Below are 68,880 nucleotides of genomic sequence, written 5' to 3' on the forward strand. Positions count from 1 at the left end.
AGGACTGATAAATAATAGTATGTATAGTATGGTTTTACATATATGTATACATGTATGTATATGTGTATATATATGTATATATACATATGTGTTTAATTGTAGCCTTCTCTAGGATGGGGTGAAGAAGGAAGGAGAAAAAATTTAAAAAGCACAGCAGAGAACAAAAGAAAACTTAGAAGGAAGCCCAGAAAAAGCAAGGTAGCTTTGAAAATAATGTGGAGTATTTACTACATAGTTTTAAAAAAAAGTGAGCAATCTGAAATGGAAATTCATGATTATATATTGAATACTCTCTTTATGTTGTGCTGTGTACATGGAAATGTTGGGTTTTTTTGGCTTTTTGTATTTAAGTTCAAAATAAATTAAAAAAAGAAAAGAAAATGTGTCAGTGCACGGAGTACATTGGGCCTAAAAGACGGATAGGAAAACTGATTTGGATCATCCCTGTCTCCTCAGAGGTCACTCAAGGCTGAAACCCAGGCTAGTGGCTCCCATATCCACCAGAAGAGGAAGTAGATGCAGTTTGTAGCCTAATTTTGGGGAACTGAGCTTTAGTAAAGGAGGAGGGGTCAGAAAGTAACAGGGAATACATAAAAAAAAAAGGTGGAAACTCAGATCTGGTTTAATAAAAGCTCATTACCACAGATAGACTTACAGAAAGGATGCTAAAAAGGAAAAGGAAAAAGAAAGGTAAAAGTAAATTATGCTTCACAAATAATATATGAAAGAAAATGTTTCAAAGGTACTGGATGGAAGACAGAATCCTTATGACTCCCAAGATATCATGGAACAACAAAGAAAGTACAGAATGGTTTGGAAAAAAAAGAAATACAATACATAGGAGAAGAAATAAGGAATGAATTTAGATCAAAAGTTTTATCTTTCACCCTTCAATTCAATGCAGAATTTAAAATAAAAATTAGGTTTAGAAAAATATCCAGAATGGAGAATCTCTAAAGATGAAAAAGCTGTGAAGACATTAACAGATTTGGAACTCAAAAAATGGCAGAAGAAAAGCAACAGACAACAAGACAATTAAAATGTAAATTCTTCCAGGGCAAAAAATAAAAATAAATGAAAAGAGGTGCTTAGACAACGATCTAGTCACTACCTGATCTCTAAAGTACCTTGCAACTCAGAATTCTAAGAAATATGATCCAGGCACTTTTGCACTAGTCTTTGGTGCTAAAAGTTGATGGACCTGTATGTTCATTCATTCATTCAACAAATATTTATTGAAGACCTAGGTGGCACAGAGGATAGAGCACTGACTTGAGTCAGGAAAACCTGAGTTCAAATCTGGCCTCAGATACTCATTAGCTGTGTGACCCTGGGCAAGTCACTCAACCCTGTTTGCCTCAGTTTTCTCTTCTGTAAAATGAGCTGGAGAAGGAAATGGCAAACCACTCCAGTATCTTTGCCAAGAAAACCCCAGATGGAGTTTTGAAGAGTTGGACATGAGTGAACAACAACATTTTGTTCTTAGTACCAGAAAAGGCTGCTAAGAGAGACCAAGGTAGTATTGTAACCAAGTTAGGCTGTCTTTTCTCCTATTCCCATAATGCCCAGTAGACTATAACCTGCTTGAGGGCAGAGACTGTTTTTTTTTCCTCTTATCTTTATATGATTAGTTTTCTTAATAAGTGCTTACTATGTATGAGCAAAGTGCTGGTTTGGTGATACTAAGACAAATGGAAAATGAAAAACTGCCCTCAGGATGCTTATATTTGACTGGAAATTAAAGGAATGAAGCTAAAGAGATTCTTGAACTATGGTGTGGCTTTGTAGTTAGAGCCAGCCTTGGAATCAGAAGACCTGGTCTTAAGTCACGCCTCTGACACTTATTGAATGTCACTCTGGGCAGATCATGTAAGCCCTTTGTGGGTCCAAGCAGCTCTCTGAGACTCTAAGTCCTAGAACAGATGCCAATCTGCACTGTACAGGAGTTTTCTCACTGTACTTCCCTTTCCCAATTAATTAGGGCAGCCAGATGGCATAGTGGTTAAGAACTGGACCTAAAGTCAGGAAGACCTGAGTTCAAATCCAGCCTCAGACACTTACTTACAAGCAATGTGACCCTGGGCAGGTCACTTAACTTCTGTTTGCCTCATGTCCTCATATGCAAAATGGGGATAACAATAACGTCTACCTCCCATGATTGTTGTAAGGATCAAATGAGATAATGTTTGTAAAGTGCTTGGCATAGTGCCCAGCATGTATTAAGCACTATACAAATGTTAAAAAAAAAATAACTGACATGTCTGGTCCCCCAATGCTTTCTGGATTGGGTTGGTTTCCCCAGGATCTCCCACTATGGTACACCACTCAAGACCACCCTTCTAAACACTGTGCCACTCCTCACCACAGTGATAACCAGAGACTTCCCTCCAGGGCCATAGGGCTCTCTCCCTGGTTACTTAGGCCTAAATACTATTCCTCCCTTGGGGGTGGAGAGGGGAGAGATTCTGAATTTTCAAAAAGGAATGTGTCAGTTCAAGGAAAGGAATTTCTAATCACAGAATCATAGATTCTTGGATTTGGAAAGGACCTTGGGCAACAGGTGATCCAACCGTCTAAAATTCCCAACAAACAGTTTTCCAGTTTCTGCCTAAAGACCTCAAAGGAGGATCCTACCATCTCTTGGGGCGGCTTGTTTCACTTTGGTATGACTCTAATGTCTAGGAAGTTTTCCCTGAGGCCTCTCCAACCTTTGGGTGTCTATACGTGTCTAGAATATATTCCTTCCATGTCTCTACTTATTCAAACTTTTCTTTGCCTTTAAGTCCCAGCTCAGGTTCCACTAGAATGCTGGACCTAGACTCAAGAAGACTTACCTTCCCGAGTTCAAATCCAGCCTCAGGTACATACTAGCTGTGTGACCCTGGTCAAGTCACTTAACCCTGTTTGCCTCAGTTTCTTCATCTGTAAAATGAACTGGAGAAGGAAATGGTAAACCACTCCAGTGTCTTTGTCAAGAAGACCCCAAATGAGGTCACAAAGACTCAGACAAGACTAAAATGACTGGACAACAACAACACTTCCTCCATTGGGTCCTTCCTGATTCTCTTTCCTCCTCCTCTACACCCCCACATTGTTAATATCCTCTCCCTCCCCAAGTTTGCCTTGTATTTCAGTAGCTAAGTGGTCCAGGTGACAGAGACAAGAAGACTTGAGTCTGAACCCTGCCTCAGACACTTGCTAACTGTGTGACTCTGACTAAATCATATGAACTTTCTGTACCTCGGTTTCCTCATCTGTAATATGGGGATGATAATAACACCTACCCTACTGGTCCTATTATCCCCACTGGCTGGTTGTAAGGATCCAAAAGGATCACATACGTAAAACTCTTTGTAAACATCAAAGCATCGTGGATAGAGCACCGGCCGTGGATTCAGGAGGACCTGAGTTCAAATCCGGCCTCAGACACATAACACTTACTAGCTGTGTGACCCTGGGCAAGTCACTTAACCCCTATTGCCCAACCAAAAAAAAAAGGCAAAACAAAAAAACCAAAGCAAACATCAAAGCATCATATATATAGGCTAGCTATTGTTATAATTTGTATTTTGTTATGGTCCCTCCAACCTTTAAAATGCAAGCTCCCTGAAAGACAGACACTACTATGCTTTTCTCTTTGCACTGAGTTCAGTGTCTGGAAATATAGCAGACAACAAAGGTATTTGTTGAATTGAAATAATGCATAGCTCAGATCTGGAAGCAGTTCTCTCTGGATTTCTCATTGGTTGTAAATAACTCCTCCTAGCTTTGTGTCCAGGGTTATCTGGGGCTGTTTATGCACAGTAACTGGGGAAAGCCCTGGCTTTGAGACCAAAGAATCTGGTTCTGTCACTACCAATGAGACCTTGGGTCAGACCCTTCACCTCGGGGTAGAGGTGGGAGGTGGGAGTGGGTCTCACTTCTCTGCTTTGAAAAAATGAGAAAGACGGTCTTGATCATTGCCAAGCTCCTTTTTGGCTCTAAATCTATGATTCTCTGAATTTACACCTTCACATCAGCATGAAATCTATTTTCTTCTTAGCCCAAATATTCTTAATTAAACTGTTTTTTTCCTTAATTTTTTTTTTTGTTTCTCTCTTCTTGACCCCTTCCCTTTTTTTTCCTCCAACTCTGTATATCTGAGATTGCTTGTTCTCAGTCCTGAGTTGGTTCTCACAAACTTTTAAACCTGGAGAGCCACTTAATCGTCAGAGGAGGAGGAGAAGAATCTCATAATGACTCATATCTCATAGTCAAGAATCTCAAAATCAAGTAGAGTTCATTCATAAATTGAGAGAGGTGTTTGGTTCTCAGGGAAAGACTGCTCATCACAGGACCCAAACTAACATCTCTTGCAATAAACCAAGAAACATAAAATACATTTGAGTCATGGATATGGTGGGAGTAGAGCAAGGACTTCAGGACACAAGGCTTTGTGGCAGACAGAGGAAGAGACCTGGGCCCCTGGGCTCCTGGAGAGATTACCTAGAAATTGCTACTGGGTACCTAGTACTAACTACCTAGAAACTGCTACTAGGGAAAAGAGGAGGAATGAGATAGATCCAGAGACTGTGGCTTCAGTGGGTGGAACAGAGGAAGGGAAGTGGCAACAGCTGGATTTCTATTTTACGGATGGGGTGTTCAGGGAGGACTAGCACCTCTAGTGTGAGAGCTTGCTGAGCCCTTTTCAGGGCTGCTTAGCCAGTTCTGGTGTCCACCTGCCACCAACTCTCCCCTGTGGCTCCAAGAAGCTGTGGCATGCACAGTGGTCACACCCCAATAAAACTGCCTTGGCAGACGGGCTAAACCAGGTTGAGGGTAACCAACAGTGAGTTAGGGGGATGTCTGCCCCAAGCATGTGAAGACTTCCTCGGGCAGATGAGGACAATTTGTACCACCAGCCATGAAGACAGCTGAAGCAGGTGCTGTGGAGCTTGGTCAGACATTGAAGACACTAAGGTCGTCCGCTGCATCCTAGGCCATTTTGACTTTTGTCCTGCTGCTGGACTTTGATGACTGGAAGAGACAGTAAGGCAGAGGACTTTGTGCTGCTCTACCTCACACCCAACTCACCCACTTGAAATGCCTTTGGACAAACAACAACAATTGAAATCAATTGTCTGTGCTTCCTAGGTACCAAACTCAGTGGCTTTTCCCTACCGAAGGTGTAAAAGTTCTGTCAGTTGCCTCTAAATGTTGGTGTCCCAAGGCAAAGCTTTGGAGCTCTCACCATGGTTACATTTTGGATGTGAAGACCTAGGTTTCATCATCATCATCATCATCATCACTACCACCACCACAACAACCCAGAGCCATTAGCTGTATGACCATGGGCAAGTCACTTAATCTCCTTCAGCCTCAATTTCTTCATCTGTAAAAATGAAGGTAATAATAATTGCACTAAGCTGCAGCATGGTATAGTAGATGAAGACTGCTAGCCTCAGAGTCAAGAAAAACTCATGAATCTGACACCCACTGATTGGGTAACCCTACCTCTTAGCGCCCCAGGAAATCCCTGGAGATTAAATTAAAGAGTAGTTGACATTATACTTCCCTGGAGGGAGTTTCCACACTGTGAGTTCTTTGAGCCATTGAAATCACAACTCTAGACTCACCAAGTTCCTAAAAAAAAAAAAAAAAGATAAGGGGCCAGGAGAATGGTTTGAGATCCTCAAGATCAGCCACTGGGGAGATTCAAAGCCTTGGTTCCTTTAATTAGTATAACTTCTAAGTACAGGGGAGTAGCTTTGTTGGCATTCATCACCAAAGGAAGAACAACATGTACAAAAAGAAAAAAAAACATGTGGTGAGAATAATAAGCCAGGGATGAAAAGTATGGGTCAGCAGGAGAAGCAATGGACCCAAACCTCTGAGGCTGGCAGGGTTGACATCTGTCCCTCAGTGGCTGGGTTTTTGCAGTCTGAAGTCTGCAGTTGGCCTTCCAGAGCCTCAGTTTCCTTGACTGAGGGTAAGCTGCTGAGCTAATGGGGCTTGAAGATTACTTAGAGAGAATATTGTACTTTCAAAAAGCCAGGGATACTCATAAAACACCCAAAAGGAACTCATTCATTCTGCCAGATGTTCTGTGCAAACTGAGTTCTCCCCTAAATTCATGACCCCCTTTGGGGTTTTCTTGGCAGAGATACTAAAATGGTTTGCCATTTCTTTTTCCAGCTTATTTTACAGATGAGGAAACTGAGGCAAACAGGGTGAAGTGACTTACCCAGGATCACACAGCTAGTAAGTTCCTGAGGCCAGATTGGAACTCAGGTCTTCCTGACTCCAGGCCCCACGCTCTATCCATTGTACCATCTAGCTTCTCTCCCCCTACATTAACTCCCCTTTAACAGAGGTTCCTATTCACTCTTTTTCACAACTTTTCGAGGGATGAAAGCATTGTAACATGGAATGAGCTCTGGATTTGGCCCAGGCTTGCTCTGCCATTTACCACCTGTGTTATACAGTCCAATCCAACCTACTCATTTTGTAGATAAGGTAATTGCACTATTCCTGAAGCATAAGCCCTCACCACCACATTCCCTAACACAATGGAAAGAGCACTGGCTCCACTGTGTGAGGCCCTGGGCTCAAACCCCACCTCTGATGATAACACCTGTGTGACCTTGCTCAAGTCACTAACCTCTCTGGGCCTCAGTTTCCCCATCTGTAAAATGAGGGAGTTAGAGCAGATAAATACTGAGGTCCCTTCCATCTCCAACTCTATCAGCCTCTGACCTTGTTTGGGACAAAAAAATTTCCCTGGGCCCAATTTATCTTATCAGTAAAGTCAGGATTTTAGAGCAATGAGTTGTAAGGTAGTACATCTGAAATTGAGAATATCTAGGTTCCAATGTAGCCTTTGACACCAATTGTGTGATCCCTGATAAGGTTCTTCATCTCCCTGATTCTCAGTTTCCCTGTTGATAAAATGGGGATGGTACTGTCTACTTATACACAGCGGTTGTTGTGAGCCGTAACTGGGATGGAGTTTGCAAAGTGAGAGATCGTTGGGACAGTCTGGCTCAGGCAACCCGGTTTCGAATTCTGTCTCTGTTGTTTACTATTTGTGGCACCTTGGGTGAGGCATTTAATTCTCTAGGCAGCAGTTTCTTCGTTTTTACAATGAAGGCTTGGAGTAGAGGATCTCCTTTCCAGTTAGAAATCTGTGTTCCTAAATGCTTTGCAGATTTTAAGATGCTGATGAATTTCTGCCATTATTATGACCTGGGGTGGGTCCCTTAATTTGTCTGAGACTCAATTTCTTCATATGTAGGATGAGAAGGTTGGAGGAGATGATCCCTAACATCCTTTGGTGAAGTGGTCCCCACCATGCTGGAGTTTGTTTATAATAATATATAATGTTAAAATATAATATGTATATAAGAGACAGAAAGATAATAGATAATAATTTACATATACACAGTCCATCTGAAAGTTTGTAAACCCATACGTGATCTCACTTGCCCCGTGAGGTGGGTACTATTGGTATAAATCCCCCTATTCTACAGATGAGAAGCCTGAGGCACAGAAAGGATAAGAAGCTTAGAAGATTAGGATTGGAATGAGAGAGTCTGGGTTTGACCTCAGGCTCTAGGAGTATGTTGGAGCCAGCTCGGACCTGTTCCTGAGAACCAATTGCTAAACTTTCAGTGTGAACAACTATACCTCAGAAATCCACACATGCTACAAATAACAATCTGATTTATTATTTTTTGATTGTCTAGACTTGAGAACAGGAAGGAGAAAATGTTCATAATGCAGTTTAAACTTTCAGGGTCCTGAGCTGTTGCTGTTCTTGTTATTTTAGATCTGGTAGTTAAGCATTTACCAGCACCCTCTGCCTGGCTCTGTTATCTGCTGGATGTGAGTTTGGTCAAACACTTACCTGTTTGGGACTCAGTTTTCTCACCTGCCAAATGAGAGGGATGGGTTAGATAAGCCTTGCAGGAATTTATGGATTCACAGAAGCGACAGTGAGAAGGGAGGGGGCTTGGGGACAGACTGCAAAGGTAAGGCTGGAGATGCAGCGTACAAGGATGGATTCAGTCAGTAAATCACAAAACCTAGTGTCATGAGGGATTTTAGAGCTGATCTGGTTCAATTGCCTTATTTTACAGATGAAGCAATCGAGGTTTGGAGAGGTCTAGTTTCTTGTCCTGATGCACATCAGTAGCAGTAGCTAACACCTCCAGAACTGGAATTCCTAGGACTGTGAGCCGCTCTTGAAAATCAGCTTCTCAGCAGGGGATTTCAGCAGGTGTTCATCCAAGCAATAAACTTTCTCTTGATAATCATGGATGATCTCTGAGCCACTGAATTAAGTACCAAGGGAACTGTAGAGGCTGAGGCTGGTCAGTTCATGGGGTGTTTCTTAACATGGAATCATGAACACCTGGTGCGCAGAAAGGCACCTGGACAGAAAGTACAAAGGGGTGAATCTAAGGAGTGACTTTATTGTTGCCACAGGCAACATTGCTCAAAAATCTTTCTTCCCAACATCATAATGCTATTTGTTTCCCAGTAATCAGTCCTATCCTTCACATTTCATTCATTCCTTCGTTCATTCACAGAGTATTTACTATGTTTCTACTGCATGTAGAGCACTGTGCTGTAAGCTGGGAAAAATGCAAAGGTCAGTTAAAACAGAGTCCCTGCCATCCTAGAGTTTACAGTCTAGTGCAGAGATAATAGTAATTCACATATGTGCAACCCATCTGAAAGTTTGCAAAGTGCTTTCCATAGATGATCTCATTGGACCTTGTGAGGTGGGTACTATTGGTGTAAACCTCCCTATTATACAGATGAGAAGCCTGAGGCACAGAGAGGATAAGAGCCTTGCCCAGAGTCTTATATAAGTAGAAAGCCGAAGAGCCAGGATTTAAACCCAGGTCTCCCAGACTCCAGGGAACCACTAAAACAGTTGTTGATAAAATACAAAAATAAATGATGAGTGAATCAGTGAAAGGCAATGTAGGTCAGAGATAGAGAATAGAAAAACTAGGGGAGGCTTCTTGGAACAGATAGCCTTTGAATTAGATTTTAAAGTCTAGGTACTAATTCAATCAATGTAGAGGGAGAGAAAAGACCTTCTAGTTATACGGACTAGTACGAGCAAAGACCCATAGGTAGCACAGCACAGCATTTTTGGGGACAGAGAAAAAGACTGTGATTTTCTGTGAATACCATACCATGCACAGAGAGGAGCAATATGAAAGAAGCCTGGAAAAGTGGGTTAAGCCAGATTGTGAAAAACCTGGAATGCCGGACAAAGAAGGTTGAAATTCATTTGGGAGGCAATAGAGAGGCACTGAAGATTTGTGAGCAGGGGGGTAACAGGACCAGATCTTAATGAAAGAAAATTGTTCTGGCAGTTGGATGAGGGTGCAAATGACAGAACAAAACAAAACAAACAAACAAACAAAAAGACCCAAGAACACAAACACAGAGTTGAAAGATTTGCATAGCACTTTCCTATATTATCTCATTTGGTTCTTATAATAATCCTGTGAGCTAGATGCTATGATGATCTCTATTTTACAATTGAGGAAACTGAGGCTGATAAAGGTTAATGATTTGCCCAGGGTGATACAACTAATAGGGATTTGAAGTAGAATTTGAATTCAGTTCTTTCTGACTTCTAGTCCTGGACTTTATCCACAGCACCATCTAGCTCCTCAGAGAGGTCAGGAAAGATAAGAAGCTGTTGGAATAAGCTTGGTTGGGTGACACTGAGGGTCTCACTAAGGTGGTGGCAGTGAGGCAGAGAGGACAGGTGCCAAAGATATCACAGAGGTGGAACTGACAAAACTTGGTAGTTGTTTGGACATGTTGGGCAAGGGCAAGGGAAGTGAAAAATAAACCCAAAGCTTCAAATGTGGGAGACCGGGGGAAAGACAGGACCACCGATAGATTGAAGTAAGTGAGGACATCACTGGTCCACTTTTTTCAGTTACCTTTCCTCTCTTGAATCTTGGGACTTTCCTCTTTTCTAGGAGGGGATGGAAATCAAACCGTACTCTACCAAAACAAAAGCATTGGGAAGGAGTGGAAGAAAGAAAAGTGATGTGGGATGAAGGAGGAAGAAATGACTTAAACACGAGGGGTGATGCTTACCTTCATAATCTGTAACATAACAAAGACATATTCAGATAGAATTTTGCAATTTTAAAAGCCCTTTCACATGTTATTATTTCTTTTGATCATCACAACCACCATTTGAGGTGGCAAGGGAAAGTACATTCCTCCTCCTAACCATTAGTTAGTTATTACAAAAGCATCATGGACTCTCCCTCGCTAGGATCTTTGGTCCGTCTCACTTGTTGGGTCCATTGTAAGGGGGGTTCCTGCTCAGGTATGAACCCAATGGTCTCCCTTTTAAGATCCTCTGATTGATTGTATTCAAATACAAATTTGATTATTTGATTAAGCTCAGTTTTGTTTAAACTGTTATTCTCTTCCCTCCTCCCCTGTCCCCACCACTTTATAGGTCATAAAATTTAGAGCTAGAAGCAACCAGAGATGTCTATTCGAATCTCCTTCTAGAGATGGGAAAACTGAGTCCTAGAGTGGGGAAGAGGAGGAGCCAGCACAGCACAGCTTAGTGGAAAACCAGGGCATAGAGGGCTGAAAGAGAAGTCGAACAGGTTGGAGCAAAAAACTAGGAGCTCCCTTGGCTGAATTTGTTGTAAAGGGGATTCTTGAGTGAGGTGTGTGCTAAACTAGGCTGCTTCTAAAATCGATTCTGGGATTCTGGGATTCCTACTCATCCATTAAAGGTGAACCAAAGTGCCATCTCTGGGAAGCCTTCTATGATTCCCCTGCCTCCACTCATCCCCCTCCAGCTATCCCCCTCACTCCTCAACCAACCAACATAGAGGCAGAAGAGTCCTCAGAGGCCTTCAGGTCTTACTCCCTCATTTTACAGATAAGGAAACTGAGGCCCAAGGAGTCAAGGGACTTGCTCAGGGTCACACAAGTTGTAAGTATCAGGGACAGGTATTGAACCTAAAACCTCTTCCATATAGAGCCAGTGCTCTTTCCACTGTACCTCAGTACTTAGCTTTGTATCTCTAATGCACTAATATATAATGTATGTCATAGCTGGGGTGGTGTTTAATTTCCCCGTTAAATGATTTCTAAAATCCCTCCACCTTTAACTATCAGCCTATTATCGTTCTAGATTGTAAACTCCTTGAAGGCAGGACCTGATCTCATCTAGACTTTGTATCTCACCCAGGGGCTTGTCCTTTTCCATTACCCAATTGGCAATGATATTTCGGTCCCCTAAGTACAGCCTTCTTCTCTCCCCTCTAAATGTACTTCTCACGAAATATTGTGTCACACAGGGTTAGACTCTGAGTTCTGTGGGCAAGAGGCATCTTCAAGATCTTGCCTTATCTAAACTTTGTATCTCTTTCAGCCACCAGCATGCTTGGTAGGTACTAGGTGCTCAAGAAATAGTTACTGTAACTTGATGTTATTGTATCTTCTGTGTATAAATTTGGCCTCCCATTTAAAAGAAACTTTCTAGCAGGATAGCTCTAGAAGTGAACAAGAGTCAGAGGCCACTCAAGCCTCTGATTTCAGAGACTCGTCTGTGTTTGCATTGGTAGATTGTGGCAGATTGAGATTTGAGCCCAGGTCTTCCTCTGTCTAAACCCAACCTATCCACTAAGCAGTTTTGCTAGGTAGTAGTCAAAAGCTCCCCTCGAGTCACTGACATTACCAACTGCTCAGACTTAACAGTTTTTGCCCCTTCTCCTTGAGGTCCCTGCCAGCCTTGAATCTATGAATAAATAAGCATTCTTCTGCAGTCACTCTCACTTCCCGCTGAGTAAGCCTCTCCCCTCCTCCTGGGTCCTGATGCTTTCAACTTTTACAACCTTCAGAGCTGTCCTGCTCTGAAGACAGAAATGAGACAGAAAACCCACTTCTTCCCCTCCTTCTGTGCCTTACTGAAGCACTGACTTCCATTTGACCATAGACTCTTTGTCCTTCATTCCCTGGGGATTCTTAACAGGCTTCCTTAAACTAGTTTCACTCTGGGTTTCAACACTTCTCTTCTCTGGACCTCAGTTTCCCAACCTGTAAAATAAGTGTGTTGAGCCAGATAAGGCCCTTTCCAGGGCTAGTTTCCTAGGACTTGGGGATGGGGCAGGCCATGCAAAGACATCTCTCTGGCTTGTGGTTTTTTGTCGGGGGACTGGACAAACAGGGAGAGTCAGGACAATAGGGAGGACACTTGTGAACAGGAGGGACATAAAGTGAGCTTGGCTTTCTCTTCTGCAATCCCACTATCCCTTGGGGTCCCACTTTGGCTCCTTAACTTTTTTCTATTCTAACCCAAACATCCTCCCCTTCACCCTAAGATCTGTGAGTCAAACATACCACCTAAGCATTTAGTCAACCCCCCTGGAGTGATCTGTGGGCCATTCCTGGAGTCAAAGTCTGTGACTCTAACAAGTTCCAAACCATCTCCCTCGCTTTTGCTCCCCCAGTTTCCTCCTTGGTAAAATGAACACACTATTTTTTTTTATCTTCCACTTCTCTATACGGTTTACAGAGAAGCACTTTGGGATCATACAGTTTTGATCTGGAAAGGATCATGGAGCTGACTTTGGATCCCTTAATTTTACAGAAAGGGAAACTGTGGCCCTGGCAGGGGAGCAACTTTCTCAAATTCCAGTACGTCACCCCAAAGCCAATGCTTTTTCCACTGCACCCAAATGTGAGACCCTGGGGCTTTGATTCCCAGTTTGTGGACTTGTAGGCTGTGTGGTTTAGGTCCTTTTATAGGCCTTAACTTTCCAGTCTGTAAAATGAGAGGATTGGACCCCGATAATGGTTCTCAAAACTCAGACCTCAAGGCACTTTGTAGACGGGAGCTATTCTTGTTAAGGATAATGAGCTGATAAAGTTGGGTTGTTTCCTAATGGCTAACATTAACATCTGCTTGGGGGCGGGGGTAGACTTGTGATTTCTTTGGAACAGGGAACTTGCGATCCCCATTAGACCCGGAGCTTCCTAAGAGCAAGGAATGTATTTGCCTTGGTGCATAGCGTGTGCCTGGCAACTAGTAGGTATTTAACACATTACTTGTGGACTTGATTTGTAGAAAGGAAACTGTCCACTCAAAGGTATTGTGTCTGGGCACAGAGAAGTTGTGATTTCCCCAGGGTCACACAGTGTGTGTTCAGAAACACGCCTTCCAGGATCGAAGACTGGCTCTCCTCTCACCCCTCCTCTCCTGGCATTTATAGATCACTTTTTTCCCCCTTTAAATAAAATCAAGTTAAAATGTGCACCATCTTGTTCCATCCATAAACTCATTTCCCCCTTAGCACGGCCCTCGGAGGTAGCTACTACGATCGTAATTTCTCCCACTTTATAGACGGGGAAACAGAGGCTCACGAAGGTTAAGGAGATTGGTCCAGAGTCACACAGCTAGTGAGTGTCAGCGGTGGCATTTGAACCCAACTTCCTAAGCGCTCAGCTCCACTCGCAAGCAGCGGGGTTGCCCGGGAGAGCTGGCTCCCTCCGCGGCCGTGCCCGCAGCCCCGACGACTCTTCGGCCAGCCTCCCTCCGTCTGTCCCCGACCCCAGGCGCCCGGCAGGGAGACAAGCGAGCGGAGCCAGCGAGCTAGCAAACGAGCGAGCGCCCCCACCACCAGCCTCGCCGCCTCCCTCTCCTCCTCCTCCTCCTCCTCCTCCTCCTCCTCCTCCTCCTCCTTCCCCCGCCGCCGCTCGCTCAGCCACAACCGGTTCAGACTGGCCTCGGTGCCCCGCACAGGAGGGAGAAGGAGAGCAGGGGGAGAGAACTTGGCCGGGAGGAGTGGCGGCGTCCCCGGCGGCAGGAGGGGGAGGGGGAGGGGGGCTGGGGAGGAGGAGGAGGAGGAGGAGGAAGACAGGGAGGAGGAGGGAGGAGAAGGAGGAGGAAGACAGGGAGGAGGAGGAAGAGAGGGAGGAGGAGGTGGTGGCCCTGGGGCGACAGGGAGGAGGGGGCGGGCCAGCTGCTCCATGTGGCCGCCACCACGGGCTACGCGCTCGGCCTGGCCGGAGGGCGGCGGCTCCCCTGCGGGGCCGGGGCTGCGCGGCTCGAGCCGGGTCATTGCCCAATCGCCCTGCGGCGGCTGCGGCTGCGGCGGCGGCGGCGGGGATAAATAGCAGCGCCCTGGGCCGCGGGGCCACCAGTGGGAGAGCCAGCGAGCCGCCGCCGGCGGGCGGACAGGACGCCCCCCCGGGCTAGCTGCGCCCCCCGCTCCCGGAGCAGGATCCCTAGCCCCGGAGCGCCGCCAGGTAAAGGGGTGAGAGTGGGAGAGCGGCGGGGGCGGGGGGCAGGGTTTGCGCGCCCGCGGCCACGGCCACGGCCACGGCCACTCTCCGGCCGTGCTTCCTGCCCGCTCTGGCTCCCGTGCGCTAGGGTTCCGAGCAGGAGCGGGGGGCGGTTCAAGGCTGTCACCGGCCGCCGAACAGCTGCTTGGAACCGCTTCCTAGCTCGCTCGCTGGGGATGTGTGTGCCTCTGTGTGTGTGGGGGGGGGGTGCGCGTGAGTGAGTGTGTCTATGCGTGTTTCTGTGTATGCGTGCGCGCGCGATTAGTTCCTTGGGGCTCTCTTTTCAACCCTTGCCAGAAGTAAGGGAGAGCTGTAACTCCGGGGCTCCGCGGGTAGCTTCAGTGTAAACGGAAAGTATATCAGAGAGTTTGGACGTCCTCCTTGGGACCCTGAGAAGCCGGGCGGTTTCAGGTTGTGTTGTTTCTAAGGTTGTGTCCTACCCAGAAGCGTGGAGGCCTCCCTTCGCGTGGCAGTAACACCGAGCCCCCTGGGCTGCGGGGAAGGGAAGGAGGTGCTGCCGGACTAGAGCACTCGCGGAGTGCAGCGGGGTCCCGGACAGCAGCTCCCCGCTTGCTTGGAGGCTGTGCAGAATGGGAACGAGGAGGAAGCCGAGGCGCTCTGCTGGGAGCGGGGCTGCACACCGGCCCCAGGACCGGGGTGCAAGGGGAAGCCTGGCGGCTGTTCAGCATCACTGAGCCAGGTTCAGCACCACCTGGTCCAACCTAGGCTCTCGCCTGAGAGGCAGCTTGCGGGAGAGTTTGGGTTTCGCTGTGGAAACTCAAGCAACCGGCAGGCGAGATCTACCAACTCCGGGAAAGTAAGCTTTGATTCCTTCGGTTTTTGGCTCGCGTTAGGTAGCCTTGGCTTCTGGCCCAGCGGTCCCCATAGGATGTGGTTAAGAGCAACTTCTAGTACCTGAAGGTATTAAAAAAAAGCGCTTCGGCAACGTCACTACCCAGTTCTCGGGTGCCAAGTGATGGACAGAGGATTGGAGTTCGGTGAAACTGAGGAAACCCCAACCCCTGCCCCCCGCCCCCCGCCCCGTACAATAGAGTCTGAAGAAAGACTGGGGGAAGGTGAGAGAAGGGGAAAGGAAAAGGAGACAAGTTCCTTAATTATCCAACAGGCATTTTATTAAGCATCTACGGTATGCCTGGCATTGTGCTAAGGACTGGGGATACAAAGGCAAAAACCCAGTTTCTGCCATCATGCAAATAACTGTACATGTACACGATCTCTTCAGTGTAAATGGAAAGTATATCAGAGAGAAGGCATTGGAGAGGGGAGGGACTGGGAAAATCCTCCTGAAGAAGGTGGGGTTTGAGCTGTCTTAGCTGGAATCAGGCAAGCCAAGAGGATGAGGTGAGGAAGGCCAGCATTCCAGACTTAGGGGACCGTCATTACGAAGGCCCTTAGTTGAGAGATGGAGTGTCTTAGGTGAGGACCAGCAGAGATACCAGTGTCACTATATTGTAGAGTATAGGAGATGTGAAAAGTGCAAGAAGACTAGAAAAGTGTGTGTGTGTGTGTGTGTGTGTGTGTGGGAGGAAGGACAGGTTATGAAGGACAGACGATTTTATATTTTGATGCTGAGGGTAATAGTGAGCCACTGGAGTTTAGGGAGTAGGACAGTGACGTGGACAGATCTGTACTTTGAGAAGGCGACTTTGATAGTTAAGTGGAGGATGGAGTGGAGAGAAGGGAGAGGGGAGACATGAGGGAGAGAAAAAGGTATGGCCAACTAGCAGGTGTGAGGTGATTAGGACCTGCACCAGCACGGCACCTTTGTGAGAATAGGTGTTATGAAGCTAAAAACCACAAGGCTTGGCACAGATTGCATCTGTAGGGTGAGGGTGAGTGAGGAGTCCAGGATGACAAAAAGTTTAGAACTTGGGTGACTAGGACGTGGTGCCCTCCATATGAAGGATGATAATGAGTTGAGTTGGAGGCATGTTGAATTTGCCACGTCTGTGGGACATCTAGTTCCAAACGCCCAATAGTCACTCAGAGATGTGAGTTCAACATGTAGCTCAAATTCAAAATGTTTAAAAAAAAAAACAAAACAACCGGCAAGGGAAGCGTTCTTAGAAGGACCCTCTCCATCCCTCTTTTTTTTGGTCAATCTGCAAGTTGTCTTTGTTGTTGTTGTTGTTGTTGTTGTGCAAATGTCAGCGACTCCATCCTCTCTTCAAAGATGTGAAAGTTAGGAATCACATTTATAAGCTTTTGGGATCAGCTGATCAGCAGTGTGGCATTGTGGGTATAGAGCTGTCCTTGGAAATTCGAAGACCAAAGTCCAAGCTTTGCTCTGACCCTTACAAGTTAGTTGACCATGGGCAAGTCATTTTACCTCCTCCTGAGAAAACCCCAGGTTTGCACCTAAAAAAGGATTTGGATCCATGGTTTCTACATAACATTTATTGAGCATAGTACTTGCAATCTAATCCATTCAATCCAGTGGACATTTGGTAAGCACTTACTGTGTCCTACTGGGCACTAAGTACACAAACACAGAATGGAAAATGGACCCTCTCCTCAAAGAACTTACATTCCATGGAGGAAGAAAGCTTTGAGATACTTTGAGAAAGAATACAAAGAGAAAAAATTATTTGGCCCCCTACCCACAGGCAGCTTAGCATTTCAAATAGGCAAGGCTGGAAGAGAATTGAATTTTAAAGTTAAGCTGTCAGGAAGACCTGGGCTGAAGTCCCACTTGTGATTGCTGGCTGGGGCACCTCCCTTCCAAGTCTCATGCTTAATGGGACTTCTGGCCAAGTCTCTAACACAAATTGCAGAGAAGGCACTGACCTGCATTGGTGCAGGTAGTTTGCTCATCTGAGAGTTCCCTCTACCAATGTCATCATAGGTCCAGTACCTATTTCTTGCTCTGCTTTGGGGATCCAAACACTCATCTACCATTGGTTAGACAACCTTGTAAATTTCTAAAACTGAAAACTCCTCATCCCTTGACTAATCTGGTGCAGAGTCTCTCCAGACTTAGCTAGGCCAGTCAATGGATGGCAGACACATGCTTCCTTGCTGGTTCCTTATCTGGACCAGTATCGTCTCATACAGTAAAGTACTGAATAGTTCAATGCTGAGAGTAGATACGCAGTCATGACTAGTAACTTTTGCACCCAATGTCATTGGCACAAACATGAGAAGAGGAAGGAGGAGAAAGAGTGGCCTCAGATACCATGAGGCCCCTGCTGGGTTGACCACTGCAGGCAGCAGAGTGTAACGGCTGAGAAGGAGCTCACAGGGGTGTGTCTGCTTAGGGGAGGAAACCACTGGAGCTTCCTATTTTAATGATTTTTGCTAATTAGGTGATACCTTCAGTTGTTTCTATGGAGCAGAACTTCTAGTACTGCCTGTACCTTTTAAATATTCTTCACCTGAGGCAAAGCCCTGGTCATAACATCCCAGTTACTGCTCTGAGTAAACATAAATGGAGTTAGAGGGGAAAGGTCTCAGCAAACTGGCAATGGCCGGGCTGTATTTACAAAGGAGGCAGACCTTCAATGTTTGATAGGATATAGGTAAGTATTAATGAAAGCCTGGAAATAGTGGGAAATATTGTGTCCCTAGGAAACAGTGAGGAGAGCTTGCTGACTTGTCCATTTTCTGTCCTATAGATAGTATTTAATTCTGGTGCTATCTCTAGCTCTGATGTCCCTGATACTTCCTATATATTCTTAAAGCCAATACACAATTATTAAGCACTTGCTGTGTGTGACAAGCACTGTATGAGGTGCTGAGGATAAAAAAAATAAAGTCCTTGCTTTCAACAAACTTGCATCCCCATGGCCACAGATAATACAGATGAAGTAAAGAATATGCAGTTTTGAGGGGCCATGGGAGAGCAGTAACAAGTTGGTGGTGGGGATGGTGACAGGAAAGGTCTCTTATAGGAGGAAGCACTTGAGCTGAGTTTTGGGAGAAGTTAGGGATTCTCAAAGGTAGAGACGGAGATGTACAGTAGATGTGAGGTGGGGGTAGGGGGTGGGGGGGGGAGGACTGCAGTCTGTGCAAATGCCTAGGGTGGGAAGTGGAATGTTATATTCAGGAGATGACAAACAGGTCAGATTAATTTGAACAGAGAAAGCTTCATTTTTTTCAGGGCCTAATAAAGAAGGCAGAGTGGGGACACTGGACAAGCTGGTAGTCACAGGACCTGAGTTCTAGTCCTGGCTCTGCTAATAAATCACTGTTGGATCTTAATCAAGTCATTTAATGTCTCTGGACTTCAGTTTCCTTATCTGTAAAATGACATGTTGGACTGCATGTTCACTTTCAACTCAGAAACTGTTTTGAATCCCAGCTCCCCCAGCCTAATTTTTCTCCTCCCCCCCCAACATATTCTAAGACTGTATGTAGCCATTCTCCCAATAGAAAGCCCTTTGATAAATAAATGATGCTCTGGGATAGGTCCAGAGAGAAGATCTCTGAGGTCATGGGGTAGGTATTTTTGGTCCACTTGTGCTGTCAATGTGGATTAGGGAAGAGGTTCAAAGTAACATGGGAGTAGATATTTGTGGGAAGAATTGGAATGATTGGGATCTAAGTAAGGATCAACAACCTTATCTGACTTCCCTCTGTCTATCTCTTTCATTTATTTTCAACAAAAGAGCTGGAAAATGAGCTCTTGATGGACACAGGGACAAAAGAGCTAGGTGTGTGTCTTAATTTGTGTCCCAAGGAAAGGAAGCAACACTCTTGGGGTCAATTGGGGACAGCTGGCCACTCACCAAAATCATCTAAAGCTTTAGCAGTGTTAATTGGCCACCAGGTACATTTGAAATTGTTTTCCCTCTGAAGGCTGTGGCTATTAGCACTGTGACACATTTGGAAGTGGGCCTGGCCTCTGCCCTAGTTAGACCCCATTGGATCATTGGGTTCCATTCCGGCTCACGTGTTTTAGGAAGGCCATTGCCGTGTTGGAGAGATGGAGAGGATGGTAAAGGACCTCAAACTCATGCCACGTGACAATCAGATGAAGGAATCAAAAATGTTCATGAACCCCCTGAAATCTATCCACAGAGCCTTTGAGGGTTCATGAACCATAAGCTAAGAATCCCTTTTTTTGAAAAGTTCTGGTAAAACATAATCACCCTGACTTCAGAGGCTGTCTCCTTGTCATAGAAACAAAAGATACATTGCACCTTAAAAACAAAACAAACAAACAAACAAAAAAGAAAGGAGAATGAGCTGCCTTAGGAAGTAGTAGCTACTTCCTCACTGGGTTTTAAGCAAAGGTTGGATGACCGGGTGCCTGGGGTTAGTGTCCAGGGAGCTTTGCTTCACATGTGGGTTGGACTAGATGGCTTCAAAGATTCTGTGGTCTTGACAAATTGACCCTTGCATTTTGTTCCCCTTCTTCAACATAGAATGAAGAACCTTGAAAGATCCTTGAATTTCCATTGGCTTAATGAGTTGAAGGATTTTGGGCTTGTAGGCCCCTAATTAATGGAAAAATAGAGGTAAACCTAACCAGGTACAAATGCAACAGTCATACACTCACATAATTATAGCCTAAAAAAATCATGTTGATTATGCTTACCAGTCTAAGCTCCAGTTTACCTAGGGCCATGTATTCAATATGGCAGCTTTAGTCAGTAGCTAGAGAAGCCTTGGTGAGGCTGTGTGAGGTACTCACAGATAGATTGTTGAACTTGGAGCAGGAAGACTGAGTCTGAATCCTTTCCTTGCTCCTTCCCTTATCATACTTACCAGTTATATAGCTGTGGGCAAATCTCTTAACCCCTCTGAGCCTCTGTTTCCTCAAATGTCAAACTGCTGTTTTTGTTGGTTGGATCAGATGCAGAGAATCTACCCTAAGCTTTATGTCAGTGTGGTATCTTGTAACCAAGTTGTTCTGATCAGGCTTGGCTTGAATACCAAGAATGGAAGTAGTTGGGGGGAAGGAAGCAAGTGCCTGATTAAATAGACAGCTAAAAGCATTTTCAGAGGGGAAAGAAAAAAGATAACACAAATCTTAGTGTGAGTAACAGCAGAAGAAAACTAGAAAGGAGAGGTCAGCAGACCCTAAAAACAACATTGAGTACAGGTTGCCAGGAACATGTTGGGGAGATCTCTGGTTTTTGTCAAGAATCGGGCAGTCGCATGTTATGCTTGGACCTCTGGACATGGAGCCAGGAGGATCTGGGTTCATATGCTTTCTAGCCGTGTGATCTTGGACACGTGTCTAGGCTTGTATCAGATGATCTATGGTAAGTCATAGATATGTCTCTGCTTATTCCCTTCATTTCAATGCCTTCCCCTCTCACAAAAGGGCAGGGGAATTATTTCCTGACAGCTCTGTCTCTTACTCAGTTTCTGCATCTGTGAAATGAAGGGGTCTAGTGCTAGATGTCTAGTCCTATGATTGTGTTACCTGACATTTTCTCCAGTTTCATGATCCAAGTTCCTTCAACACAATTTGTTGTTTGATTGAGGTAACACTTGCAAACCTCACTTTGTTCAAGACTACAATGGGAGTAACACACACACACACACACACACACACACACACACACAAGCTATTTTTGACTTAAACAGTCCGGTCTAGTTGTGAGACCTGGTGGAGAAGTAGGAACAAAAAAGAGCTTTCCTGAATAACCATGGGAGTCTGGTTAGCTAAATCAGGGGGATGGATTTCAAGACAAAGAAAGGTCCAAAGTGGATGCAGGATACTGGAAATTGTTAACCACTCTCCAAGATTCCTGAAGTGTTCAAAATTTCTTCTTTTTTTGCCCAGTTTCTGCTTTTCTAGGGGTACAAGTCAATAATGATGTCAGGAAGTATCCTTATTTTCAGAAGAATCCACTGTTTTTTCTTCGAAGAGTAACAGTATGGTGTAATGGATAGCTGGTCTTGAAGCCAGAAAGTCCTGTGTTAAAGCCCTGCCTCTGATTCCAAGAGCCTGGACAAATCACAAGGTTTTGGTCCCTAGCTACTTTCTAAGATTGCTAACCTGGTGCCAACCTTCATTGGTAGAAAGGCATTTCCTCACCTGGGAGATGTCAATACTGGTGAAGTCATAGGTTCAGCTCTATCCTTATGTAAAACAACAGCAACAACAATCACAACAAAAACAAAAAAAAAACCCCAGCTTCCCTAAGGATGACAGGACAAGTACCACAGGGACAAATGGTAAGTTGATGTAAGGTAGCTAGTGCTCCCACGTTCACCGGCTCACAGAATCTTTGATCTGGAAGAAGCCTCCAAGACCAGTTAGTCAAATACGTGTCTGAACAAGACTCCTCTCTGTAATCTTTCCTACAGGTACCCCCCCCCCACCCCCAAGCCTTCTCCTGGATCCTCCAGTGAGGGAGACTTTGCTGCATTCCCTTTTTGGGGAATGCTCTCATTGTTGGAAGATTTCTCTTTATATCATGCCAAAATTTTTGCCTTTCAGCTTCCATGTGTTGCCCTTGGTTCTGCCCTCTGGGATCAAGCAGACTGCCTAATCTCTCTTCTGCAAGGCAGCTCTTAAGTCACTTGGAGAGGGTTGTCCTACCCCACCATAGGTTTTCTCCCTATGTACCATCGTCACCACCAATTCTGGGTTGGGGGGGCATTGTTCTCTCTTGGTTCTGCTATATGTTTAACCAATCCTTTTTTTTTTTAAAGGCAGTTGGGGTTAAGTGGCTTGTCCAGGGTCACACAGCTAGTAAGTGTCAAGTGTTTGGTCTGAGGCCGGATTTGAACTCGGTTCCTCCTGACCTCAGGGCCGGTGCTCTATCCACTGGGCCACCTAGCTGCCCCTAACCAATCCTTTTCAGTATCATTTGCTTCCTTATCATTCATATCACATTTTGACTTGTACATTAAGTATCAGACCTGAGCCCTCTTTCACTTGGTAATCTCATCAGTTCCCATGGGTTTAATTATCATCTCCATTGCAGATGATTCTAAGATCCACATTTAGAGCCCTAGTCTTTCTCCTGAACTCTGGTCTCTCATCACCAATGGTCTCTTGGACACTTAGAAATAGATTTCCCATTGTCATCTTCAACTCAAAATGTCCAAAATAAAACTCATCTTTCCACCCAAACCCCACTTGCTTCCAGACTTCCCTATTACTGCCAAGGGTACCAACATCCTATTAGTCACCCAGGTTCTCAACCTTAGACTCATCCTCCGCTTTCCCCCCTCACTCATTCCCATATCTAGTTTCTACTCCCGCAACATCTCTCACATATGGACCCTATTCTCCAATCACAAAGCTGCCATCTTAGTTCAGGCCCTCATCACCCATTCCCTGAATTATTGCAATAGCCTTCTAATTGGCTTCCCTGCCTCAAGTATCTCTCCACTTCAATCTATTCTCCACACAGTTGCTAAAGTCATTTTTCTAATACATAGGTCCTACCACACCATCCTTTTACTCAATGGATACCTGTGACTTCCTATTTCCTCTAGAAACATATATAAAGTTTTGTTATTTGTGTCTGACTCTTCATGGTCCCTTTGGGGGTTTTCTTGGCAAAGATACACATAAAATTAGTCAATCTGTAAACATCTATTAAATGCTTACCATGTGCCAGACCTGTGCTGAGTGCTAGTCCTCTAGCTTTTGAAGCCCTTTACAGCCTGGCCCCTTCTTACCTTCCCAGCAATAATATACTTTATTATTGGCATTCTTTCTGCTCATCACACACAATGCTCCAGCTTTCCCCTTCATGCCTTTAAATATCTGGAATGCTTTCCCTTCTGGTTTCCTTCAAGAATCAGCTCAAGCATTTCTTTCTGCAGGAGGCTACTTCTGGTCTCTTCAGATACTACTGCCTTTTCCTCTAAGGTTACTTTGTAACATCTGTGTACATGTCCTGTGAATACCTATGAATATATATGTAGTCACACCATTAGAATGTAAACTTCTTGAGGGTAGGGACTGTTTTTGCTTTTGCTTTTTATCTCTAGCTCACTGCACAAAGCTTGGCACATAGCAAGCCCCTAATAAATACTTGCTGATTGGCTGATTGCCAGGCACCAGGGACACAACAACAAAAATTAAAAACAACATTGTGGCCCTTCAAATAGCCTATTTCATTTTAAATTCCTACAGAATTGACAAGTGTGTCCCTATTTTAGTGAATTGAATGAATGAGCTGAGTGCTCAATGGTTAGGATCATACAGGAGTGGTTGATCTTTTCTCCCAAAAGTGCCTCTTGTTGGGGTGAGGGTTTGGGCTAAGCAGGGGCAGGGTGAGCCAGCTGGCTGCCTTTGGCCAGAGCAGCTCATGGCCCCGAGGATTTTGGCTCCTTGGGACTGTTCCCATTGAAATCACGGAGAGGGAGACACAGAGACGCTTCTCTGCACTCTGTCTTGGGACTGAAGTTTTCACCCTCTGGAGCCCTGAGGGAAGAAATAAGCTTGTTATTTTCTAGCAAGGGAATGATGGGGAGGCTTTTTGGGGCTCTGCCACATCTAATGGTGGCATTCATGTGACCCCTCTCTGCAGGAACACAGGGGGAAATGCCCCAGGGGAGAAGGGGGCATAGCGACAACGAGCCTCTGGTTGCCATCCCAGCTGTTGGCCCTTTCCCTCTAGACTGTAGCTGGCTTAAAAAAAATCCTTCACCAGCAAAGAGATTTCAGCTATTTTATTCTTATCTTTTAAGCATTTCTGATGTTGATTTTCTCTGGAGAAAATTAGGATCTTGGGAATTCAGGTATGGGACACAAATAGGGATATTTTATTGGCTCCATTTGTAGGTGCTTTTGCATCATGGCTTTTCCCGCCCATCCCCTTCCTCAACACACTTACACATTCCAGCTTTTCAAAGTAGCCCAAAGCAAGCATGTCAATTTTAAAGACTGTCCAATAGTTTTTCTTCATCCCTATATTTGCATAATTCAGAGCTAAAACCATAGAAGTACATAGGGTTAATAATTATTTATTGACCAATTGACTGACAGGTTGTCCCAAAAGTCTTAGCTTACTTTGGGGCCACCTGTAGATTTGAAGCTGATAAAGAACTTTACCCAAGAGAGTTTTGGTGGCTTACCTGAGATCACATAGCAAGTTGGGCAGAGCTGAGATGTGAACTAAGCTCCTCTGACCTCAAATCTAGCCCATTGGCCACTCCGCCATGTAGCCTCTCCCCCATCTTCACCCTCATCTATTGAATTCCTCCCATCTCTGATACATTGGGGAAATATATTGGGGAAACAACCCTGATGGCTTCCCATTGCACTTTTAACCTTCTAGGGAGTTGTGTTTTGCTAAAGCAATGAACTGCCTGGTCATTCTTCCCTTGAACCAAAAGGCTTTAAGTCTCAAACCTGAAATATAAAGGAAAAAGAAATCCTGATGGTAAATATCACCTGTCAATCACTTGCTGGTTTTTCTCTATCACAAAAATCTAAGAGTTGTTAGAGGTTTTAAACAACATGAAAATACAGGATCACACCCTTTAATTTCCAACTTGTGAAGAAGCTCTTCCATGAGAGTTAATGGAATTTTAGGATAGCTAGCCATTGACTGGCCAAAGGTTGACCAAATCCCCCATGGCCTTTTAGAAAGCAGGACGTGCTCTCTGGGGAGCCAGTCTAGAGCTGAGGGAGGAGACGGCTTTGAAGAGTGGGACCTCTGAGAATTGAGAAGAACGCTAGCCTTGGCTGTTGAGAGTTGAGCTGTGATGAGGAGCAGGCCCAGAGAACCCAGCAGAACCACTTGCCCAAAAGATTCCAAGTTCATGAGGAACAGCATAGAGATACCAAGAGATGAACAAGGACATCAGGGCTCCACAGTGCTGGGGGCATGAATGGCCTTGGCCACATGTTTTATCCACGCATGTGCTTCTCTACCATTGTCTAAATATGTGTGCCTCCTTTTCCCACTGAAATTATTCAGATAATTTCATTTAAGTAAATGACTTCATTTTGAGTTCATTATGTCTACTACTTGACCAATATAGGTAATCTTATGGATAGGGGCTTATGAGCTATAGATTTAGACATGCAGACCTGCAGAGTACCTTGAACCTAGGAGCAGCCACACATTCCTACTCTGGGAACTCAACCTGTGAGTGTAAGTTGGGGGAGGAGTAGTTTCCAGAGGAGGCCCGATACAATTTTAACTAAAAATATAATGCTAAATATTTGCACTAACTATAACTAAAAGCACTTCAGGGGTACCAGGAGAAAATGATGAAATATAGCAATTATAAAATAAAGAAAATAGATTCATTGAGGATAATTACCTAAAGAGATGATAACATTAGCTGGCTAAAATTATTATTGTTAGTGATGATAGTAATAGCTGATGCTTACACAGAATTTTAAAGGTTGCAAAACACTTTGCATACATTATCTGATTTGTGGGCAATAGCAATAATTCCATATGCATAGATTTCTTTTGACAATTTCCTATAAAAGCCAATGTTTGCACCTAGAGTTCCAATTTTATTCAAGCACTTTTGTGCTTTTAAAACATTTTTCTGAATTTAAAAAAACCCACCAAGAAGTGAATTAGCATTGAGGGTTGCAGCTCTCCTCAAAAGATTGAAAAGAATGAAGGATCTGCTTCAGAAATCCCTGAAGACATTTAGAAATGGAAGAATAGCTGTGATTTGTCAGTGGTCTGGGTTTTCTCCTGTATCTTCCTTCTCTTCTTGTACTTTGTTTTTGTCTTCAGCTTGCCTATCTGAGGCTAGAGAAGTAGCAAGGGCTTGGAAATCACTTAGGAGTGCTCAGGTGAGGGATTTGGACTCCTTCTCCTTGGTCTTGCCCAGCGGGAGCATTGGGGGAGAAGTTGCTGGGAACTTATATCAAGTCTAAACTTGATGTAAGACAACACTGCCAATGAGGTCTTTGAAAAGTGGAATGGGCTGCCTCAGGAGGTGGTGAGCTCTCTGTCATGGGAAGTCTTCAAGTAGAGGCTAGGTGACCACTTGTCAAGAATGGGATTGATAGAATTCCTAGGCAAGCATGGAATAGACCAAACGACCTTCGAAGTTCCTTCCAGCTCTTGGGTTCCATTTTACTCATATTGGCTATGATGAATAAATTAGAAGTGGTATTTTTGTTTCACTTTTTTTAAAAAGGAAACATGTAGTTTCATCATTTCAAAAAGCTCCTCTACCAATGCAGAGAAGCATCTGCTTTCTGTGGCAACAACCCATCTCTGCCTTAGTCAGAGGCCAGAACTCTATCCTATGTCTTTGCCATACTGTTTCTTAGGACTAAGGGTGTGCTGGAATCCCCAAAAGAACTGTTTTCAAATAGCTAACGTTCTTTTACAAAGGCAATAGGACATGGTGGATAGAATGATGAATTCAGAGCCAGGCACACTTGGGCTCTAGTCCTATCTCTGATGCGCACACACACACACACACACACACACACACACACACATTGTTGGAATGACCATAGGCAAGTAGTGTTAACTTCAAGGCCTTAGATAACTCTCTAAGACTGACCTGCTCAGTTTTAGATGATAAAGATCTCCTGTGACATATCTAGGCAATATTACCATGACTCTCAATAGGAAGGCTGTGAAGTCAGCCAGGGCAAAAGCCCTTTCTCACTGGGATCTATCCAGTGCCTCCCTACTTCTTAATTAGCCCTGGGGAAATTCCTTCTCTGCCCAATGGAGGTTTTGGGAGTTGGTTTTTGCTACCCCTTCTAGTCCTAGGTCCTCGTATAATCCCAGTGCGATTTCAAGACAGATTCCCCAGGGCCCTGTGGACTTGGCAAGTTGTACATGAGTTAACCCAATGTTGATACTTTGAACACTGAGCTTGGATGCGTATGAAATGAAAACAGAAATGAAAAAGCTTATGGGACAATAAGTAGAATGAGGAATTCTCCATGAAACTTCACTTTCTGTAGGTATTATCCAACCTTTTGAGTACATCTTCAGAAAGCTTTCTTCTCACATATGGGGGTCTTAGTGTCCTAGAAGCTCAATAGGAGGAGGATGTAGGCTACTGTGATCTTGGGCTGCTTTGAGAGACACAGCTTCTGAGGAGGTGTCCTTGAAACAGAAGCTAGAGAACCACTCATTGAATGCTTTTTTTTTCCCACTGGGGCCCATAGGAGGAAGAGGTGGCCCTTCTTCTTGCTAAGGCAGACCCCTCTACATGCACAAGTGATCCTATTTCATCCTGTCATCTCATTAATCTTCAGTCTTTGTCTACTAGCTACTTCCCTGCTGTCTGCAAAAGTCTCTCCATCCTTAAAAAACCCTCCCTTGATCTGATCATCCCCATGAGCTATCCTCCTATAACTCTCCTCTCTTTCAAGGCTAAACTTCTTGAGACAGCCAGCAACAATTGGCACCTCCACTTCCTTTCCTCTCACTCTCTACAGTCTGATTTCCAACTTCATCACTCAACTGAAACTGCTCTCTCCAGAGTTACCAATGACCTCTTAAATGCCAAATCTGTGGCCTTTTAAAAATCTTCATCCTTCTCCATTTCTCTGCAGCCTTTAACATTGTCAATCACCCTCTTCTCCTCTCTAGTTTTTGGTGACACTGCTCTCTCCTGGTTTTCCTTCTGCCTCTATGACCACTCCTTTTAATCTCCCATACTTGATCTCCATCTAGGTCATGACTACTAGCCATGGGGGTCACCCAAGGCTCTATCATGAGTCCTCTTCTCTTTTCCCTCTTGGTTGGGGGTCTCATTCAGTGCCCATGGGTTAAAATTATTTTCTGTATGTAGATGATCCGCAAATCTAATTATCTAGTCCCAAGCTCTTTCTTGACCTCCACTCTTGCATTTCCAACTGCCTACTAGACGTCTCTAAGACTGAACTCATCTTTCCCTCCAAACTCATCCTTCTTCCTAACTTCTCTTTTGCTGTTGAGGGTACCACCATCCTCCCAGTCACCCAGGGTCCCAAACTTTGGGTCTTTCTTTAGTCATTCCTCACTCTCACTTACCCCATATGTCCAATCTGTTGTCAAGTCCTGTTGTTTTGACTTTTATAACATCTCTTTTACTCTTCTCTTCTCTGAAAAGCCACATCTTTGATCCAGGCTGTTATTACCTCATGCCTGGATTGTTGTATTAGCCTTTTAGTTGGCAATAGCTTTTTTCTTCCCTGCTTCATGCCTTTCCCCAAGCCATCTTCTTCTCAGAAGCCAACATGATCTTCCTAAAGGACAGATCTGATCATATCACTCCACTACTCAAGGAAACATCAGTTTAATGAACTCTTGGTAAACTTCAGTGGCCCTCCCTCTTACCTCTAGGGTCAAATATAAAACCATCTTTGGCTCTTAAAGCCCTTTGCATCTTGGCATCTTCCTACCTTTCCAGTCTTCTTTACTCCCCTCCATGTGCTCTATGATGTAGCATACTGCCTCCTTGCTGTTCCTCATCCATGACACTCCATCTCCTGACTTAAGGCCTTTGCCCTGGCTATGCCCCATGCCTGGAATTCCTCCCTCCTCATCTCTCCCTCCTGACTTCCCTGGCTTCCTTCAAGCCTCAACTCAAATTCATCTTCCTTCTGAAAGAAGCCTTTCCTACTTAATACCAGAGTCTTTCCTCTGGGTTTACCTCCTCTATCTCTGTATACCTGCTCTGTATCTATCTTGTCTATACATAGTTGCTTGCATGTTTTCTTCCATTATAATGTGAGCTTCTCAAGGGCAAGGACTGGTTTTGCCTATCTTTGTATCCTCTGTGCTTCTCTAAATGCTTCACACACAGTAAGTGCTTAATAAGCATTTGCTGACTTAACTGTGCTCTGCCCTGGTCAGACCTCATGGAGTATTGTCTTCTTTCTTGGGTATCACATTTTAGGAAGGCTAATAGTCTGCTAGAGAATGTTCAGAAAAAGACAGCGAGGGCACCAGGGCTTCTTATACAGGTGCAGGATGCCTTCTGAGGTCCCTTCCACCTCTGAGATTGGTGACACTACCCCTGTCTTGGTTTCGTGTCTCACAATCCAAAGTTGTCATAAATAACTTAACCAGAGTAAGGCTGTGGAGGCAAAATTGTCTTCCATTTTCAGCCAGTTAATGGGTCACATTTCTCAGTCAATTAAATAAGTGGCTCATAATTTTTTCTCTAAATGGGGTCATAGCTGTCCCTCTGCTCTCAATTCAATTCATTTTAGCAAGCTTTAATTAAGCACTTGAGATGTAAGATCAGATTAATGTACACATTTCATAAGTTAATTAGCACTTATCTAGTGCCTACCGTGTGTAGCGCACTGTGCTTGATCGTGAATACAAAGTTAAAATAAGAAACACTTCTTGCCCTCAGGAAGCTTGCACTCTACTTGGAGGGATACAGCCTGTACACAGAGAAGCAAATGTTAAGTAATTGGGGGAGAAGAGAGTGCTAATAATGAGGTAGCATCAGAGAAACCTGGGTATAGAGGATTGAACCCAAGGCTCGGAATAAGCTAAGGATTCTTGGGGGCCGAGGTGAGGAGGAAGGGCAGAGGATTAAGCATTTCTGCATGAAGAAACTCCAGTCACTGAACTATGTGTTATTTATTCTTGGTCATTCACTTTACAAGTCAACAAACATTCATTAAGTACCTAGTACATCCCATGTGTTGGAGATTCAAAGCCAAAAATGAGATAGGCTTGCCCTCAGCTGAGGATTTTAAGAGGCTGAGTCTGAGGCTGAGTTCAGTTTTACTCACATCATGCCTAAATGAACCTCTCTGCAAATTGGCCAGGTCATACAGTCAATATGTGTCAGAGGCAAGATTTGAACTCAGGGCTTGTTGACTTTTGGTAAGTGTTACAAATTGTCCTTCCTACCCCCTTCTCCTGCCTGGAACTATCCCTCTTGCCTGCCTCTACCCATCCCTGCCTCTACTTTTCAAATCAGCTAGGATAATCTCAGGTGGGGTCTAAGGTAGCCAGCCTGGCAGAGAGAAAAGAAGGGGTGAATCACTCACCCCCCCCAAGGCCGATATGCCTGTCCTCTGACCCCAGGACAGACCTAGCCCCTCAGTGTTCCAGGGTCTGACTCATCTCTTCATTCTCTTCTACCTCTGGGAAGAGTTTCGACCTGTTCATTGCCCCCAGACACTTCATCCCTGCCCTGCTGATAAAGGGATTGGGGGCCCCAGGTCTCATTCCTTTGAAAGGCAGACAGACCTTGTTTCAGATCTTTGGTGTAGTCCTGACTGGAAAGTTTCCTGACTGGATCCAGGTGAGAAAAAAAGAGGAGGTTGGTTTTTTTTAAAACTTCTAAATTCCTGGCAGCGGAAAGGGAAGTGGGTGAGTCAGTCCTGGGACTAGGGAAGAAGAAAGGGCGTAACAGGAGAGCCAGCCTAGTATTCCTGGAAGGGCCCCCTCTCTCCCCTGGCCTGGCCAGGCTCTCCTTTTGCCTGGTGGAGGAGAGGAATAGAGAACACTTGTTTTGGAGTCAGGACACCTGTCCAGGCTCTGTCACTCGCTCTGTGACCCTGGACAAGTCATCCAGTGTCTCTGAGGCTCAGTCTCCCCATCTGTAAAAGGGGGACAATCATACAGTTCTGCCTCCCAGGATGGTGGGAGAAAAGTTCATTAAAAGACTAGAAATGTAAGCTCTCCAGTCCAAAAGTCTTTAATGGGCATATACATGGCGTTGTACATTATAAACAGGTAGTTACATATGTAATAATTTGAAAAGTGAGTGAGAACTAACAATTGGGATGGAGGGGGCTGGTGACAAGAGGTGACAAGTGACCCCCTGAGCTTTGGAGGAAGCTCCAGATTCTATGAGGTGGAGGCCAAGAGGGAGTACTTTGAGGTCAGCCTTTGCCAAGACTTGTAGGTAGGACATGGAATGCCAAATACAAATCATAATGAGAGTCCTCTTTGGCTAGAATGCAGAGTGTGTAAAGGGCAGTAACTAATAGGCAGTCAGTCTGGAAAGGTAAGCTGGACCCAGACCGTGAAGGCCTTTTAATGCCAGCCTGAAGTATGTGTATTTTATCCCAGAGTCAACAGCACTCGTGTGAAGATTCTTGACCGACAGAGTGCTGTGGTCAGATTTGTGTTTTATAAAGATTATTCTGGAATCTGCTTGGAGGATGAATTGGAAAGGAAACAAATGGACCTCAAATCTAAAGATAGGAGGTGGCACACTGTTATTTATGTTGGTGAGAGACCAAAATAATGACTTTTCTCATTTTTTTAAAAAGAGTATATTAAAACTTGTTTAATGTGGGACTCTGACATCCTACGCCAGTACACTAGGTTTTCTCAGCCTGGGTGAAGGGTTGAAAAAAATAACAGACAATTGGCACGATTCCAATCAGAACTGAAACTCAGCACAGGCCTTACGCTGGAAGCCTTCCACTTGAGGAGTCTCTGCAGTCCTTTTTGCTCTTCACCCTAAGCCTGCCCCCCTGTATTTCTCTTCTCTCCTCTTTCACAACACAAGTGATAGTTCAGAGAAACTGAATCCCATGCCAGTGATTCTGACTTGTAGAGCTGGGATTCCTTTTCATGGAGACCACATGGTGACATGAAAAAAAGGGCTGGGTTTTGATTAAATGGGTAAAAAATGACTCTGCAGACTAAAGCATGTGGTCTGATGGATGGCCCACAGAGCACTTTCATCAGCACATCTATGTGGGGCTGGCACTGCAGATGGGTAGGGAGTTGGGCCTCAAACTAGAGAGGAAGAATAAAGTGGGCTCTATTGCTTTTGGGAAGTCAGGCAAGAATTTGAACCATAGCAAACTGTTTCCTAGTATGAAGCTCCATCATTTTCATAACAAAAGTCTTCTGTCAGGGCTATGTGGCTGTAAATCTGGAATGCTCCAATTTCTGAGATGTCAAAGCTACAGTTGACCCACAGGGCAATGGAGATACTCATGCCAGGCATGAAAAGGTTGTAACATGATTTCAATGATCAAGAAATGTCAGAAGGGCCATCAAGGAAATATATGATTGACAAAAGAAGTGGCCAGTCATGCAGAGAGGGAGAGAGAGATAAAAGATAGGCCATCAGAGGGGGTCTGAACCTAAAGGAAGGCCCCTACCATTTTGGATGGCAGGACCTCTGCAGAAGACAAATATAAAAGCAAATGAAAAGATATGGATGGGTGACAGTATACATCATTGCTGAGGTAGTCCATGCCGGTCCATGCTGGTTTTGGAAATATTATCTTCACAATTAATTATTAACTGTGCTATGTTTGTACTGTAACAGTCATTTGGGTAAGACTTGGACCTCTGCCAGGTTTGGGGGGGGGTACAAGTTGCTAAAGACCCTACAAACTCTATTTCTTGCCAGTTTGAGAAGAGACGCTATTGTGGGATCAGACCTGGAGGGAGTTTTTCCATTGCTGCTAGAGTTTGAAGACTCTCTGGAGAGGGTCACAGAAGAGAGAGTTGAAGAGATGAAGAGATTTGGAGAGGTGAAGAGTTAGAGAGAGGCTGAAAAAGAGTGAGGACTTTGAGAATTGGGCTGAAAAGAATGAGCAATATGAAGGCAACGGACGAAAGGAGAAATAAAACTAGGGCGGGGCTGCCATGGGTCCTACAGACATCTCAGGGCAGAAGACCTGGCCTGAAAGAACCAGCCATATCCATTTCTTCAAGTATGGCAGGAAGTTCCAAAAAATGATCTGTTCTTACCGTAACTTCTTTTTCCTGTGACTCTCCATTAATATAATAGCTAACTTTTATATAGCACCTACTATGTGCCAGGCACTGTGCTAAGTGCTTTACAATTATTATCTCATTTGATCCTCATAACAACCATGGGAGGTTGGTGCTGTTATAATCTCCATTTTACAGTTGAGGAAACTGAGGTAATGGTTAAGTGACTTGACCAAGGTCAAACAGTTAACATGTGTCTGAGGCCAGAGTTGAACTCAGGTATTACTGACTCTAGGCCCTGGTGCTCTCTCCACTGCTCTACCTAGCTGCCTCAGTAAGATACTATCACTTACTCTGCTCAATTCTTTCTTTCTTTTTTTTTTTTTGCTTAGGCAGTTGGAGTTAAGCCCAGGGTGATACAGCTAGTAAGTGTCAAGTGTTTGGTCTGAGGCCGAATTTGAACTCGGGTCCTCCTGACTTCAGCACTGGTGCTCTAACCACTGCGCCACCTAGCTGCCCTTGCTCGATTCTTTACTTGAAAATTTCTGGTAGCCTGAATCCTTACCTCAACCCAGACAAGGATTAGCTAACAATGAATATAAATTGAAGTCAAGGCAGAAAGTCAAACTTCTGCCTAAATGTTAGGAATTTTCCTAATTGGGGGCTCAGAGCCATTATGATGGTACTTTTAACTTTTCACTTAACATAAACTTTAGGGAACTGGAGAAGGGGCCATGTGAACCTGAGGGGTCATTACATTGCCTGCCCCCAGCTAAAGAAATGACAAATTGTTTGTTTTGTGTGTGTGTGTATGCGAGTGTTTTTTTGCTTTTTGGTGAGGCAGTCAGGGTTAAGTGCCTTGCCCAGGATCACACAGCTAGTAAGTGTCATGTGTCTGAGGGAAGATTTGAACTCGGGTCCTCCTGACACCAAGGCCAGAGCTCTATCTGCTGTGCCACCTAGTTGCTTCTGACAAATTGTTTTAACAGGATGTGGCTGATTAAATCTCAGACACAAAGAAGACTTTCTGGTCCCAGTTCAGCCATTTATGAATTATTATGACCTTAAGCAAATTTCATCCCCTGTTAGCCTTCTAGCACTGATCTATGATCCCATGAATTTCCCCTCATGAAGCCTTTCTTACCCCTTCCTCCCTTCCAGCTTCTAGTACCTTCCTTTCCAAGGTTCTCTTTGCTTTCTGTGTATTTTTTATATCCCCGGATATGCCGCCTCCATATTGTCTCTTCCTTTAGAATGAAAGCTCCTTGAGGGCAGGACTGTTTGGTTTTTGTCTTTGCACTCCCCAGTGCATAGTGGAATTTGTAGTGTTTGCACCTGGTATGGTGGAATTTGTAGTGTATGCATTTGTCTTGTGGTCAAAGGTCTTGGGTTCCAGTCTTACCTAAAGTTGCCAGGGGATGTGGGATTGATTGCATCAAGAGATCATGAAGAAGAAGACCAGTAAAGTTTAGCTCCCCAAAATATCACGTCCTAGATTGGAGAGCCCAGAGATGGATGCCCATGTTGTCATTCATGCCTTGTGCTTCTTTTTATTAATTAGGCATAAAAGATGGGATGTGCTTAATTTGCACTGGCATACACTCTTCCTGCCCAAATTATATTTGTTTATTTGTTTCCCTCCAGGAGAATGTAAGTTCCTTGAGGGCAGGCATAGGCTCTTTTTCATTTTGTCTTTGCATGCTGGGTGTTGAATGAATGCATGAATGAGACAGCAGCTTAACATGGTGGACACAACCTACACCAAGTTCTAAATGTCCTTTTCTTTTGGGTTTTCACTTTTGCTTAGGACCTGCCGCTGAACCACCTCCTGATTTCACTTAATGATGGAATCAAAAAAGCCTCCAGATGGCGGATGGGGCTGGGTGATTGTCATCGCTTCCTTCTTTACTCAGTTTCTGTGCTATGGGTCCCCAATAGCAGTTGGAGTCTTATACCTCGAGTGGCTGGATATCTTCCATGAAGGAAAAGGAAAGACAGCCTGGGTCGGATCGCTTGCCAATGGAGTTGGCTTGATTTTAAGTAAGTAGCTCCAAGTAAATGCTTTGTGTTTCTAAAGGGAATTGAAGCATCTGATATTAAACTGCATTAGTGACCTCTGAGGATCTGGATTCAAATCCTGACTTTTCCACTTTGTACCTGAATGATCTTGGGCAAGTCACCTTCCCTTTTGGGGGCTTCCGTTCTCTCCTCTGTAGAAGGAAGGTATTGGACACGATAATCTCCAAGGTCTGTTCTCACTCCACATTTGTGATCTTTTGATTCTAGGACCATTTCGTAGAAACATCCTTGCTCAAACCATGTAAGGTGCTGGATAGGGCAAGGAGTGGAGGTAGAAGGTGGTGTGGCCTGTGCCGCCATCCAATGTGTGTGGCCCATAGCGCAGGGTCATTCCATGCATTCAGCGTTTATACTGGGATGCCCGAACAGCTGGCTACTTCCCCATGGTTCAGTGGTTTGGACACGGGACATTCAGTTCAATCCACCAAACACTAATTAATCAGTTATTACACTGTGCCAGGCACCATGTGAATCAGGGATACAGAGGCAAGAACAAAGCAGCTCCTGACCCCAAGAAGCTTTCATTCTACCTGATTACATTTGGCATGGATTTAGCCATACCACCGTGAGTCAAATCACATTCCCTAGAAGAAAACAACAACTTGGTGAAGGAGACAGGACACTAAATTGAAGGTCAGAGGTCCTAGGTTCAAATTCCCAGTTCTGCTATCTACTACCCATGTAAGCAAGTCATATCACCTCCATGGGGCTCTGTGAAATTGAGAAGGTCGAGTGATATGGCTTGCTCCCTCCCCTTCTTCTGCCCCTGAATGCATTTCCACAATTGTCTAATATGCTTTCTTTTGATTAGTAGGTCTAATAAGATTGCAGAGTCTTATTTTTTTAATAATCAATTTTATAAGGTAATCCTAACAATTCACAATCAACTCTTGCCATACTAAGTCTTGGCTTCTAAGATTATCCTGAAATACTACAGGCATGTACTGATCCTTCATGCTTCCTCCTAAGAAATCCATTCTTTCAGGTCTCTCCAGTTTCCTGAAATTGCCTGATGATAGGAACTAACATTTTTATAGTGCCTTTATGGCCATGATTTCATTTTAGCATTGCAGCAGCCTTAGGAAACAGGAACTTCAGATATTATTGTCCCTATTTTACAGTTGAGAAAACTGAGGAACTTGCCTTTAGTCACACAGCTAAGAAGTGTCTGAGGTGGGCTTTCTATCCAGAGACCGATCTTACTCTGGATCTAACACTCTAGCTACTCGACCAAGATGCTTTTGGGAAAGAAGCAGTTCTTGAAAACCCAAAAAAGATTTTAATTTTTTGTCTGAAAAATGACCCCCAAGTCTGCCTGGTTTACAAGTTGTTGAATGTTCTCCTAGGCATCAAGTCTGAGATGTTCTAACATCATTCAAAGTCCTGCCTCCTTTGAACCTCCAACTAGCTCTAAAGTCACAGCCCTAAAGCTATGTCTGTATCACTCATTAACAGAACGATTGTAGAGTAGTTTGGACTGTGACCTAACATTGCCATCACCAGTCCTGGCCTGTCTATCAGACTGGTCTTGCAGTTTTATGGGAAAAGCACTGGAGGAGGCTCTAAGGCTGTTTTCCTAAGATGACTTAGGGAAAGTTTTTTCCATCCTCTGGACCTCATCTCTCTCATCTGTAACATAAGGGGATTGGGTGAGATGATATTTAAGGTCTGGAGGCCACTATTTCAGGGTGAAAGACCCAGTAGAGCCACCTGCTTCTTCTTCCTACCTTTCAGACCCAACCCCTTTGACCCACCCCAGCTTTCTGATCTGCACCAGGAGAAAGAGAAAGTTTCTCACCTGCCTTTGGTTGCAAAAAGCCTGAGCTTGTCATGTTCTGTAGCTTGTCATTGCAGTGCTCATGGCTGTGTATTGCTGTTTTCCTCACTGTTGCACTGTTTAGCCTGTGTGGTTTTGCAGAGTGTAAATGGTTCCCAGAAATAGACATAGAGCTGAATGATCGAAGGAAGGCTCTTTTTCAACTCGCAGCAGACCCCAAAAGAGCATCGATGTGTTGTGGTCTGCCAACTAATCACAGAACTGTAGATGGGCAGTCTTTACAGAATCCAGGTCTTGGGAAAGACTTTGCTAATAGCAATTTACACTTCTGGGGCTTTCTCCCTCAACAAGTGTAGCAGGTTACAGTATGAACATGGGTGGCGAGTTAAAAATCTGTTGGCATTTGTCTAGGTTCTTCTCTCTAGGTGATTATTTTTCACTTCTTTCTAACATTTTCATAATTTTCAAAAAATTTCCTTTTGTCCCCTCCCTTTTTTATTTTTTGATCTAGACCTTTGATTAGTCGATCAACCAACAAACATTTATTAAGCACTAACTTTGTGCCAAGCAATGTGCTAAGTGCTGGAGAGGTATAGAAAGGCAAAAATCAAGTCCCTGCTTTTGGAGGACTCACATTCTGATGGGGAGACAACATCTCAATAACTAGGTACATACAAGATGTATTTGCAGGGCAAAAGGAAGGCAACTTCAGAGAGAAGGAGCTTACATGGGGGTGACACAAGCCTCTTGTAGATGGTGGGATTTGAACTGGGTCTTGAAAAGAGACTCAAGAAATAGAAGTGAGAAGGGAGAGCATTCAATGCATGAGGGCAAGTGTCCAGTGCCAAGACATGGAGTCAGGAGATGGGCTCTCCTGTCTGAGGAATAGCAAGGCTATCTGAATTATAAAGTACTTGAAGGGGAATCAGAGTATGAGAAGATTGGAAAAGTAGGAGTGGGGCCAGGTGCTGAAGAGCTTTAGAAGCCAAACAAGATTTTCCATCAGATCCTGGAGGCAATGGGTAGCCACCGGGGTTATTGTGTAAGGGGGTGACACAGTTGGACCTACTCATTAGGAACATCCCTTTGGCGGCAGATGGATTCCAGTGGGGAGAGACTTTGAGAGAGGGAGAACCACTGTCTCAATAGTACAGGTGTGAGGGCTTCTTGGAAAGGTTCTGGGTAAAGATCCAGCTGGAGGTGGCCTGGGGTGGGTGGCCTATGATTTAATTAGTTTAGAGAACTTCTGGTGTGGAAACTCCATCTGCTGCACAGATTGGCAACTCCTCTTTAACTTATAGTCTTAGAATTGCCTGCCACACTGAGTCACATGTATGGTCTAACAAATGATAGAATCGAATAGTAATTTCTTCATAATCTAACTGAAAAGGAAGAGATTAGATGATTGGATGATCTTTAAGGCCCCTTCTGGCTCTAAATCTGTGTCTATTTCCTTCCCCTCATCGTGAGCATGAATTAGCATTTAGAAAGGCATTAGAGAGAGGCCATCCCACTGTACTGTACTCGTCTCAGATCCCATCTGGAGTACCATGTTCCCAACTGGGTGCCTAACCCATTTTAGAGAAGACTTTGAGAAGCTGGAGAGCGAGATGGTGAAGGACCTCCAGGCCAACCCAGGGGAGGATCCATGTAAGGAATGAAGTATTTATATTGGAGAACAAAAATCTTGGGGAAGGGCAGGGAGAGATCACGATTAACCAAACAGCTTTGAGCATTTGGAGGAGGGAGGAGAACTGTTTTATCTGGTCCCCGAGGGCAGAAGTAGGAATTGAGGGGAGAAGCTTCAGTCCCGCAAGTCTGGGCTGGATGTCAGGAAAATCTTTGACAATTAGAGCTATTAAAAAGGTTCTTTTAGGGCATTTTGAAGTCTTCAAGCAATCTGGATGGTTGCTTTAGGGGGATGATTCTTGTTAGACTAGACTGCCCCGAGGACCCTTCCAGTCTTGAGACTAGGAGTTTTTGTGATCTCTAAGGCCCCTTCAGCTCCCTCAGGGAAAGGAATGAATGAACAAAAATGTCATTTATTCAGCCCTTGCTGTGTGCTAAGAGCTGGGGATGCAAAATAGAAGCAGACTCAATCCCTGTCCTCAAGGAGTTTATGGTTTAATGGTAGGGAGATAGCATCCTAAACATAATAAAGTATTTACAAGCTATCTTTGGAAGTGTGCTTTCATGCTCAGTATTTATTGAGAGGTTTACAGCCTTATGAGTTTTATATTTGTTAGAGCCAGATTTCTACTTCTTTTCTAAGCCTGAGAATTCCAAAATTTTCCATCATTTGAGTAATGTGATTTCAATGATCCAATGGCTCCTAGCCCATGATGGAGAACAAATGCTGGTTGTACCCACTGGATTTATAAGCACCGGCCTGAAATCATGACAGAAACTTGAGGGTCTACAGATAAATTAGGCCTCAATGAGGTCAGAAGTGCAAATACAAAGTGAACGTCTTAATGGAGCATTGCTGGATGTTTGCTCCTATTTGCGTTGGCAGGGTTGTTTAATGCTCTGCTCTTTATTGGGTTGCTGGCTTTGATGTCAATCCAGCAGTAATTTTTATCTCGTGTATGTCACAGAAATATGTGAGATACACAAAAGTCCTCTTTTGATGCCTCATTTTGGTGGGAAGGGGTCCCAGGGCCTCAAATGCTATGCTCAAGCGCTGGTAGGTTTTGCCAAGATAGAAAGGCTTCAGACAGGGGCCAGGCAAGGAATGACTTTGTGTTTGTTCATGGAGGCTATCTAAATGCAGGGGGTTCATTTCAAGCTTATCTGCTGAATGATGAATTTTTCAATGGCATCAAATAACAAAAAACATCTACTATGGCAGGGACCCTTAACCTTGGTCTGTGATCCACCACCATTTTGGAGGAGAGGCTGTGAATAGATTTTAGGGGATCTGTGGACTTGGATGGAAAAAGATTACAACTTTATTTTTACTAACCTCTAACTGAAATTTAACATTTCCTTCAATTATGATTTTGAAAAACATTATTCTGAGAAAGGGCCATAGGCTTCCCTAGCCTACCAAAGAAATCCAGAACACGAAAAGGGTTAAGGACCCCTAGACCAAAGCATCATGGGTGTATCCTGCCCTGGTGGAAGGGATATTTGTGGGATAAAATCACAGATCCTTGAGATATGAAATACTGTATAAAAATGCCAGGTTGCTCTTTGGTTACATATTGGCTCCAATGGGGCTTAGAACTCCCAGGATCCGCAGATTATCTAGAGAGATGTGAATCTTAGTATGTGCCCTTTGACTCCATCTCTAGCTATTTTCGTGGAAGTAACATTCCTTTAATAAATGCTCAATCTCTATTTCTGTATTTCTGTCTGTTACTCTCTCTCTCTCTCCTCTCTGTCTGTCTCTGTCTCTGTCTCACCATCAGTCAATTAACAAACATTTATCAAGCACCTACTATGGTTCCAGGCCTGTACCAGATACTGGGGATAATACAACTACCAGATAATGAATGAAACGATGGCAGACAAATGGGCAATAAGCATTTATTAAGCACTTACTGTGTGCCAGGCACTAGGGATACGAAGGCAGGCTCAAAAAAAATAAAATCCAGTCCCTACTCTCAAGGAGCTCCAAGTCTAATGGCTGGAGGGTGGGTGGAAGACAACACGTAGACAGCTATGTACAACCTAACTATAGACGGGATATATTGGGGATGATCAGCAGAGGGCAGATGCTGGCATTTGGGGAGATGTGGAGAGGCCCCTCAGAGAAGGTGGGGTTTTGGCTGAGAAGCCTGAAGGAGGAGAGAAGGAAGGAGACATCTCCAGGCATGGGGAAGGCCAGGGAAAATGAACAGAGATGGTTTTGGCTAGGTGGGTCTTTCATCACCTTTCCAGCCATCCTTGTGGTTAACTTACAATGAGACCATGCATGGACACCTTTAAATGCTCTATAAATGTGAGGTAATTGTTATAATCATTATTATTAGTATTCTACCTGATTGTAGGTTGACTCTGCTGGGGGGTCCCTTTCATCCATAGGTTGGCCATGCACCCCCATCCCCTGTCTTTTAGGAGCACGAGTAGAAGTCTGGATGTCATAGATGTAACAGACGCTTTAGAATGACAGAATCCTAGACTTGGAGCTGGAAAAGATGGAAAAGCTGTCAAATCTAATCTTCTCATTTTACAGATAAGGAAACTGAGGCAGAGAGAGGTTAAGTGAATTGCCCAGAATCACTTAGCCAGTAAATGTCTGAGGCAGGATTTGAACTCAGGTCTATCCTGGTGCCAAATCCCAAGCTCTACCCACTGTACCACCTACCTGCCTCTAAGTTAGAGATGGCCGGAGAAAATCTCTCCATTTTTTCCATTACAACTCCTCTGGTTCCCCTGTAGGTGGGAGATAATGCCAAAGATGGAGCTGGAAGGGACCTCCAGTCACTTCATTTTGTAGATGAAGAAACTGAGGCCAGAGAGGTGAATGCCTTGCCTAACATGGTGGTCAGCAGCAGAGCTGGGGTTTGAAGCCAGGACCTCTGGCTCCATCAAAATTACTCTTTTCCACTGTCCCATGCTTCCTCGGAACATGGTCCGTATCAGTGTCACCTACATACACATTCTTGATTCCATTTAAATCTCAAAATCGCAGCATTGGCAGGGGACATCAAAAGGAGAGGTGTTCAGTGGAAAGTCCATCCCATTGGGAGCCTGGGTTCAAATCTCAGCCCTATGACCAACCATGCCCTTGTGACCTACACTCCCTTTGCCTCTGCGGGCCACAGTTTCCTCATCTATAAAATGTGAGGGCTGAACAAGATGATTCCTAAAGTCCCTTAGCTTGAAAATCGTGTGATTGGTCAACCTTGTTCCTGGATAGATGTCTCCTCAAAAGCATCTCTGCCTGAGAAGGGGTGGTCTAAACTCCAGAAATAAGCACTCGTGGTGACCCAGCACCTCCCACTTTGGAACTGGTAGGAAGATTTTTTTGACATCAACCCTCAATTTACCTCTTTGTAACTTAGACCCATAGCTCCTGTTTGGCCCTCCAGGGCCAAGCAGAATGAAGCTGCTCCCTCTTTCCTATGATTTCATTGTGACAGGAAACTCTCTACCAATGCAGGTTGGCACCTTCTCTGCAGCTAATCAGTCAGAGCTAATAGTCAGCCCAGAGCGCTGAGAGGTGAAGTTACTTGCTCCTCCAAAATAACCAAGAAGTATTTAGTGAGCACCTACTGTATACCTCCTGCAGGGAGCAAGAGTTGCTCTGTGTGGGAATCAGGAGGTGCCAAAAACAGAGACAGTCTTGACAACCTTTTCCTAAGACCCCATAGGAATACGGAACTTTTTATTTACTAAATTATATGTTCTTTGAGGCTGGGAACAGGGAGTCAACTTTCTGGTGAGCTTACTGTTTTGTTTCGTTTTACTTTTAGGCCCCATCTGTAGTCTCTGTGTTGAATCCTTTGGTGCAAGACCCGTCGCGATCTTCAGTGGCTTCATGGTGGCAGGGGGCCTCATGATCAGCGCCTATGCTCCAAACCTCTACTTTCTGTTCTTTTCATATGGAACTGCGGTTGGTAAGAGACCTCATCCCCACCAGGGGCTTCAGGGGATACAGATCGAAGGCTATTTTTCCTGTGTGTGTGTGTGTGAGTGTGTGTGTGTGTGTGTGTGTGTGTGTGTGTGTGTATCAATTAAAAAATAGATAGATATAGATATTGTCATTTTTATATTATCTTCATTTCTAAATATATCCCTCTTCTCTCACTTCTACAGAGAGTCATCCATTAGCAAAAAGAATAGGAGCCACAATAAAATAATAATGATAATTAATAATGGCAAATATCTATGCAGCTGGATAGTTCAATGGATAAAGTGTTGGACCTGAAGTCAGAAAGGCCCTCAGTTTTCTTGTCTGTAAAATGAGAATGATAATAGCACCTATATCTCACAGGGTTGTGGTGAGGATCAAATGAGATATTTGTTAAACATTTAGCACAGTGCCTGGCACTGTGGTATATAAATGTTTACTATTGTTGTTATTATTATTATTAAAAGATAGTTACAACCAATTCATTCTAATCTAGAGTTGTGAACACCAAATGAAATAATATTTGTAAAGCACTGCACACAGTGCCTGACACATAGTAGGTGCTACATAAATGTTGACTATTATTGTTAAAAGATAGTTACAACCAATCCATTCTAATCTAGAGTTGTGAACACCAAATGGAATAATATTTGTGAAACGCTGCACACAGTGCCTGACACATAGTAGGTGCTAAATAAATGTTAGCTATTATCATTATCATTATTATTCTTAAAAGATACGTACAACCAAGTCATTCTAATTGAGAGTTGTGAATACCAAATGAAATAATATTTGTAAAGTGCTTTGAGAACATTAAAGAAGCTCATAGATGCTAAGTGCCATTTTTAGTATTGTTATTGTTACTGTCATTGTGGTTTTTTATTATTATTAGCTTGGTAGACCACTAGCCTAGATGCTGAGGATTCTGGCTCACCACCCCCCACCCTGATGAGACATGAGGGGAAGAATGCCAAAGCCTCCTGACATCCTCACCTACAGCAGGGCTCCAAGAGGCAACAGGGTGGAGGGATTTTATTTCAGTCATGAGTATTCAACCTGGGCAAATGCCCTGTGGCAGGAGATGGCGTCTGCCATTATACAGGAAATGGCAAGTGGGCGGCTGTAGTGTTCACTGGAGGAGAGGTGAGGGAGTTGATAAAGTGTAATCCCTGACAACCAGCACACCTATGGTTAAAATGCTATTTTCTTCCTATCTATTCCTTGCCATGTAGACAGACTCCCTTCTCCCTTTGGTGATCTTTCTGAGACTGGTGAGGAGAAATGCTTTCCTAGCCCGATCCTCTTCCTTCAATTACACAAACGGACAAAATCTGCTTCACTTTTATTCCTTTTAGCAGAAGTGAAAGTTTTTATTGGCCTTTTCATGGTACCGTCATAAAAGATGGTCCTTTGTTTGCTCTTGACCTGAAGTTACCTTACAGCACTTCTTGGTGACTTCCTGGTAAATCAGTATTTGTGGGAACATAACCCTAAAATGAGATCAAGAGCCAGCCAACTAGATATCTGGTCTATACCAGGCATTCTTCACCTTTTTCGTATCATGGACCCCCTGGGCATCCTGGGGAGCCTAGGGAGCCTTTTCCACAATCATGTTTTTAATGCATAAAATAAAGTAATAGGATGACCAAGAAAACCAATTATACTGAAATAGAGATAGCAGTTTGCTGGTAAATGTTTAACAAGCAGCTCTGGGCAGGTGGATGTACATATGACAGAGTTTAATCTGCATGATTCACATCTTTGCCATCACTTTCTTACCTAGACAATAACAGTATAATGAATCAAACCCTGATTTGTAGTATTTGGTGATTTCTGAGGTGAGAATGTTCACGCCCACAATTTAACAACTGGGACTTCTGGGTTTGTATTAGCTGGCTCCAGCATGTGCCTGGGGGGAAAATACACACACACACATGTATACACACATGCATATGTACATGCATGCATATAGGTATATACACATGCACATATGTGTATATACATATATGTACACAAATATACATGTATATGGGTATGTGTATTTCCCCCCCCTCAAGTTTAGGTTAAGAGCCCCTAGTCTACACCACGGAAAACATCAGGATATTTGGAACCATATCTGGTGTCATATAGTAGGCAAATTATCTATTTCCAGAGCCTCAATTTCCTCATTGTAAAATGGGAGAAAGGATGGAGTAGATGTTCCCTAAGGTCCCTTTTAGAGCTGGATCTGTGATTATAAATCTCAATGTGTGAGTAACTCACTGTTGCTCAAGAGTTTCTGGTCCATGGGTACTCTTATGATTCTCCTCCCAAAATAAAAGCCTGCTCTATGGAAGTGACTAAACATGATGTGGTTTGGGGTTATTGACACTATCAGCTCTTTATTATTCAAGGTGGTGTTATGTGCCAACGCTTTTCTCTTCCCTAATACCAATACCTTAGTTTTCTTGTTGTGGTGGAGGGAACCACTAAAATAATTAAATGATGGGGAAGCTAGGTGGTGCAGTGGATAGAATACCAGGCCTGGAATCAGGAAGACCTAAATTCAAATTGGACCTCAAACTCTTATTAGCTGTGTGACCCTCGGCGAGTCATCTTAGCCTCTGTCTGCCTCAGTTTCCTCATCTGTAAATTGGGGATAATAATAGCACCTATACCTCACAGGGTTGTTGTGAGGATGAAATGAGAGAAATGAGATGAATGAATATGAGATAACTTGAAAAAGAAGGGAAAGGAAGAGTAAGGGTATTAGAAAAGACTTTTCATAGATGACGGTCCAGAAATTGAAAATGGAAAGTAGCTCTAAGGCACTCTGAGAAGAGGAGGTAAGAAGGACATGGAGAGAGGAAGTGGACAGAGGTTGCCAAAGCATGGAGGCAGCAGTTGGAGTACCAAGTCTGGGGAACTCAGTGTTTAGTTGGAAGAGCATTCTGTGGAAAGCTGCTTGGCAGGTGTTTGCTAATAGATGGACCACCCAACTCACATGCCATGTTCTTCGTTTGTGTCATGGGAGAGCAGTTGAAGGAACTGGGAATGTTTGAAACCTGGAGAGCAATCGACAGGAAAGGTGTGATGGTGATCTTCGGGTATTTAAAGGGTGATTTTCTGGAAGACTTGTCCTGTTTGGTCCTAGAGAGCAGAACTAGGAACAAGGAGGGCAAGTGGCAGAGACAAGTGCTGATGTCAAGATAAAATTTCCTAACACCTGGTTAGCCACCTCAAGACTGGATGGATTACTGCTCATTGGAGGTCTTTAGGCAGGGTACATTTTAGTAAGAGTCATGTATGGGTTGGATGGCTCCCCTCCAACTCTCAAGATCCGTGGGTCCACAGAGCTATGGTCAGTGAAGACGGGAAAGCCTGGAGTCAGAATGGGAAAGGCTTTAGGGATCACATGAGGACCCAGAGGCAATCAAGAGTCACTTCCATTCCTTGGGTGGGGGTAGGGGGTGACACGTTCAGACCTATGCTTTAGGACTATGGATTTGGCACCTCTGTGGAGAATGGATTCAACAAGGAAGAGGATGGCTGCAGAAGACCAGTTAGACAGAGATGTATTTAAAGAAAGATGAAGGATTGACCACATTATAATTTACTGAAGTAATGTCTTCCTTCCTTCCTTCCTTCCTTCCTTCCTTCCTTCCTTCCTTCCTTCCTTCCTTCCTTCCTTCCTTCCTTCCTTCCTTCCTTCCTTTCTTCCTTCTTTCTTTCCTCTCTCTCTCTCTTTTGGCTCACATTTTAGCAGGAAAAGCCAAAGGCAGGCTTCAAAAGTAGAGATCAAGTCTGAAACCTTGTCAGACTAAAATGAAGCTATAGGAAATCTCAAGTCTTGACCAGGGCAGATTTGGGTTTAAGCCAGACAGCCAAGGTTGATGGACAAAGCTTACTTCCAAAGGGCTGGATTTCACTGGGGAGGGGGCTGATGCAGATCTTGGGGAGCCACACTCTTTTGCAGAGGATTTTATGAGTTGCTGTGGCCCAAAATAATCACCACCTGGTGGCTTACCCATGGGTTGGGTGCCTCTGTTCTTAACCCAGCTGGTCCGGGGTTGTTAGACACATAGTTTGTTTCTGGATCTGTCACTGAAGTTTTTCCAGATTAGTAAGACCTGTCAGAGTGTGCACAGCTTTTAATCCAAGTCACCCCCACACCAGGATGACATATCACAGTTGGATTTTGTTGGAATGCTTAACTGCCCTCTACTAAAACCCTGGCAGAGATGAGGAATAAAGAATAAGGAAATGAGCCACTAGCAGTTCAAGGGAGATGTGACCATTCCTAGGCTAAATGTGGGTGTAGCCATCCCTACAAGAGTCCATTTTTTTTGACATTGAATAGAATGACAAGGGTCCTGGGAGGCCTTTTAGTCCAATCCATATTTAAAGAGGCTTCCCCTTTACCCCCCAACTCAACATAGCTGACAAGTTATCACTTACCTCTACATAAAGATGTTCGGTGACCTCCCAAAGTCTACTTTGGGCTAGCTCTAATTGCTAGGAAGCTTTTCCTTACATTAATTCTAAATGTGTCTCTTTGAAACTCCTTCCCTTTTTACTCTTCTTCTCCCATTGGGAAACAGAACTGGTCTAATTCTTCTTCCCTTGAGTGAGAGCCAGTCAGAGAGCTGAACAATACTCCCATATCCTCCCTGAGTCTGCTGTCCTCCAGACTAAATATCCCCAGTTCCTTTGTCTGATCCACACCTGGCATGTGACCCTCACAGGCATGAGCATGAGGCCCTTCAACAGTCTGATTGCTCTCCCTGGATTACTTTTCAATTGGTCAGTGTCCTTGCCAAAACAAAGTGTCTAGGTCACACACCAGCTCATGGTGTGAAGATAGGCAAACACAGGAAAAATTCAGCTCTTTCAGCCTGGAGAAGGTCAAGAAAATAGGTAAATGGGTCAGTTGGTTGTTCAAGGAAGAAGCAACTAGGGTTCTCTCTTTTTTATCAGAGAAAGCAAGATTGCGTTGCTCAATCAGTCTATACATATATATGTATTATTTTGTGTCAACACAGTGCTCAGCAGTGGGCAGAAAAAGGCAGAAAAGACCCTCAAGGGTTTTATATTCTAATGCTGGAGACAAATATTACCTAGAAATATATAAGCTATATACAGTCATCGGAAGGTAATCTCAGAGGGGAAAGCATTAGCAGCTGGTGGGAGGAGTGGGAAAGGCCTCAGCTTAAAGGAAGCTAGTCTGCTAAAAGGTGGAGGTGGCAAGGAAAAACATCACAGGTGTTGGGGTCAGCCAGTGCAAAGAAGGAGATGATAGATGGAGGGTCATGTGGGAGGAACAGCTAGGCAGCCCACCAGTGTGGTTGGATCATAAAGTTCATGGAGAGGAATACAGTGGATATGAAGATGCAGAGAGATTGCCTGAAAGACTTGGTGAAGAGGAAACTTAGATGTGACCATTGAGATTGAATCCTCTGCTAACCAGGAGAACGTTGTACACAGAAACAGCAATATTGTACAATGAAGAACTATGAATGACTTAGCTATTGTCAGCAATACATGATCCAAGCCAATCCCAAAGGACTCATGATGAAGCATGCTGTCCGCCTCCAGAGAAAGAACCAATATTGTCTGGATACAGACTGAAGTATTCTTTCTTTCTCTCTCTCTTTCTCTTTCTTTTTTTCTTTTTCTTTCTTTCTTTCTTTCTTTCCTTCTTTCTTTCTTTCTTTCTTTCTTTCTTTCTTTCTTTCTTTCTTTCTTTCTTTCTTTCTTTCTTTCTTTCTTTCTTTCTTTCTTTCTTTCCTTTTATTCCTTTTCTTAAATTTGTGTCTTCTTGTGCAAAGGACTAATATGGAAATGTTTTCCATGATTGTGCATATGTAACCTATATCAGAATGCTTACTGTCTCAGGGATGGGACAGGGGAGGGACAGATGAAGAGAGAGAATTTGGAACTCAAAACTTAAAAAAAATGCCAAAAATTATCTTAACATGTAATTGGGGAAAAATACTATTAAAAAATTAAACCCTCTGCTAATGGGATCCAAGGCAGATGTGAAGAAATCTACGATCTAGAAAACTTTGTTAAAAGTTTGGTCAAGTTACTAATCGATCATGGCCCATTGGATTATACTCCACATAGAAGTCCTATGGTCTTTTTCGCATGTGTGATTTCTTTGTTTATCTGTTTTAGGCTTCGGATGTGGTTTATTATACACTGCAGCAGTGACCATTACATGCCAGTATTTTGATAAACGCCGAGGTCTTGCGCTTGGCCTGATTTCAACAGGTAAGTTTTCTAACTCTATAGGAGATTTGCAGCCTTCAAAACTTGTCCAGAAAATAGGACCCAGAGTGAAATTTATTCAAGTAGTCTTTCCCCAGGGGTAGAAATACAGGTACTTGATATTCTCTATTCTTTACCCAAGAGAAACTTTCACTCACCCTGGTAAATGGGGGTGGTGCAATGTCTCCTAAGCTAACACTCAGGTTGAATACAGCATCTCATTAAATGCTGGTATATGTTTTGTCTTCTCCTAATTAGGAGGTAAACTCCTGGAGAGCAGAGACTGTCTCATTTTTTTTTTGTTTTGTTTCTACTCCAAGGGCTTGGCTCCTCAGAGGCTTTAATCAGTGTTTGTTCATTCATTCATTCATTCATTTGTTCATTCATTCATTTGTTTATTCATTCATTCATTCATTTGTTCATTCATTTATTCATATTTCCTCCATGGCTGCAGATTGCAACATAGCCACACCTACCTTCTTGTGTAAGTCGTTTCTTTAGTAATCCTCAGAGACCCTAATGCACTGAGGGTCTTCTTACCCCTCTAACTGTCCACCTGTCCTCATTGCCTCTTGCTGTAGGACTGGCTTACCTTTTCTCCTGCCATATGTATCCTGGATGAAGCTTTTCCTGGTACTCCTTGCATTTATACTCTTCTTGTTAACATCCCATAGCTTGATTACATTCACAGCGCATCTCTTCACTGTCCTTTGGTGACCTATAAGATTGCAATGTGAATAGAAGCCTTGAGCTTCTAACCAAAACCAAAATGGTAGATGGGTCAGTGTAGAGGTACTGAGTCTATGATCTTAATATGGTGAGATTGTTTCTTGGGATTTTGGCTGTGATCTAGTGTAAAGATGTGCTCACTAAGGAAGCCAACTTTATATTCTTTTCCCCTTTCCCAATTTCATGTGAGTAATTTAGAAAAGAATGTCTATTAAATTTTATTTCTTGATGAGATTGTTTGTGGACACTTTCTCTTGAGGGAGATAAAGTTCTACTGTGAGTTACTTTATTCTTAAGAAGCTGATGTCACAATTTCAAAAAGTTGTACTGAGATCTACACGTCATTAATGGGTCTTATTTGCTTCAGAATTAGAAAAAATTATCAAATATTCTCCACAGAATAAAAGTAATAGCTCTGGTGTCTACAGTACTTTATAGTCTACAAAGTTCTTTCTTCACAACTTTATCAAAGAGATAATGTAAATATTGTCATCCCCATTTGGCAGATATGGAAACTGAGGCTTAAGGAGGTTAAATGGCTTTCCCAGGGCAACCCAGATAGGAAATACCTGAGGAGGGATTTGAACTTAGGTCTCCTGACTCTAAGGCTCTTTCTGCTCTAAGTATTGTTAGCAATAAAAACAACCGGCATGAATATAGTACTTTGAGCTTTATAAAATGCTTTATTCACAACAACCCCATGAGGGAGGTCATGCAAATGTTATTATCTCCATTTTACAGATGGAGAAATTCATCAGAATCAGAGAGGAGAAGCCACTCCTCCATTATCACAAAACTAGTGGCCAAGCTAGGACCTGAGCTGAGATTTTTCTGGCTCTTTGGCACAGCGATTTTACTAGCATGGCAACAGAACCACATTTCACTGCTCTGCTTAGAAGGTCTTGAAAGTCTTGTAGCAGATTTAATGGAAGCTTGAAATAGAAAAGAGGCAGCATGGAGAAAAGATGGAGGGATGGTTTTAGAGCCAGTAAAAGCTGGGTGCAATTCCAGCCCCTGGCACTTAGCAACTGTGTGACCCTGGGCAAGCCATATCACCTCTTAGTGCCCCAGTCTTTTCATCTGTAAAATGGGAACAATAATCGCACCTACCTCAAATGAGATAATGTGTATCACATGCTATATAAGTGTTAGCTGTTGTTATTATTTCTCTTAGGATGTAAGACTTTGAAGGCACCGGAATCCAAAAATAGACATTTCCTTCCACAATACTCAGCAAAAGCACCTTATGTCAAAATGCCTTATCATGCATTGCTTTTCAAACTTTATATAAACGCTAACTGCTATTGTTGTTAGTGGTGGTGGGTACGTTACTTAATGGAACTGTCATTCCCAGGAGAATGTATGCTCCTTGAAGGCAGGGCTGTATTCATCTTTGTTTTTGTATTCCCAGCACCTAGCAAAGGGCCTGGCTTTTCAGGCTCAGGATTAGTGCTTTTGAAATGAACCGAATGAATGAATTAATCTTATATGAATTAATCTCCTTCCCACAGTGCAAGAAGAATCCTATCCACTCCTTCTTCTCCAGTGGTACAACTACCCATGACTTCTCATAAATTCCCCATAGAGAGTCCATCCAATATGCTGGGGGTGGCTGGATATTTCTATAGCTTGAGAAGTCTTCCTTTTTTTCATGTACTGGCCATCTGCTGATGCCTATGGATTCCTTTTCAGAATAATATTTTAATGCAAAAATTAAAATTGATAGGCTTACAAAGTCAACCAATTAAATTGAAATACAGTCATCAAAATATTGTTTAAAAAACAAGTTCATGGAACCCAGGTTAAGAGCCCCTGTTCTAGAACTATGGACATTGTAGAGATGCCCACATAGCACGTGGGTTGCCAATCTGACACCACTCCTGCATGCCAACTGGCAAGCCCATCTCCCTTTTCACACCTATATCTTTTGGATCCTATCTATAGAGGGTAGAAGTGCTCAATAAATATAGTTTTTATTTCTTTCATCTCCCCAGCCTTGCGACTTTGTGCAGATTGTGTTTAATTTGGCAGATACACACATCTGGTAAATGCTGGGAATGATGATTTTTTTTTTCTCCACATGAAGCAGAAACACCAAGCTCCACAGCCCTGTGAGGTGCCTAATGGTTCAAGGTACCGAACTCAGAGCTTTACAGGAGAATAGTCATGTGCTCCAAATGGAAAAACTGCTAATGGGCTTTGAAAAGTCCCGAAGGTTGGGTGGGCTTTTGGAACGTTTCCATGTGTTGTTTGGAAACTTTCAAAGGATGTGTTTCCTTACAAAGATATGATCATGTCTCAATTATGCCCAAGTCAAAGCATGTTAGGAGTGTTCAGTTCTGGATGCCATTTTATAGAGATGGCATTGATAAACTGGAGGGAGAGTGAGCCAAAAAGGGCAACCAGAAAAGTAGGGAGTCTTGATTCCATGCCATAGGAGAATCAGTTGAAGAAACTGGGAGTTTTTAGGCTGGAGAAGTGAAGACTTAAGGAGGCATGATGGCTGACTGCAAGTATTGTCATATGTGGCAGAGGCATTGGATTCATTTGCTTGGCCACAAAGGGAAGAACTAAGAACAATGAGTAGAAAGTCAGGATTGTAGTAAGGAATAAAATGTTCTATTGGGCTTCCTTGAAAGCTATGAGGGAATTCCCTAATCTTTGGAGGTCTTCATATGATGGCTGGATTCTGCCCTCCCCCCAACCTTGTCAGGTACGATTCTTGGTCAGACAAGCCTTAAACTAGTTGGTCACTGAGCTCTGCGATTCTCTGAACATATTATTTAGACTCTTTAAAAACGCAAACGTTGTTGACAACCTCAGGAAACAGATCATTCATTCATTTATTCAGTCAATCAATAATAAGTAAAAATTTACTAAGCAACTACAATATGCCAGACACTATACTAAGTGATGGGGATCCAGAAAGAGGTAAAAGACAGTCCCTGCCCTCGAGGAGTTCATAATCATTCAACATCTATTTCCTGAACACGTACTATGTGCCGGGCACTGTACTAAGTGCCATGGATAGAAAGACAAAAACCAAGTAGTCCCTGCCCTCAAAAAGCTTACATCCTACTGATTTCCCATTTCTTTTTTAACTTGTAGTTTTCTTTTGGGGAAGGCCCTGAGGGTAACCACAAACAATTTAGGAAGGGGAACCTGTGATTCCAAAGTCACACGTCTTTATGCAGAACATCACATGCCCACCAGCCACTTGGCCTGTTCCTGGGCATCTGGTCCTGACAGATGGATGTTGATGGGGAATCCTGGGTGAAGAATGTTCTCCAGATGGCAGCAAATTCTTCTATCACTTCATATTTTGTCTATCTCTTTCCTCTTGGAGTAAACCATTTTAATGGATGATCATTTTTGTCAAAAAAAAAGCGTATTTCTGTAAGAGTAGCTTATTTCCTCCCTGTTGTTTCATGGGAGCATGTTTCAGTGCAATCTGAGTTTTTAAAACACTGATTTTCCCATTCGAGCAAGACCTAAAATGGATCAGGCCAGTTTGACCTAATTGGACTTGGGCATCATAAGCCTGGCTTGGAGTCCCAGCACTACCACCAAATGGTTTGCAAATGACTTCCTTCTCAGGGTCTCAGTTCCCTCCTCTACAAAAGGGGGAGATCTCCTATGGGATCTCTGAGCTCTCTTTAATTTCTGATATTCTATGATACTCTGGGTCATACTGTGTGTTTGTGGATTGGAAGCACCTGCTCATTTGGAGTATCATAGAACTAGTGGCTATTCTGTTATGGCCCAACAATGAGGGGGGGGGTCCCTCCTAGGAGGGGTACAAGGTTCCTTTGCCTGCCCTTGTTTTCTCCCAGTGGAGTCACAGAATCCAGCTCATTCATTTCAAGGTCTCAGTCCTGGGAGCTAAAGGAAGGGGACTACCAAGGGGTCCCTTTTGGGTCAAGGTGAACATGCAAGGCTCTTTGGATGGTCTCCAGGAAAGACTACATTGGAAGCAAGCAGGGAGTAATGCATTTAATGAGGCACAGTGAGTACAGAGGCAGCCAGGGGTGGCCAGGAGGAGACTGGGGAGAGTCACTTGGTAACTGAATCAGAGTTGGGAGCTCATGGGTAGCATGGAAGCAAAACAGGTAGAGGAAGGCAGGAGGGGCGGGGTTTGGGGGTCCCATTTTTGTAGAGTTTGGGGGGCTGTTTTAACTCTATCCACCCCTTAGACATTGACATTGACATATCAATTTCATCTCAGAGTTATCAAAGGCCACCTTAGGGATCCCTAATTTATGTAACGTTCTGCTTGTTTTACTGTGACATCTCTGGTGCTTCTCTGCAGATTGAGGACAATTAATGGGGCCTAGCTGGCTTCCCCTAATTTCGAACATAGTCTCAGGATGTGGTCTCAGTCAATTAACAAGATGGTTTTGCAAATGACTTCTGTACTCTTCTTTACATTCTTACTTCCTATTATTGTTAGCTTATACTGGCTTCTTATGTACTTACTAAACTAACGGGGTGGGGAGGGGGAGGGATCAGGGGACCAGAATGAGATACAGCTTCATCATAGCAGCTGTAGAGGACATCTTGGTGAGGGGAGAGATTGGAAGCAGAGAAACCAATTTGAATCTTATTTACTTATCTACTTGCTCAATAGAGTTTTTATATAATAGAATGGATGCTCCTTGAAGGCAGGAACTGTTTCTTTTTTTGCCTTTAATCCCCAGCCTGGCACATAGTAAGTGTTTGATAAATGCATATTGAATGAATAAGTGAATGAATACACACTTCTCTACATTTTAAAAAATATCAAGGCATTTATAATTTCCCATAAAAATGGCAGCCAAGCTTGCTATGAAAACATGGCATGAGAAGCCTGAGCTTAACCATGAGGTTCTCTCTTAATGTGAGGCAGTATGATAAAGACTGAGCGGTTCTCTTTTCCTTTCCAGGGTCCAGCGTTGGACTTTTTATATATGCTGCACTTCAGAGAGAATTGCTTGAACTGTATGGGTTGGATGGATGTCTGCTCATTGTGGGTGCTGTGGCACTAAATATATTACCCTGTGGCATTTTGATGAGACCCCTGGGGTCCTCTACCAGCCCTCCACCAGAAAAAGCGCCTGTTGAAAGTGTTTCTGCCCAATACTCCATATACAATGAGAAAGAAAAGACCCTGGAAGAGAACGTTAGCATTCTTGAAAAAGGCTACAGTGAAGAAAAATTTGTGAGACCTTTGACCATTCGTGCTTCCAAACAGGAGAGTCCATTACATGAGAAAGAGTCAGCCACAGTGCAGACAAAAGAAACCGATGTTTACAAAAAGAAAGCCGTGGAACAGAAGTATTTTTGTAAACAGCTGGCCAAGAGAAAATGGCAGCTGTGTCAGAGCTATTGGTCAGAGACGGTCATCTTATTCAAGAATAAAGTCTTTTCTGCACTTTTCATCGCCATCTTACTTTATGACATTGGGGGCTTTCCACCTTTGCTGCTGATGGAAGATGTTGCCAGAAGTGCAAATGTGAGGGAGGAAGAATTTATCGTGCCCCTTGTCTCAATCATAGGCATTATGACAGCTGTTGGAAAGATTCTCTTGGGAGCACTGGCGGATGTCAAGTTCATCAACACTGTCTATCTCTATTCAGCCACCTTGGTATTGATCAGCCTGGCCTTATGTGCTATTCCCTTTGCCAAAAGCTATGTCTCATTGGCAATACTTTCTGGGATAATCGGGTTTTTCTCTGGCAACTGGTCCATCTTCCCATATGTGACTACCAAGACTGTGGGCATTGAGAAATTGACCCATGCCTATGGGATTTTAATGTTCTTTGCAGGAGCTGGAAATAGCCTGGGACCACCCATTGTCGGTAAGATTTGGGGGGTTTTGATCACAATGAAAATCAGCAAAATATGTCTTCTTTTGTTGCTTATCAATCGAACAACCAACAATAATTTATTAAGCCCCAACTGTTGATCCAGAAACCAAAGTCAGATACAGATACTGCCCTCATGGAGCTTACATTCTATCTTGGGAGGCAACATGTACATATACTAGTATACATAAAAGTGATTGGAGGTGGGGTGGTACTGTACCAGGCACTGAAGATACAAACACACAAAAAAGAGATAATTCTTACCTTCAGAGAACTTCCATCCTACTGAAGGAATCTGGCCCATCTTGACCATAATTGTAGACATTTGTATGCACTAGATCAAGTTGAAATGGAAGTGACAGGTCACGTTTATTGAGTGTTTTAAGCAGAGTTGTAACTAGGGTGGGATGATAAGAACTTTTTCCTAGGGCAGCAAATTTTGAGCATGTTGAGAACACTTGCAGTCCTTCAGCAGCAATGAAACAGAAGAATTAACTCAAAGAGTTACTACTAGATGACCTATAGTCTCTGAACCACGGCACCCCAGGGGAGCTCTCTCTTAACCTGGCTTCCCTTTCTATATCTCACCCTTTAGCTCTGTGTATGTATCTTAACTCTAAGAGTTGATCTGAGGCTCATTTTGGGCCACTTGCTTCGGGTGGAGTTAGTGCTGCACCAGGCACAAGACTTGCTAATGACAGTTTAGCTTTCAGATGTACATGCCACCTTCCTCAAACCACCCAGTGGTGCCAGTAGTAAAAACACCAATATTCTCATTTTTATGAATGAGTAGGTTGAGGCTCCAAGAGGTTAAATGGTTTGCTAAGGGCCAGATGGTGTCAGAACTGGTATTTGAACCCAAGTATCCTGACTCTATCTCCTTCCACCTGTACACCTTCCTACTAGTTTAGATTACAGAATTAAGAAGACGCAGCATCCATCGTACCTAAGGTTCTACATTCCCTGTTGGGTAAAGAAGTCATCTATGGAGCCGATGTGCCATTACCTCCTTCCCTAGCACTTGAGGGAAAACCTGTCTTTTCAAGAGAGTTATAAAATCTGCTTCCACAGGCCCAGAGGAAAGGAGTTGCAGTGTTGTGTCTAGGACACACAGTAGGGAGAAAAGGTCAGTTTGGATGGATTGTAGACAGCCATAAAGGGAGTAATATATAATGAGGCTGGAAAGATAGAGCTTGAAGGTCTTTAAGCTAAAAAGAGCAATTGATATTTGATCCTAGAGGCAACAGGGAGCCACTGGGGTTTATTGAGTAGGGGAGTAACAGCTCAAATCTGCACTCAAGAAAATCAGTTTGCATTGGATGTCTCTCATCCCTGGAATGATCTGCCTCCTCCTCCCCACCTCATAGAATTCCTCTCTTCCTTCAGGACACAGCTCAAGCACTACCCTCTACCCCAAACCCTCCCTGCCTTCCTAACAATATGGTATTTAATTTATTTTGTATTTATTCTGTATATTCTTATATATGTGTACATGCTCTCTCCTCCAGTCAAATGTAAGTGATTTGGGAGAGGGGATTATTTCATTCATTGTTTTTGTACGTCTAGCACCCAGCACAGTGCCTGCCCATAGTCGTCTCTTAATAAATGCTTGTTAACTGACTGATTAATTAATGCTAGAATTTAGAATTGCAAAGAAGCTTAGAGATAATCTGGTCCAACCACCTCATTTTACTTATGAGGAAACTGAGGCCAGGAATTTAAGTCACTTGACCAAGGTCCCACAGTTAATAGTGGTAGCTAATCAATAGTCAATTGGCAAGCATTTATTAACTGCCTACTATGCGCCAGGCATCCTGCTACACACTAGGGGTACAAGGACAAAATGGAACTTTCCCTGCCCTCAACGGGCTTCCATTCTATCAGGCTAGGCAACATGTATATATCACTTAGAATAAATAAAAAATAAGTACAACATTGTTTGGGGAAAGGAGGACAAGAACAGTGGGGCTTGAGGGATCAAGAAGGACTTCATGTAGGAGATAGAGGATGATCTTTATAGGGCTGACATTAAATATAGAGCAACAAACACCGAGCAAATGATTTAGGTTTTGCCAAGAGCTCTACACCCGTTATCTCATTTGCCCTTCACAACAAGCCTAGGTGGTTGGTGCCATGACTATCATCACCATCATCACCATCATTATCATCATCGCCACCACCATTATCATCATCGCCACCACCATTATCATCATTATTCTCATTTTACAGATTAGCACACTGAAGTCCCAGTGATTTGTCCAGGGCCCTGTAGTTATGATCAGTGGTGTGTGATTTGAGCCCAGGCCCTCCTGACTCCCAGGGAAGCACCCGTTCTATTCTACCATGTTATTTCTAGGTTAGTGAGTAGCCGACTTGGGATTCTAATTAAGGTCTTCTAACTCCAAAGTCACTGCTCTTTTTCCTACACCATCCTGCCCTCCCAAATCCACTTAGTTGAATACCCAGTCTGAATCTGATTTCGAATCCTTATTGCCTCTCAATTCATTTTAACAAGCATTTCTTGAGTACTTAACCATGTGACAGCTTGGCACAGTGGATACAAGACCAGCAGACAAGTCGTTAAACTTCATAGCTCCCAGCCTCAGTTTCCCCATCTGTAAAGTATCAACAATAATACCTGTGGTGGAAAGCACCATGGTTTAGTGGAGGAAGCCTGTGGCTTAGAATCTGGAAGACTTGACTCTGAGATCTACTGGCTGTGTGACTCTGAGAGAGAGCTACTTACCCTCAGTGCTCTGGGCAACTCACTCAGATCTAAGTTGCTGATCAAATGCTGAGCTATACTGGCTAAGGGAGTTTCCTCACTGGAACTCCCTATTGAGTTGGGGTCACAAGGAGAAAAAATAATAATAACCACCATTTATATAGCACCTACTATGTGCCAGGCACTATGTTAAGTGCTTTACAAATATTACTATATTGAATCCTCACAACCACTCTGGGAGGTAGATGCTATTATTATTCACATTTTACAGATGAGGAAACTAAGGCAAACAGAGGTTAAATGACTTGCTCAGGGTCACTCAACTAGTAAGTGTCTGAGGTCAAATTTTATCTCAGGCTGACCCCAGGCTGGTGCTCTATCCTCTTTGCCATCTGTAAGTCAAAGGAACTTCTGTCTACTATGAGGAATATAATCCATAGACAGGTAAGTACATTATACTTGGGTGGAAGAGCTATGATTTCACCTGTGTAGAACACTCTAGGTGTGGGGCTTACTCAATCAATTCAGCTCATGACTAGTGTATGACTAACTAAATAAGCCCTGGGGAGTTGCTTGAGAGAGATTAAGAGTCTTGTCCAGGGTCATGCAGCTAACGAAAGTCTGAGGTGGGATTTGATCTCAGGTCTTGCCTGGCTACTCCCTCGGCTCTTTAACCAGCACACCATCTACAAAGCATATACAAAATAATTCCCAATAGGAGAGGGTGCTGACGGGGGCACAGAACGGATTCGCTTTGGGGAATCTGAGGGAAAATGATCCATCCATCCGTGGTTCTTTTTGGCAGGTTGGTTTTACGACTGGACACAGAGCTACGACATCGCGTTCTACTTTAGTGGATTTTGTGTTCTGCTCGGCGGGTTGATTCTGCTGCTTGCTGCCATACCTTGGGGGAACATGTGTCACAAAGACAGCACCAAGCCAGCCCCAAAGCCTTATGTGTACCGAGCTGCATCTCAAGCGTAGGGGAACACGGGGATGCCTCTTATTGTCATTTCGTGCTCTCTCTCTCTAGCAAAGTCCTCAAGAGGTTTTGCAAGTGGCTCAAGCAGTCAAGACCCTTTTTCTAGTAGACCAATTCCCTGGTGGTTGGCTCTTAGCAGCCATCACCATCCCTCTCCCCGAACCTCGTTTGGCTGTATTTTCTCGCTGCTCATTAAGTGGGGTCTCTTTTGCTACACTGTCACCCTCAAGGTCTTGAAATAGTAGCAAACTTAGATGGCATGAGGAGATGCCTCTCTGCCTCAAGGAGTGACATTTCCCCACCCTCTTTGCCAGCCCCATAATGAGATACCCAGAAGGGAAGTCTTCTGCGTTTCAAACTGTGAAGCAACCAGTCTAATGAGATGCGCACAGATGCCACTGGGGTCTTCTGGATCCCCTCTTCTCTTGGTGATGCTAACTGATTAACCATTTGAAGTTTTGTTTTAAAAACTGATCAAGAGAAGCAACCCAAATTCACCAGGGAATGAAAATTTTTCTGGAAAGGGGCATTCAAAATGGCAGCTGAGCCAGATGACAGTCCCTGTTGGGATACCGTGATATTGTCTTTTTCTTTTTTTTTGTTTGTTTCTTAAGCATCTTGATTTCATTCAGTGTCTCACTGAACACACACACACACACACACACACACACACACACACAGCACAATTCCCTGGCCTCAAGGAGTTTGCAGGGGGGCGAGTGAGCTCCCATCATGCTGCTGTCCCTGGGACCTGGTCTCCACTGTTCGCTAAACAAAATGTAACCCACTCTCATTAGGTAGCACCCACTCACCAGATGTTTTGCCAAGGGAGGGGCCAGGTGGGAGAGGGGCTTTTCTATGTCTATGTTTCCAGATTGGAAACCCTGATTTTGATCATTCCATTAGTGCAAATGGGAGACTTCCGTTAAGTTTGAACACAGCCCAGTTGCACATTTGCACATCTGCCAGGTGAAGCAATTGCTGCTATAGATATGTCATTCTTCCAGGATAACTGTTTACAATGTTTTTCTTCAGATTTGAGGGGAGTCATGGGTGTTGGGGTGAGGGCATTGGTTAGGTGGGGAGGGGGAATGAGAAGTTGGTGCTTTGGCCTAGCTAGGCCTAGGAAACCCATCTTAGAAAGAAGGGGGCATTTAACAAGTCCACATTGCTCTAAGGTGCTTCTCATGGGGAAAGAGGAATTCTCTTGATGTTCAAAAACGAGAAAACAGCTACTGAGGCATTGAGGAAGTTTCAAAGAGCCACAGGTGGCTTCTAAACAGGTATTACCTTTTCCCTAGTGCCAAAATTCTCTCCTAATTTTTTTGGAAGTATATGATATGAAATTTTATTTTATATTTCTCTGTTGTCTTCCTTCCGAGGCATCTAAAGCACTTTACAATCATGAATTGCCTCACAATGTCCCAGGGAAAAAGTAGCCGACACTTTTGTAGATGGGGAAACTGAGGGATGGGGAGATCCGGGCACCTGCTTTGAGGTCCCCCTACAGGGCAGTGATGGCTCTGGATAGAACTTTTGAACTCCCTTCCCATGGTCTCCGGGAATTTCCGTGCCTTGCTCCTTGGTTGCCGTGAGGTGTCGGCTGGTAAGGACAGTTATTAAGAAAGAAACAAAAACTCACCAGTGGGTTTTGTGTTTAAAGCATTGGGTTTTTTTTCGAGATGTTCAAGATGCTCATTTCTATAATGAACATCAGTGACAAGCTTGTTTATCTCATATGATATGGACATATTGGACGTGAGGGGATTGTCAGGGTGTCTTTTTGCCACGTATGTCTGTTAATTTTGCTCTGTTCTTGTTTTTCCCACTGTCTAGGAAATGCATTTTAAGTGACAATAAAACATCTATTATTTCAATTTAGGTGGCTTTTCCTGAGTGGTCCCTTTTATTATCCCATTGTTATTAGCATATAAACCAGAGGGGTCAAAATATGAAATTGTAAATCCCATCTCCACTGTCCACTGGTCCAGCAGGTAGAGTGCTACGCCTGGAGCCAGGAAGACTCAAGTTAAAATTCTGCCTCAGACACTTATTTGCTGTGTGATCCTGGGCAAGCCATGAAGCTCAGCCTGCCTCAGTTTCCTCAACTATAAAATGAGGATAATAATAGCATCTACCTCCAAAATTTATGAGGATCAAATGAAATAATATTTTAAAGTGCTTAGCATAGTGTCAGACACATAGTAGGTACTTAAGAAATGCTTGTTTCCTTCCTTCCTTCCTTCCTTCCTTCCTTCCTTCCTTCCTTCCTTCCTTCCTTCCTCCCTCTCTCCCTCTCAGCTGAGTACATCACTTACATGGTATTTTGCAATTCAATTCCATTCAGTACAAAAAAAAAAGCATTTCCCCAGACAGAAAGGAAATGATCCCTGCATTCAGGAACTTACAATCTACCAAAGGAACAAAGCATACCCACAAATAAGTCTAGGACAAGGAACATTGAGGAGGGATAGAACCCCTACAACGTGGGGGATCTACCAGAGGTTACCAGAAATGGGTCTTGAAGGAAGTTCAGTGTATTCTGCAGAATTGAATGCATGGAAGTAGGAGATAGCATTTCTACTTTGCCTGGGATGTAAAAAGCACAAAGCCGATCAATACAAAAGAAGGCTAGAGTGACAGATGGGAGCCAGATCGTGCAGGGCCTTGAAAGCCAGACTGAGGATTTTGCAGGCTATCCTAGGGGCAAGAGGGCACTGAGGGCCTCCGAGCAGAGGAATGACTAGTTACGCTCATATGTGAAGGATGTCCATTTGTCAACTGTGTGGAAAATGGAGTGAAAAGGAGGGGGACCAGAAGCTGGGAGATAAAGTAGGAAGCTTTTGTAATAGATGAAGTAAGAGGGGATGAGAATCTGAAATGGGAAGGCTATAAGAGGAGAGAGAAAGGGATGGATGCAGGTGATGCTGTGGAGGTAAAAATGGCCCCACTTCATAAACACGAGAGTGGAGCAGGTGACCTTGAGAGGTGGTGAGTCTCCCTCCTTGGAGGTCTGCACAAGTGAAGGCTGGATGACCACTTGTTGAGTGTGTTAGAGAGGAGATTGATGAACTAGGTGGCCACTGAGGTCATTTCCCACCCCAGAGCTGGGACTCTGATTAGGCAGCAACCCCTTGGAAAGACAATTTGCTTATCAATTTGTGTATTTTATTTAGGCCAATGGCTTGGCAAAGAGTTAACCTGTCACCTGTACAGAATTCCTTCAAGATACATGGGCTGGGTGAAGACTTTTTCTTCCTGATTCTGCTTTATCTTACCAAAGGGAATAATTTGTATAATTTTATTACATTATAATACCAATAGATTATCTCCAAAAAAAAGTAAATAGAAGCATTTAGAGCTGTCCGAAAGTGGACTGGTCCTCTCTTTAGGCACCTCGTCCTCTGTCTTCTTTCCAACTGCCTCCACACCTATGCCAGCAACCATAGCCTAGATAAACATCTACCCAAGTGCCCTGCTCACTTGATTGGAATTTCTTTCCTGGGACACCATTTCAAGAAAATCCCAGTCATACTTCACTTCTGGCTTCCCTTCTAGCCATCTCCTCCATGTCCAACTGCCTGACTGCCCATACCAGAGCCCACATCCCCTCCCCTTTCCAACCTTCTCCCTCCCACCCAGTTCGGGAATCATTATGAAGCATGAAAAATTCCACTCTACCACTATTCCTGGAAGGAGTAGACTGACTTACTCCTCTGAGTCTCCTCCTTCCCTGTCTGTAACTTTCAGAACCAAAATACCACATGAAAAAAGCAATTTGCAAAACTTAAAGGTATCTATAAATGCTAGCAATGAGCTCCACTCCTCTGAATGCATTGTTTTTTCTAATAGAATATAAGTTCATTGAGGGATAGGACGATCTTTGTTTTTGTCCTGGTATCCCCAGCGCTTAGCACTGTGCTCAATGCATTGTAAGTCCTTAGTGACTGCTTTCTCATCCATCCATCCATCCATCCATCCATCCATCCATCCATCCATCCATCCATCCATCCATCCTTCCATCCATCCATCCATCTACCCATCTATCCATCTATTCATCTATTTACATGGCATGGTCAGGGTTCTAGGGTAATCTAGTATGTCCTTATCCTACTAGCTTCTAAAACAAAAGATAACTCCCAAGCCCTGGGTGCTCATCTCCCTTAGGAGGTTAGGTTTTGTGTTGCTCGATTTCTTAGAAACATATTCACTCCCGACTTGCCCCATCTGTACAGCTCCAAATAGGTTCCTCCAACTTCCAGGGAACTTCTAAAAAAGGAAAGAAAAATTGTATTTCTAGGGGAAATTTCAACATGGTGCCTAAAACTGTGCCTCTTTTGGTTTTGTTTTAATGCTGAATGCTCTCTGAGCATGGAAGACCTGGAAGAGGTAAGCTAGAGGGTGTCTTTGGCCTTAGATCATAAAAATGGCTGCCACTTGGAGTGATTTGCAGTTGTACAATATCATATATTCATTATTTCTTTTAACCATCCCAGGAGGTCAATGTTACAGCCATTATGATCCTGGTTTTCTAATTGAGGAACCTGAAGCCCAGAGACATCAAGTGACTTTCCTAGGGTCACATGGCTAGTGAGCTCTAAGGAAGGCCTCAGTCTTTCTGACTCCAAGGCCAATGCTCTACCCATTCATTACATTAAAGGATTTCCAAGGGCACAAAGAAACTATCTAGCCATTTCATTATGGAGATGAGGACACTTGTGCTTCCTCTCAAACAACCATAGTAATTACGATTTCTCCTAGATGTGGCAGTCTAGAACACTGGACCTTAAGACCTGAGTTCAGATCTGGCCTCAGATACTTACTAGCTGTGTGACCTTGAGCAAGTCACTTAACCCCTGTTTGCCTCCATTTCCTCAACCATAAAACATGGAGGATAATAATAGCACCTACCTCGCAGAGTTGTGAGGATGAAATGAGATCGTATTTGTAAAGTGCTTAGCACAGTGCCTGACAGATACTAGGTGCTTGTTAAATGGTTATTGCCTCCCCCTTCCCCTTTTCTACATGAATAACTTTTAATACTTTTATTGTCCATACATCGGCCAGGAGTCTTTTGCCTCTTTAGCTGAAAGTTCCTGGAATCCTTAGGATCATCATTTTTGGAACGTGAAGGGACCATAAACATTACCTAGTCTTGCCTCTTGCTTCTTATTTTCCAAAGAGGGAAATGGAGGTGCAGAGCCCTGAGTACAAGGTCACACAGGTGAAGAATGGCAGGGATGGGATTCTAACGGGGGTCCTTTGACTCGAAATCCATTGGCCTTTTCAATGGCTGATTTCAAAGCCTCTTCAGCCATAGTCTGTGAAAAGGCCACAGATCACAGTGTATGCAGGGTGATACAGGGATGTGATTTTTTTTCCCTAGAAATCAGATTACTGGATATTTGTATGAGGCACACACACACACACACACACACACACATATGTATCTGTAGTGTATGTGAGGTCATGACAAGAATTTATTAAACTTTACTATGTGTCAAGCTTTGTGATATATTCTGGGGATAGAAAAAAAGACAAAACCATCGCCTATCCTCAGGGGCTCACATTCTACTGAGGGAGACAATATCCCAATAACAAGATATGTACAGAGTAGATGGGCAATACTCTGAAAGGGGAAGGCACTAATGTACGTGTGTGTGTTTGTCCACATGTCTCCATGTGCTCAGAAAATATTTGAATTGATGCGAATCATTTTGGGGAAAGCAGACTGGGACTCTGATTGTCCCTAACGAAGACAGCTTATGCAGCTGCCTCCCGAGAGCATTTCTTTATGGAGTTTTAAATCCTTAGAGATTAGCACCTCAGCACATTTTTTCTCAAATTAGTACAGTCATTGAAAAGCCCTTTGCCGAGGCCCCTTGCTCTGCTGCCTCGTCTGAGCCCAAGATCTGGGTCATGAGATGCTAGGGATCTGATTTGAAGTGGCCCAGCTTCCAGGGAAGCAAGTCATTTCCCCGTGGCTTACTTCTGGTTGATTCAGAAGGTGTCCAGAAACTTGATGGTGAGGGCGAAGTTGGGGCTTTTTTAGTCCTAGCTACCTAGATGTTTTGTTTTGTTTTGTTTTGGAGTAGGCAATGGGGTTAAGTGACTTGCCCAGGGTCACACAGCTAGAAAGTGTTGTGTGTCTGAGGCTGGATTTGAACTCAGGTCCCCTTGACTCCAGGGCCCGTGCTCTATCCACTGTGCCACCTAGCTGCCCCCTTTTATTATTTTTTTTTCATAGCTACCTAGATGAACAGGGAGAGCACCAGCCCTAGGGATTTAGGCATCCTCACTGGCTAGGATTTGAAACTACAAGGGGTTTCAGTCTGTCCCTGCAGCCCCAAAATGACAAAGAAGGGCAGAGCATAGATCAAGAGCTGGAAGTGAGTTCAGAAGTCACCTAGCCCCATTCTTCCTTTAACAGACGAGGAAACGAAGGGCCAAGAAAGTCAGTGAGCTTCCCTCAGGTCACGCAGGTCGTAAATGGCAGAGCTGATATTCCAACTCAGGTCCAGCAAGTTGAAATCTTCCCAGTTCAGAACTGTTCCTACTGTACCACGGTGCCCCTTGGTTTAGCCCTCATCAAAATTTCCCAGAGAATTTGGACCTCTCCTTTGCCTCTATCTCACTCTAACTTGTCTGTGTGCCTCTCCACTCACCCCTGCTTTCTACCCCCTGGTAGGCTGTTAGCTTCTGGCGGGCAGGACCTGTGTCATTTTCATCTTTGTTACAGATAGCTGAATTTTATTGGATTCCTTGCGGTTTGCTGTAAGTCAAAGACTGTGTCCTCATATACAGCAAGTTGCACAGTTCTGGAGCCTAATTATTCTGAATTATGCAGTTGTTCTGTGATAGATATTGAATGGTATAGTGGGATGTGGTAGATAGAGTGCTGGATCTCGAATGTTCAAATTCCATCTGTGATAGTAACTAGAGGAATAACCCTGAGCAAGTCACTCCACTCCTCTGAGCCTCAGTTTCCCCATCTGTCAAATGAGGGGGCTAGACTAGTTAACTTCTAAGGTCTTTTCTAGCTCTAAATCTATAATCCTGTAATCATACCATCAGTGTAGGGAGTTCCCATGTGGACAAAATCCTAACATATGAGATAACTATGACAAGAGTCAGTTACTGGTGAACATACCTCATCGTGGACTTTGTAGACTCAGAGGTGTCTAAACCAACTTACTTGTCCGCTAAGCCAAGGACATGAACAGGCCTTTCTTAGACTCAGTCTCTCTGAGCCTCAGTTTCCCCACCTGTACAAAATGGTGGTAATAATAGTACCTAGCTCACAGGATTGTTTTTTGATTTGATTTTTTGATTTGGTAAGTATCAAATGCAATAATATATACATAACATATATCTAATATAATATATATTGTATTATATATAATCTTTGTAAGTCTTTTTTTTTTTTTAGGCAATTGGGGTTAAGTGACTTGCCCAGGGTCACACAGCTAGTAAGTGTCTCCACCTAGCTGCCCCTAATCTTTGTAAATCTTGTAGTGCTATGTTGACTTGTTGTTGTCATCAATACCAATCTCAGTTTCTCCAGCAGCCCACCTTTCGGCCAAAGCCCCTCCCCTTCAGCCACTGAGTACCTTGAATCAGCTGTTGTTGTTTCCTCTCTCCACGAAAGCCCCTTAGGAATGTATCCCTCAGAGATGCCATCCTGTCCTGATGGCAGAGACTCTTCCCTTATCCCTCCTCTCTGTTTGTCTACATCCATGATGAGAAAACAGGGAAGCAGTCTCCAAGGACACTTCACTTGCTCTCAATGGAAACTAGATCCCAGTTACCATTTGGGGCCAGGTTCCTGGAGCCCAGTGAGGTCTGACTTCCCTCGTGGGGAAGTTCTGTTCTGCTGTGAACTCTGATCTATTTCAGTGAATGGTTTTGATGGTTTAGTCCCTACATGCTGACAAGGTCTACTCCCCATGTTGGATAATGGGCTTGGCCAGTGAGAGCGGACCATCGAGGGCAATGTTGTGGAGAAAGACCAAAGGGGAAAATGGCTTCATTCACTTCTGATGTAGGACCCTGAGAAGCCGGGCCAAGGGGCACCAAAAATCAGAGAGGGGAAAGTTTGCTGCTCACTGAGTCAAGGAGCTGGGTGGTACAGTGGTTAGAGTGCTGGATGTGAAGCCGAGAAGAAATGAATTCAAATCCTGTCTCAGATATTTACTAGCTGTGTGACCCTGAGGAAGTAATTTAACCTCTGTGTGCCTCAGTTTCCTCATTTGTAAAATGGGGATAATAACAGTACTTGCCTCACAAGGTTGTTATGAGGATGTAATAAGAGAAGATTTGCAAGGCATTTTGCTAATGCAATATATAAATATATTTGCAAATGCCAAAATAAATTAATTATCATTATTATTAATAAGAGCGTGTTAGGGCTTGAAGGGGCCATAGAGATCATCAAATACAACCCTCCTACTTCTTCAGAAGGCTAGAGGAGGGCAGTGACTTGTCGATGGTCATGTAAACAGTCAGCAGCTGACCTGGATAAGAACCCAGATCCTTTGACTTCTTGGCTAAGTGCCCCTCCAGGATCACTTGAGCCTTTCTTGAGTTACTAGTGCCTCATGGGAATGAAACATCTGTGACTAGTTGAGGTCATCTGATGTCCCTGTAGAGGCCTAAGGGATGGTCCCTTGGACAGGGACGCCTCACCTTCTTCCAAGCAGGTTTGGGAGGACAGCCAGGCTGGGTTGAGGCAGAAGTCACCCTGAGTTAAAGTCAGAGTTCTTGCCTCTCCCTCCCTCATCTAGCAGGAGGGAGACAAGCTTCCTATTTGGTGGGAAGTAATGAGAGGGTGTGGGGAATTTGAAAAGAGTCCTGGTCAAGAGAGAATGTAATTCCACTGTAAGTTGTCTGAGTAAACTATGTATTTACAAAGGCTAGTAAAAAGGTTGAGGAAATTTCTGATTTGACTCATGAATCCGATGTTATACTGAACTGAGCTATAAATACCAGTCTGACATCTGTTAGAGGACGTGGAGGAGAAGCAGAACTATGTAGTAGAAAGAACATTGGACTTAGTGTCAAGAAATGTGGGTTTGAATCCCAGCTCTGATACATCTTACCTATGTGACCTTGGGTGAGTCACTTACTATAACTTCTCTGGGCAGCCGTTTCCTCATCTATCAAGGGATGAGGCTGGGCTAAATTATCTCTCACATCCCTTTCAGCTCTAGGTTCAGTGATTCTATGCCAATCCAGCAGTCAGAGCCAGAGGGCTTGTGAGAATAATTCATTAAGGAGACCATAGCAAGAAGATTTAACTTACAGAATTTCAGAGTTGGAAGGAATCCCAGAAGCTGCCTAGTATAAGCCATACTTCATGGAAATCTCTATCCTCTTCCCAACAGGTGGTCATCCAGTGTTTGCTTCAACATCTCCAATGGAGAAATAATGAGAAAAGCAGAAAATAAGTGGTCTTAGTATTACCAGATTTCAAACTATATTCTAAAGGGCAACTGGAATTTTCTTTGGTACATGGAAAATCCTTTGTTTGTTCTTTGACCTCCTTGGAGTAAATGTCTAGCAGTGATATTGCCAGAGCAAAGGGTATGAACAGTTTAATCGTCGCTAAGCATTTATCCCAAGCAAGTTAAAAACAAAAGGAAAATGGCTGCAGACGCACTTCTTGTGGTAGCAAACGTTCAGAAGAAAAGTGAGTGTTCTGTTGACTGGGAGATGGCTAAGTTAGCTGTGGCGCATGGAGGTGATGGAACGTTCTCATGCCAAAAGAAACAATGGATATGAAGAATTCAGAGTCACTTGGGAGCATTTATATGAATTAACAGTGAAGCAAATATGCAGAACCAAGGGAGCGACAGACTGAGCTATATGTGAGCTATAACATAAAGGAAAACAAACCCTGGACCACGTCACATGTAATGAGCAACCTTGACTCCTGTGGAGCAAAAATAAAACCTCTCTCTCTCTCCTTCTCTCTCTCTCTCTCTCTCTCTCTCTCTCTCTCTCTCTCTCTCTCTCTGTCTCTCTCTCCCTCTCCCTCTCCCTCCCTCTCTCTCTCTCCCTTTCT

General features: G+C 43.7%; 1 protein-coding gene across 3 annotated transcripts; it reads left to right on the forward strand.

Moving 5' to 3' along the window:
- The first annotated feature begins 14,219 nt into the window (after nt 1–14,219).
- SLC16A9 (solute carrier family 16 member 9) lies at nt 14,220–60,698 on the forward strand. Of its 3 annotated transcripts, none has more exons than XM_027840523.1 (6): nt 14,220–14,295; nt 34,660–34,892; nt 42,132–42,275; nt 48,446–48,541; nt 54,190–55,104; nt 58,641–60,698. In XM_027840523.1, exons 2-6 carry the CDS (start codon nt 34,694–34,696, stop codon nt 58,817–58,819), a joined length of 1,533 nt encoding a protein of 510 aa, XP_027696324.1. In that variant the 5' UTR covers nt 14,220–14,295; nt 34,660–34,693; the 3' UTR covers nt 58,820–60,698. The 3 variants fall into 3 exon arrangements, with proteins under 3 accessions (XP_027696324.1, XP_027696326.1, XP_027696325.1); XM_027840525.1 differs by having other exon boundaries at nt 14,285–14,303; XM_027840524.1 differs by lacking the exon at nt 14,220–14,295 and adding an exon at nt 15,088–15,148.
- Nucleotides 60,699–68,880: the final 8,182 nt, after the last annotated feature.

This window comes from Vombatus ursinus, unplaced genomic scaffold, assembly GCF_900497805.2.
Source record: "Vombatus ursinus unplaced genomic scaffold, bare-nosed wombat genome assembly UNPS02014847.1, whole genome shotgun sequence".
Lineage (NCBI taxonomy): Eukaryota > Metazoa > Chordata > Mammalia > Diprotodontia > Vombatidae > Vombatus > Vombatus ursinus.

Coding starts and splice junctions, on each gene's coding strand:
- SLC16A9 (XM_027840523.1), top strand. CDS start 34,694: ATGATGGAATCAAAAAAGCCTCCAGATGGCGGATGGGGCTGGGTGATT. Junction 42,276..48,445: donor TTCATATGGAACTGCGGTTG/GTAAGAGACCTC, acceptor TATCTGTTTTAG/GCTTCGGATGTGGTTTATTA. Junction 48,542..54,189: donor GCTTGGCCTGATTTCAACAG/GTAAGTTTTCTA, acceptor TTTCCTTTCCAG/GGTCCAGCGTTGGACTTTTT.